General features: G+C 35.3%; 6 protein-coding genes across 13 annotated transcripts in view; 2 read left to right on the top strand and 4 right to left on the bottom strand.

Annotated features, from left to right (window-relative positions):
• Window positions 1-24,287: 24,287 nt before the first annotated feature.
• Window positions 24,288-27,444, bottom strand: c1d (C1D nuclear receptor corepressor). Its single transcript, XM_028468482.1, has 5 exons — window positions 27,336-27,444; window positions 26,960-27,103; window positions 25,835-25,901; window positions 24,686-24,741; window positions 24,288-24,616 (listed from the first exon to the last, which is right to left on the bottom strand). Exons 2-5 carry the CDS (start codon window positions 27,101-27,103, stop codon window positions 24,425-24,427), a joined length of 459 nt encoding a protein of 152 aa, XP_028324283.1. The 5' UTR covers window positions 27,336-27,444; the 3' UTR covers window positions 24,288-24,424.
• Window positions 27,445-28,530: 1,086 nt separating this feature from the next.
• dnaaf10 (dynein axonemal assembly factor 10) lies at window positions 28,531-33,944 on the bottom strand. The gene is made up of 8 exons (XM_028468478.1): window positions 33,663-33,944; window positions 32,210-32,310; window positions 32,010-32,140; window positions 31,843-31,944; window positions 30,510-30,625; window positions 29,652-29,786; window positions 28,895-28,992; window positions 28,531-28,804 (listed from the first exon to the last, which is right to left on the bottom strand). The coding sequence occupies exons 1-8, from the start codon at window positions 33,846-33,848 to the stop codon at window positions 28,597-28,599; spliced, it is 1,077 nt and encodes a 358-aa protein (XP_028324279.1). The 5' UTR covers window positions 33,849-33,944; the 3' UTR covers window positions 28,531-28,596.
• A 174-nt stretch (window positions 33,945-34,118) lies between these two features.
• Window positions 34,119-38,346, top strand: pno1 (partner of NOB1 homolog). Its single transcript, XM_028468479.1, has 7 exons — window positions 34,119-34,374; window positions 35,535-35,681; window positions 35,764-35,847; window positions 36,637-36,697; window positions 36,769-36,886; window positions 38,100-38,170; window positions 38,247-38,346. The coding sequence occupies exons 1-7, from the start codon at window positions 34,192-34,194 to the stop codon at window positions 38,312-38,314; spliced, it is 732 nt and encodes a 243-aa protein (XP_028324280.1). The 5' UTR covers window positions 34,119-34,191; the 3' UTR covers window positions 38,315-38,346.
• A 26-nt stretch (window positions 38,347-38,372) lies between these two features.
• Window positions 38,373-61,574, bottom strand: LOC114476663 (calcineurin subunit B type 1). Its single transcript, XM_028468480.1, has 6 exons — window positions 61,316-61,574; window positions 48,837-48,876; window positions 41,085-41,261; window positions 40,830-40,889; window positions 40,557-40,741; window positions 38,373-39,844 (listed from the first exon to the last, which is right to left on the bottom strand). Exons 1-6 carry the CDS (start codon window positions 61,316-61,318, stop codon window positions 39,797-39,799), a joined length of 513 nt encoding a protein of 170 aa, XP_028324281.1. The 5' UTR covers window positions 61,319-61,574; the 3' UTR covers window positions 38,373-39,796.
• A 1,798-nt stretch (window positions 61,575-63,372) lies between these two features.
• Window positions 63,373-66,709, bottom strand: cnrip1b (cannabinoid receptor interacting protein 1b). The gene is made up of 3 exons (XM_028468481.1): window positions 66,494-66,709; window positions 64,695-64,839; window positions 63,373-63,936 (listed from the first exon to the last, which is right to left on the bottom strand). The coding sequence occupies exons 1-3, from the start codon at window positions 66,670-66,672 to the stop codon at window positions 63,772-63,774; spliced, it is 489 nt and encodes a 162-aa protein (XP_028324282.1). The 5' UTR covers window positions 66,673-66,709; the 3' UTR covers window positions 63,373-63,771.
• A 3,439-nt stretch (window positions 66,710-70,148) lies between these two features.
• The window catches only part of kcnq5a (potassium voltage-gated channel, KQT-like subfamily, member 5a), a 68,354-nt gene continuing 66,413 nt past the window's right edge, over window positions 70,149-72,089 (top strand). For all 8 annotated transcript variants that reach the window (XM_028468475.1, XM_028468471.1, XM_028468473.1 and 5 more), the window contains exon 1: window positions 70,149-70,637. In XM_028468475.1, coding sequence (XP_028324276.1) covers window positions 70,324-70,637 — 314 coding nt within the window. In that variant the 5' untranslated portion in view covers window positions 70,149-70,323. The remainder of the gene's footprint in view (window positions 70,638-72,089) is intronic.

Raw genomic sequence — 72,089 nt, 5'->3', positions numbered from 1 at the left:
TATTTTTGCTACATTATTCTCATTTCTGACACTTCTACATCACATTTTAATGACTTTTCTGCACATTTTTCCACCACTTTTCCACCTAATGTCACATATATTGACCCATTATTGTCTCTTTTAACCTCTTTTCACCAGATTTTACACTTATTTTTTGCCAATTTAACCACATTCACCATTAGTCATGTCCTTTATTGGCCAGTTTAAACTAATTGTTCCAATATTGACACTTTGAAGCCTTTTGAACCACTGTTTCTGTCTGTTTTTATCCACTCTAATTTACAACTTTTAACCAATTTCTGTGGTTTTTAAAATCCCATTTCACCACCTTTTCCACCATTTTTGGTCACTTTGAACCCATTTTATTTATGATTAAAACCAGGATTTCCATCTTTAAGATGAATATAATAATAATAATAATAATAATAATAAACGTTCCTGGATAACAGTGGATATTATTCAGATGAATAAATAAATGTGGTTATCACAGATTCATAGAACAATGGACCATCATTTTTATCACCCTAGAGGCCAAATATGGAACCTCACACACTTTCTGTGTGTGTGTGTGTGTGTGTGTGTGTGTGTGTGTGTGTGTGTGTGTGTGTGTGTGTGTGTGTGTGTGTGTGTGTGTGTGTGTGTGGTTTCTCTCTGAAACTACAGCAGTGACCTCTAGTGTGTTTTCCTCCCTGAACAGTAACACACAACGTTTTAAAACGTGTATAAATAGTTACTAATATATGAATATTAGACATGTTTTCGATAGCTGGAAAACAAATGCAAATAAAGTAAAATATTTTTAAAATATTGAACAACATTTTTTTCTATTTTTGTTCTTGATATTAACAAACTAATAAATAAGAAATGTTATCTCAGGCTGCAGGTGTTCATCCATAAACAGAAAAAAATTACAGAGAAATACACTAGATAATAAAAAATGCACAAAATGAGAGAAAAATATCTGAAATGTCGACAAAATTACACAAAACGACGGCAAAATAACAAAAAAATTTAACAAATGAACACAAAAATGTCTCCAAAACAAACAAAAATAAACAAAACAACAACAAAAAATATACAAAATGAGATAAAAATATACAAAATAATGTCAGGAATACACAAATCAACAACAAAAACACAAGATATTAGAATAAAATTTCTGAACTGGTCATTAAACAATAATTCATGTTTTCTCGTCATTTTTATTTTGTCCTGTGGCTGAACTGGATTCTCTAAAACAGTGATTCTCAAACTTTTTTGGTTCTAGTACCCCTGAACCCAAGTCCCCCCTTATGTCTGACTGTTATTAAACTATTTAAAAACATCTATAGATCATAATGATGGAATGAATGAATGATAACACACATCTAATTTAGTAAATAAGTGAATGAAACAGTATTTAACAGTGGTTCACAACCTTTTTTGTATCATGACCCCATTTTGATATCAACGATTTCTGGCGACTCCAAATACATTTTTTTCTAGAATTTGTTTTTTCATGTTTGAGCTCAATTATTTTTATTTATTTTTCTACTGCATTTTAGTTGAACTAGATCCATATTTCACAAAGTAAAAGTATAGAAATACAGTTGTTTAAAATAAATAAATTATTAAAACATTTCAAAAATCTATTTTAATTTTTCAGAAATTTCAGGCGACCCCCCGTGGTGTCCCGACCTCAAGGTTGAAAAACATTGATTTAGTGGGTCCTGAACTATATCATCTCACACCTGGGTTGGGACCAAGACTGACACTTAATCTCTCTCAAGTACTCCCTACAGTGCCATTGCGTACCCTTAGGGGTACACATACCCCCATTTGAGAAACCCTTCTCTAAAGAGCCAGATTTGGCCCCCAGGCTTTGAGTTTGACACATGTGCCATAGACCAAGAAAATGTTTATATTACCACAAAAATAAGTATTAAATACCACATTGTGGAAAAACAGGATTGTTGTGTGAGTAGAGTCAGTGTGTTGACATGCTCGGGTGGTGGGAGTTGTGAATGCATATATTTACTTATGTTGGCCCCAACCATTCCTGATTTATGTGTTTCTGTTGGATTTGCATTTCTGTTTTAACTCAAACTAAACCTTTGATCTAAACAACAGATTAAGTTAGAGATTTTTTCCTGATTTGAGATTAAACAACAATGAATTTAACATCTTTGATCTACGTTATTTTATCTGGAGTCTACGACAAATGCACGGAGACGCACCAACATGGCAACGCACACTTCTGTCACTAAATCCCTGCAGACACACGCACGCGCACACACACACACACACACACACACACACACACACACACACACACACACACACACACACACACACACACACACACACACACACACACACACACACACACACACACACACACACACAGCCTCAGGCCCTGCACTATGAAACGTTGATACCACCATATGGAGGAGTACTGGTGATAGAGATTTACTGGTGCAGCTCGACATCTCGCTGGAGAAAACAAGGACGTCTGAACATATTGGCTCCAGTAAATCAGAGAGAACAGGAATGTGTGCAGCACTGATGATAAAAGTGGAGCAAAGAGAAAAACTAGAAGCTTTTCTGTGTTTCTATTGTTCACGTACAGAGAAAACACCGTTTTAACCTATACGCAGTCACACTGATAGGAACCACACATACTGTATGTTAGCGGTGTTAGCTTCTTTGTTTACTGCTAAATGTTTATGATGATGATGATGGTATTCAGCAGGGTTGAGGTCAATTATAATTGATAATGAATTACAATTATGGTGTAATTATAATTATAACTTTAATTGTAAAAATCTGTTGCTGTTGTAATTTTTAATTAATTTATTTCTTACAAAAAATAAGTATAGTTTAATTTATCAACTCTAAAACAAAGAAAAATAACTGGCGTTCAATGCGTTGACGTAATAATTTACTCATTAACAATTTACGGAGCCTCTAAAGGGACACAGATCTTTTTTTTTTAAATATAAATATCTGTGTCCGTTTAGAAGCTCATTGATAATTGGGTGTAGGAATGTAACAAATTACTTTACTTCCTTTAAAATGTACTTAAGCACAAATAAAATTACTGATTTAGAAATATACTCAAAATAAAAACAACTGCATTACAGTAACACCTGCACTATGAAGACATTTTTACGTCCTCTTTGTCTTGAATATCCCCATTTATCAGGAATTCTTTAAATAAATTAACAATTTCACAATTTTTCCTCATCTTTGATTTAAAGGAATTTAAATTTGAAATTTCTACCACATTCAAACCATCGGAAATCTGTTTTTCCAATTTTAAAATTTTGATCAAAGCGTTCCAGCGCGCTGAAAATATCTCCAAAACATGTCTGACCGACAAAGACGTTATTCTTTGTGTGATTTGTGGCATTCCAACGCACTTTTTCATGTAGGTGTCAAACTCATTTTAGTTCAGAGCCCAAATACAGACCTGTTTGATCTCATTTGAGGCGGGAAAAAGAACAATTTTAACATCAATTCTGCGCTAGTTTTCAATATCGGTCCTTGCCAGATCTTTGCTTTAAAAATAACTGATTTTGTAACCTATTTTTGTGTACTTTAGAGGTATTGTGTGGAATTGTTTGTAAGAAATTGCAAGATTTTTGGAGTAATTCAGAATTCTTTCCACAATTGTCCAATTAAAAATGACTGCATTAAACAACGGAAAACTGAAAATACTGTAGATACTGTAGAACAACACTATTTATTAAAGAAAGAATAAAAAGATGGTAGAATCATTTCATCGTCTGAGGAGAATCTGGATCAATGCTGAGAGCAGCGTCAACACCCGGCTCTCCGTTTGGCCCTGCACATTCCCCCGCGTCACTCAAAATTCCACAACAATCCCGTCTTTGTCGGCCTGTGATGGATGACACACAGTCATCCCCTTGTGTTTTGGGGTTACCGTGACGACCAGGTGGAAACAGTGTAATGGCAGTATCGAGTTTCCCAACCTTGATCTCTGTGAGGGGGGGGGGGGGGGGGGTTAAACAAACAGCCATTGCCACTGCTATCTATGCAGATAATGGAGATAAGCGTTGGGAAGCGTTGTGTTGGTCGTTCACAGGTCGGTCGATGCCAAACATGAGCTGAAACATTTCCTCTTTATGTCCAAGGTGAAGTTAGCGTCATAAAAGGTTGGTTCACGGTGTTTGTTCACGGATTAAAGATTGTCCACGCTGGGATTGATCTGTTCACACAAATATCTAAACTTTCTACTTCTCAAAAGTTTCATAAAGTATAGTTGGCTTTTATTCCTAATTGTGGATTAATGAAGTGAACTCTGCTGTGGATGAGCTCTGATACAGTGCGATTCATTTAAAAAACCAAACAGTGAAAAGATGTAAAATGACTCGTACGCAGACGTGGAGCAGTGAGGAGGAGCAGCATGTGCAGCATATGCATCATCACAGACACACAACATGTTTCACTCACAGCCAACGATTCACAAACAAAGTCAGTGTGGTTTGAAAACTAAACGTAATCACTAACTAATGCATTGTCTTTTGCAAATAAGAAACATACCTGTCAAACAAATACACAGACAAAGATACGGGTCTATAATTTAAAGAAAAAATATTGTTCAAGTATAAAACACGAGATTTGTGTGTAAAACTGCAGGGGGAAATAAATAGTGCAAAAATTAACGTGAATAGTTAAAAAAAATTCGGGGGGGGGGGGGGGGGGGGTAACTGAAATCATCAACTTCTGGTTAATTTTCTGTATTTTAGTTGTCCTTTTATTTATTTTTGTATAAGCTTTGTGTATTTTCTTCAGTTTTGTGTTTTTTTAGTTGTCTGTTTTTTGGTGTTTTGTAAATTTTTCTGTGTTTTGATTTGCCTTGTCTTTTTTGGTTAATTTTGTGTATTTCTGTTTTCGTTTCATGTATTTTTTTGCATAATTTTTGCATATTTTTGTGCATTCTTCTTCAGTTCTGTGTTTTTTTAGTTGTTTTTGTTTTTTGTCGTTTTGTAAATTTCTTTGTTTTTTGGTACATTTTGTGTAATTCTGTTATTTTTGTGTATTTTGATTTTTCATGTCTGTTTTTTGGTTATTTTTGTGTATTTTTGTTTTCATTTTATTTATCTTGAACTTTTTGTTGTCCTTTTCTGTATAGTTCTTTAATTTATTTTGAGGTTTTTAGTATTATATTTTTGTTTGGGGGCCCTTGTTTGTGTTGTCATCTGCACATTAATCTCATAATAAATGCAACAGCTGAACAAACAACACTATTTAATCTTAATAATGATCTCATTTATTTCCGTGAATAAGGCTCTTAAGTCTTAGCCTGATTAAATCTTTAGACTTTTTCTTTTATTGGAAAAGCTGAGCCATTACTTTGACTTTGAGCACTTTTTTAAACCACTCAGTATTTGTAAGTCACCTGTTTAATGGCTGTGGCTGCTTTCTAAAGTGCTCCATTAACACAAGCCTGAGCATAACAAAGCTCTGATGCAATATTCATGGACTCGTTCTGCTTTCCCCAACATGCGCGTCCCCGTAAACGCGCCCCGCCCGTTGATCACCTTTAGCCACCGAGGCTAATGATGAGCTTTGTAAAGGAGTCCGTCCCAAAGGCAAACGCTGCACATTCACAGGAAATCAAAGCCGTTGCTTTTCTTTATCCCACCAAGGCCAATCAGGAGGAAATAAAATCAGTAAACTAGAACAGGAAGTGCCTTTGTTCTCCACTTTGTGTTCAATATTAAACGTGTCCCACTGGAGCGTCGCTTTGCATCCTTAAAACATTCAGATGAGAAAACTCACACTGTGTCGACTCATGTGGAAACACTTTGAATACCATGTGATTCATAAAGACAAACAAACCAATCACATGAATGCCAGATTTTTGCTCCTTTTTATGCATTTTTGCTACATTATTCCCATTTCTGACACTTAAAGTTGAATTAAAATCAAGAAGGACTTTTGTTCTTTATACATAATTTATATATAACTTGATCTGCGTCTTTTCTTGAACAACTTGAGCCCATTTTTGCTTATTTTTACCCTTTTTCTGCAACTTATCATATTTTAACCTGTTTTCATCACTTTTTCTTGCCATATTTGTGTCTTTTCTGCACATTTTTTCCACTTTCAAGACATTTTCTGCACTTATAAACCCTTTTCCACCTAATGTTACATTTGTTGACTCATTATTGTTACTTTTAACCTCTTTTCACCATATTTCATTCTTATTTTTGCCAATTTAACCACATTCACCATTTGTCATGCCCATTATTAAACTAATTGTTCCATTATTGACACACTTCAAACCCTTTTTACCACTTTTTGTGTCTATTTTTGCTCACTCTAATTTGCAACTTTTAACAAATTTCTGTGGTTTTTAGTCGTACGAGTAGACTTAAAATATGTTCATGAAAGTGTGAAAGTGAAAGTAAAAATGAAAAGCTTTAGTAGTACTACTAGTGACACACAATTACCTACCAGTAGTAAATTCTACTTGCCACTAATGCACCAAAAACCTTTACTAGTAAAACAGTTTTAGTTTCCTAGTACTACTAGTACACTTAAAATATTTCACTAGTAGTGGAACCAAATCCAGCTCCCTGATTGGTTGGAATCTTTGTCAAGCCAATGGAAAGCCTGAATTTGCTTTCCCCACCCCCTTATTAGCATATGATGCTAACTAGTGACACCTTTTGCATCACTAGTAAAGTCTACTAGTAAACCTAAATTAAGTACATGTACTCCATAATTGAGCACTCGTAGAGCATAAAAATAGTTGGTGTCACTGATATGTATTTATTAACGGCGTTCCATAGCCCTAACCTTTAACCTTTAACCTCTACTGTTCAAAGATTGGACGCTCAGCTTCAGCTACCGACTCTTCTTCCAGGCGTTGGATGGACGTACACTAACTTACACACTTTACGTCACACAAACAAAGCGTCTTTTCAGCCGGTAAAAGATGAGAACATGTGGTCCACAGGGAGATAAATTAATATATGAGAAGGTTTGATCGCACACAGAGAGGAATTATTCAGCTCAGCGTGGAGGCACCACACACACACACACACACACACACACACACTTTCTGTTGTTGTCAGCTCTTTGTTCTGGACCTGAGGACAGACAACGACAGCTTTACGTTCCATCATGTTCACCTCAAACGTCTCTTAGCGCCCCCTGCTGGTGTCCATGTATAGTGCACCTGGGCTCAAAGCGGCGTGTGACACTGAGGGAACGTACACGACACATCGAGCAGACATCTGAGACTATGAGTTAGAACGCCTGGTCAGCACCCGACCACGACAACAGCGACACAAACAACCTCTGCGAGGAGTCACATGGTACACTCACAGTTAGAGATACACACAAAAACACACACATTTATAACATCTAACACTCCTACTTTTTAGTTTCAACATTTAGGAGAAATGTTGTTACTATAGTTCAATAAGAAATATTGATTCAGGACTAATTAATGACTCATTTTTAGTTCATTCTATGATCGGACATAAAAACTCCTGCTTTAGTTTTACCCGTTCTCCATGAGCTCAGAAGACTGTTCTACATAAAGTCGTTCCACAAGGGCGCGCAAAACTGTTCTACGAAGTCGATGTCCTAGAACTTAGCTACATAAGCCCATGAAACGTCTACAAATTTCTTTGAAGTCGTGTTAAACTGTTTTACAAAGTTTCAAAAAACTGTTCTCTCAGATCAAGTAAAACTGTTTGACGAAGTCACATTAAACGGTTCTATACAATTGCGTGATTTACAAAGTTACGTGAAACTTTTTTACTCTCGCGTTAAACCATTCTTTACTATTGCGTAAAACTGTTTTATAAAGTAGCGTAAAACTGTTGTACGAAGTTGTGTGAAATTGTTTGATGAAATTGTGTTAAACTGTTCGTACGAGCATATAAAACTGTTTTACGAAGTTGCTTGAAACTGTTTTACAAAGTTGCGTGAAACTGTTTCATGAAATTGCGTTAAACTGATCTGTACGAGCATATAAAACTGTTTTACGAAGTTGCGTGAAACTGTTTCATGAAATTGCGTTAAACTGATCTGTACGAGCATATAAAACTGTTTTACGAAGTTGCGTGAAACTGTTTGATGAAATTGCGTGAAACTGTTTGACAACGTTGCGTTAAACTGTGTGATGAAGTTGCGTTAACTGTTTTATACGAGCTTGTAAAACTGTTTCATAAAGTTGTATAAAAATGTTTTATGATGTTGGGTAGAACTCTTCTACACAATTGCCAAAAAAATGTTTTGCCACGTTGCTTATACTTGTTTTTGTCGTGTAAATCTTCTACTGACTCTTTTAAAAAGTGTACGCGAGCACGTGAAACTGTTGAGAGTTAAATAAAAAGTGTCCTTTTGTTTGTTTTGTGGAGGAGAGTTTTTCCTCCTCCAGCGTGAGTCGATCCTCATCTCTTATCTGCAGAATCGCTCCATCAAACATTCATGCAATCAGCGCAGTCAGAGTTTCACATCTCATCCGTCACAGAGAAACTGGACCCGGCTAACGCTACTGCTAACAAGCCTGTGTAACAGCAACGCGACACATGACACAGCTCTTTTTTTGTTGGTGTGTAACAATGATCTCAGGCTCCATGAAGTGATGATGGAAAAATCAGCAGCTGTAACAATAACAATAACGTGACTCTGTAACGATCAGAGGGAGAAACGCTGCGTTAGCCGCCGCGTTTCAACACCCACGATTTATGTGTTCGGGAATTAACTTTGACTTCGTCTGAAAAAAACTAAACAACTCAAAAAACATAAGTAGATATATATTATATTTGGAAGTTTGGCTTAATTTTCATAGGATTGTTTGGCTTTGTTATATTTTTCTAAATTCTCATGATTTTATGTATATTTTTTATATTTAAATATTTTAAATTTTTTTAAATATGTAAAATTATATAATTTTATATTTTTATAATTCTGCCTTTTGAGTGTTTATAATTATTAATATTTTGTCCATTTATAGTTTTTGCAATTTTATAATTTCTCTAGAACTATTAAATATAACTTTTTGGAAAAAAAAATTTTTAATTAAAAATTTTTTTAAATAAAAACATTTCAATGTTTTATAATTTGATAAATTCTATTTAGTTATAGAGTTTCATGTTGGTTTTATAAATTCAACTTCATTCAACTTTGTTATGTTATTTGTAATATTTTTAATCTTGTTATAGTATTTTCAATTTTTTTATATTTTATAATTTTTTCAAAATGCTTTTTCTAAATAATGTTTTCTAAATATTTCTAAATCATTTTTACAATAATATTTTTTTTTATTATTTTATAATAATTTTTAAATTCTATAATTATTTTTACAATTCTATAATTATTCATTAATTGTTATCATTTCATACATTGAAACCCTTATTAGTGGAAAACAAAGTTTATCACTGCCTTGGTAAAGAACCATGTGACTTCTCTCGGCCAATCAGGAGATATCTAAATGAAAGGTAACTATACCATGACGTCTTTCAAAATAAAAGCACACAGGTGTAGTAACTCCTTTACAACCCAACACTTCCTGCCACACTGAGAAGGAACGTCACCAGATTCCATCACATGGACACGATGGAGGTGATGGGTTCAAGTGGGAAACTCAGTGCATGTGCAGAGGAAGAGGCTCCGCCCCCTTTGACCTGCTTTGAATAGAATGTGTGCATGTGTTATGGCAGCTATTGTTTCCTATCAACATCCAGCACCGCGGCAATAACCGTCGCATCAGGACAAACGAAGTTATCTGAGAATGGAATTAAACTCAGCGTGACCCGCTGTCTGCTCGGCTCACAGCACCAACATTAATAATACTAACCTCATCAGGCCGGATGGATGGGAGGATATGCACGTGTGTGTGTGTGTGCGCGCGTACAGTTTGATTTGATGCACATGCGCTCCTCCACACTTGCACAGGGATTGTATCTGATCTGAGGGTCACATGATCAACATTTATTTCAGCATTAGAATAATGAGCAGAGCATTAACACAGGAAACAACAACGGTTTTAGTGATTTTGTTGTTATTTTGTATTCTTGGAGTCATTTTGTGTTGTTTTATTGACCTTTTATGTGTTTTCTGTGTGTTTTGGAACTCTTTTGTGGGGAGGGGGTTTGTCATTTTTGTTGTTGTTTTGTGAGTTTTTGGAGGCATATTGTGTAATTTTTTGTTAGGTTGTGCATTTTTGGGTAATTTTGCAGTCCTTTTGTGTATAGCAGTGGCTACCCGTACGGTTGCCGTATCAATATACTATCTTCTATCCGTACGCAGCATCCCTCATTGGCCAGATTAGGTCACATGACTAAGACTAAACCTAACCCTGAGACGCTACATACTTGTACTTCGGTAAACATACCAATAGCACCAGGAGTTGTCTGTACGACAACTGTACAAATAGACACTTTCTTTGTGTATTTAGTGAATTTTTGTTGTCATTTTTGTTGTTGTTTTGTGTGTTTTTGGAGGCGTTTTGTGTAATTTTTTGTTAGGTTGTGCATTTTTTGGATATGTTTTAAGGAGTTTTTTTTCCACATTTTTTGTAATTTTGGACTCATTATTATTATATTGTGTATTTTGTGAGTCTTTCCAGTTTTGTTTTGTGTGCTTATAACAGTATTTTTCATGTTTACTTTTGGGGACAAAACAAAATTAGAAAAAAACACAAAACAACTCCTAAAAATAAACAACATGATAGAAAAATACACATAACATCAACAGAAATACAGAAAAATACACAAAAAGATGTATTAAAAAACTACAAAAATGTACAAAATGACAGCAAATTATTGGTCATGTTTTGTTGCTGCTGTTTTTTCTAATACTTTGTGAGTTTTGTTGTCATTTAGTGTATTTTTCTGTCATTCTGTGTGTTTGGAGTCACCACATTATAGATTCTACATTGACAGGTGAAAGTTAGATCAAATAAAGCAGGAAAAGAAAGTGTGCTGCACTTGTTAAAAAGTATCATACCAGTGTGTGTGTGTGTGTGTGTGTGTGTGTGTGTGCGTAGGGCTGAAAATGTCATACTAGTGTTCCCTGTGACATTTCTAATGTGATAAACTCACATTGTGCTCCAGTCTCTTCCTGTTCCTCTTTCTAACATCAACAACTCTCATTTACCACCAATAATATCCTGATTCAATCTTCTGATTGATTTTAGACTCGTGTGCCACTAATAAATCTCAGCTCCTCTCGTCTTATTGAGTCCAACATTAGATCACACACACACACACACACACACACACACACACACACACACACACACACACACACACAAACACACACATTCTCTAATGGTATTAGAAAATCAAAGTCTCTCATTTACTCCTGTGTATCTGCTGAGCTCAGTAATAGATCCGGCTGAGCTTCGATAATGAAGATAGGAAAGAGGAATGATGCCCCGCCCCTTTACCCTTTGACCCTGATCATCCTGCAAAGCTACGTGCTAAGCTAACCCTAACATATAAGAAAATCCACTGCATGCTAAGCTAACAAAACATGTGGGACTGGTCACTACAAGCTAAGCTAACCAAACATGTAGGAGTGGTAGCTACATGCTAAGCTAACAAATCATGTAGGACTGGTCGCTACAAGCTAAGCTAACCAAACATGTAGGAGTGGTAGCTTCATGCTAAGCTAACAAATCATGTAGGACTGGTCGCTACAAGCTAAGCTAACCAAACATGTAGGAGTGGTAGCTACAAGCTAAGCTAACCAAACATGTGGGACTGGTCGCTACATGGTAAGCAAACTAAAACATGTGAGACTGGTCGCTACAAGCTAAGCTAACCAATCATGTGGGACTGGTCGCTACAAGCTAAGCTAACCAATCATGTGGAACTAGTCGCTACATGGTAAGCTAACCAAAACATGTGGGACTGGTAGCAACATGCTAAGCTAACCAAACACGTGGGACTGGTAGCTATGTGTTAAGCTAGCCAAAACATGTGGGACTGGATGCTACATGCTAAGCTAACAAAACATGTGGGACTGGTAGATACATGCTATGCTAACCAAACACGTGGGACTGGTAGCTATGTGCAAAGCTAACCAAAACATGTGGGACTGGTAGCTACATGCTAAGCTAACCAAACACATGGGACTGGTACCTATGTGCTAAGCTAACCAAAACATGTGGGACTGGATGCTATATGTTAAGCTAACCAGGGCACTCGTTGCTTTGTGCTAAGCTAACAAAACACAAACAGAAAATTATGCAAATAAACAATTCAAATTATACAAAACCTCAACAAAATAACACTTAAAACACCAAAAACATGAAACAATGTAAATATTACACAAAATGAGTGCAAAAATAATCAAAATGACTTATTACAATTAAAACACCAAAATCATACAAAAAATGTTTTAAAAGTCAGTTTATTTTAAGTAAAAGTAAAGCATTTTCTCATTAACTTATAATGATTAGTCTTATTGGTTGGTATGTGGACAGACGTGTAATCACCTCAGCGCTGTTAGTTTAACAATCTGTCCTCGTGGTCTCCTCCCATTAATATCATTAAACCCTCCTCCAAAGTTTCCCTTTGAAACTAATTAATTAAGATGCTATTATTTAGCCATTGAGAGGCTAATGACGGCCATTACTAACAAAGGCTGCATCAAACAAACTTGGTTATTTGCTCCGTTTTGGTGATTTAGTGAAGCTGAGATGGATGGAAGCTGTTAGTGACACTGACACTAATCAGCTTTACTAACATAACGCCATCCATCACACACACACACACGCACGCACACACACACACACACACACACACAGTCATTTCATCCTAAGCAGTGGACAAACAGAGATCACATGATAGGAACTAACTTTTAATTTCAACTGATGAATAAATAACAAATTTATTAAAAAAGTAAATCTGAAAATGCATCAAAACTATCTTTTCAAAATGATGCAGGACATGTCACGTGACATGTGACGAGATCTCGTAATATTCAAACGTGATGAAATGTCTCGTCGAGAGTTTTGAGTTTGTTTGTTTTTTCCTTCAGATTCCAAAATGCCAACTCTCTCTACCCATCGTTGTTGTATTTGTTATGATATTTATATTAATTTAATATTTTAATGTATTTTTTTAATTCAGTTTGAAACTTGAAAAGCTCAGTCAAATACATTGTGATGTAATTAATATGAAAATAAATAAACAAAATAATATACATTTTTTTTTTCAAAATATTGCATTGTATCGGTTTCTGAAACTATTTATCTACTCAAAATTATGGGAGGACATGTCACATGACAAGATCTTGTTATTTTAAAACATCATGAGAAGTTTGTTTCCTTCAGATTCCTACATCCCATGGGCTCAATATATCATATCGTGAACTCAGTGTATCGTCCCACCTCTATGAAATTATTATTTAAACCTAAACATCAACAGGACACACACACACACACACACGCACACACACAAGCATTAATAAACTGATCCAAACCCAGATACATAAAACCAAAGCAGACATGCACACACACACTGTACATATAAATCTGTGTGTATATGTGTGTGTGTGTGTTACGAGCACACACACACGTCATAAACGAGGAGCGACACCACTATGATTTCCAGCCGTTCTAAATAGAGAGAAAGCTAATAAAGCTTTATGGTGAGGCTGTAAAGCGCCTGCAGTGAACAATAACTTGTGTTATTCCCACAATGTCATGATGTGAACAACCTTTAGTGGAGATTCTCCACCAATCAGACTGTGTCCTTCACCTTGTCCTGTCTCTCTGATAGTCTATGTAGTCTGATGAAGGCATGTGTATCTCTTTTTAACTCACCCCAAAGTAACGCACAAAATCAGCAAAAACACCCAGAATGACAGAAGTACAGTATACACAATAGAAATACACAAAATGACTACAGAGACACATCAAAAATACATCAAAAATACACACAATAACTCCAAAAACACATATAATTGCAGAAAAATAGAAAACAGACAAAAAAAACAGACAAAATGACCATAAAACTACACACAATAATTCCAAAAACACACACAATGAGAAAAATACACAAAATGATTCCAAAAACACACAAAAATACACGAAATTGGATTTAATTTAGACCTTTTTACTCAGTTTTTTTCTCATTAAAGGTGCAGTCTGCAACTCTTATAAAAGTGACTTTTTGTCATATTTGCTAAAGCTGTCACTATATAAGGACAACTTTACATCAAACTAGTAGTTTGTGTGAAAAAAAACAGTAAATTGTAAGTGACACTGTGTTGTTGCTGCTGCTTAGGTGTGTGCACATAGAGAGAGAGAAGCGCTGCAGTAATATGTTTTTAACAGAGCATGTTATATTACTGTGATGTTGCTGTTGGGCTAACGTTAGCTTGTTAGCTCCTCTGAGGTAGGGACTTTGGAAAGTTTGGAGGCAGGGCAAGAGAGCAGCGGGGAGAGAGGGATCTGAGAGTTGCGGACTGCACCTTTAATGGTTAAATCTTTCAGCATTTTGGTCTCTTTTTTATTTTAATTTCTCTCCTTTTCATGTACTGTTTGATCTGCTAGATTTTGCACAATTTTTTCAGTCTTTAATTTGATGTTGGTCCTCTTTAGTCTGTTTTAAGGAACTTTTCTTAATTTTATGTTCTTTTTATAAGTTTATTTCCTGCATTCAGGCTAATTTTCTTTTTCTTTTTTCCTTTATTTGGATTTCTGTCCTCTTGGTCTACTTTAAACTGTTTTGTCCATTTTTGATTATCTCTAATATCATCATTATATTTGTTTATTCAAACAATGAACTATCTCAGCTCATGTGTTTTTAAATTTGTTATACACTAACATGACTCAGGTGGTGATGATGATGATGATGGTGGTGGTGGTGGTGGTGGTGATGATGATGATGATGATGATGATGACCTCACTGACCTGGACATAAAAGCAGAGCAGCAGGTTTTCTATGAGGTTAGTGAGATGTGATTATACGCTGCCTACATTTCTCAGATGAAATGACTCAGGACGTCTGTTATTTAATCAGAGATTGTACGAGTCAGCAGAAAACACGTATCACATCGTTAACGCAGTCCGTCATGCGTCACAGAACAAAGCTTTAAGCAGCTCCGACATTCCTAGAGAACACAAACAAATTTTTGCATTTTTTGGCTTAAAAAAAAATATATATATATATATATAATTTTATTTATTAAAGTTTTTTCCATATTCTTCCTTTTTAATTGTGTGTTGTTTTTTTATTTATTTTTTTACTTTTTCAACCATTTTTTTTTCTTTTCTTCCTTTTTTATTTTTTCAGTGATGGCATTTCAAAGCAATATGAAACAGTCTGTTGGAAAATAAATAAATAAAATGAAAACAAAAAAAACCCTGAAAAATAAATTCCACTTAATGACACTGAAAAAACCCTAGAAAGATCTCAGAAATAAAGTTTAAAAAAAACTTTCTCAAAATGTCTATTTTTTGTTCAGAATTTGTCTTTTTTCATGTAGAATTGGTTTTACTCCAAATCTGTCTTTTCTTACACTGAATGTGTCTTTTCTCCAAACTTGTCTTTCTTCATTCTGTTTGTCGTTCCTCAGCAGAATTTCTCTCTTTTTTTTTTACTCTGAATTTGTGTTTTGTTGCATTGAATCTTTTTCTAAAGAATTTGTTTTTTGCGCAAAATTTGCCTATTTTTTCCCCTGGATTTATCTTTTTACGCAAAAAATTTGTGTTATCTTACTCCAAATTTGTCTTTTCTTACTCTAAATTCCGTTTTTTCAACCATATTTGTCTTTTCTGGTTCAGTATTTGTCTTTTTTTTTATTTCTGTGGTCTCACAGTCAGTTTAAACCTGGTGAGGGGCCCCCAGGAGGTCGGGGGCCCCTCAGAGACTTTGAGGCTGATTTACGACGTACAGAAACATGCGGGAGCGTAGAGCGGTGAAGTCCAGTCAGTGTGGGCGTGTTTTCACTCCTAGCTGAGACCGTGAGGAATAACATCAGCTCACTTTATAAACAATGTAATTGTCAGTTTTTGCTCCTTTTTCTTTGTTTTTAGTCAGTTTGTAGTTTGTTTTCAGTAGATTTTGGTCTGTTTTTAGGACTTTTTAGTCTGTTGTTGGTTTATTATGTCTGATTTTAGTTTGATGTTGGTCCTTTTTTCATCTGTTTTTGTATTTTTTGGTCATTTTATTTTGAAGTAAAGACTTCTTCTGTGGTGTCCTACTGCCCTCTGCAGCACCTGGAAACATGCCTCACATCTACACATGAGGACAACACAATAATCACACAACCAGAGATAGACAACTTTTATCACCATGACAACCACAAAAATGTCTGACACAAATAAATAATGACCGAGCAGAGCATTGATACAGAGAAAAACAAACGTTTTTGGTGTTTTTTTTGTAATCTTGTGTATTTCTCTGTAATTTAATATGTTTTTGTTGTCATTGTGTTCTTTTGTGTGAAAAGGGGGAACGTTTATCACAAACATCAGAGCGTTAACACAGGAAACAACAAAGACTTTGTGTGTTTTTGAAGTCTGTGTGTTTTTGCTGTCCTTTAGTGTGTGTTTTATGGTCATCTTAGTATTGACATAAAAATCACACAAATAAATTCCAATCTGAGTAGAAAAAATGAACGTTTTTCACTGTGAAAACCATTAATGAACCAAAAGAACGATTTTTTTACGACTTAAAATGGAAATGCACTGTAAATTTCAAAGATTCATGTGTAAATTTAGTTAAAAAAAAGAAAATGCAGAGGTTTACTTAAAAAGCAGACATTAGGCAAGAAATTAAAATAAGAGTAAACAGAAATTAAATAGATCGGAATAAATTCAACTTTACATGTTTTTTTTAAATTGAAAATGTACAAACTTTGTTTTGCAGTTATTTTGTGTAAAGTAGGACTAAAACACATGCCCTTCAAAATAAAAGCACGTTTTATTACAAAAATCAACCTTTTCAAAGTGTGTATTTATTGTGACAGAGCAGAGAGTGAGTGGTCGGCCTCTAACCATCTGTTTGGTTTCTCTGCGTCGCAGGCGGACGATGGGTGGCCGTTTTCTGCCTAATTAGCCGCGGTGTAGCCGCACTCATCACAAAACAGCTGCTGGCGTCCACGTTAGGACACGAGCACACACACACGGACACGAGCACACACACAGTCTTTTTGAAGCAGATAAAAACACCCACACTGACTAAATATGACAGCAGTTCAGCTGTTCCATGATTTCTGTCATTTTAACTCTCAGTTATGACATGTTCAGTCATTATTGAGTCTTTTTACAGGTGGTAAAGGTAATAAAATGTCAAATATAGTCAAAACAACACCAATGCTGACTGAATATGACAGTTGTTCAGCTGTTCCATGAGGTAAACCTTTATTTATTGCCATTTTATCCACATTTCAACACCGTGTATAGTAAAGTTTAAATTCCTCTGACAAATTTTGTGGCTGAAAAATTGAGTAAACGACGGTTTTTGTTGCTCGATTAGCTTCAGTGAACGAGCGCTCGTGCGTCGCTGATTGAATTCTGTCCGTTAACGTGATGAACTCTTTCACCTTGACTAAAAAGCTGCGACTGTGTACGGCGAGCTTCTGTACGAGGACGGATTAGACGCCACGTCGTCAACGTCCTCCAGAGAGCGCCGACAATCACACGGCTAATGGCGTCGTTACGCCGTTAGCTGTAGCTCGCGGCTAACGCCAAACAACAGGAGGGAACAAACACTTCTCACCCTGCTGTGCGTCATGTTTGTGAGCTCACACGGTGAGGTTGTAAACCACTGGACGGGCGCCAAACGTCCACAGGGCATTAGCGTTAGCGTTAGCATTAGCCAACCAACTGGTGCGGCCCATTAAAGAGCAGAAGAACCCATAAGCATTAAAAGGCCATTAGGCAGCGTGTAATTCTGTGGAACTAAACGGTGGAGAGTAATCAAAAGCACATGAAGCCCAGCTGGGCGACTGGGCAAACTGGGAGCATTAGGGACGGATCCATCAGCCATGGCAGCGTTTATGCTCCTCCCCCTTCTCACCCCCTGCAAATAATATTACATATTTATATAGTTTATACTCCATAGTTTCATTTTAGTCCTTCAGGAGTCCTTTAAGGTGTTAAGTTTACAGACAATTATTTAGAGCCAAAAATAAACATAAATATAACAGATTAAAAATAAAGATTGAATGAATGAATACATTTAAAACAAAAATAAATCAATACACAAAAAGGATATTCTGATTATTGAACTGATTAATTAAACAAATAAATAAAATAAACTAATAAGACAAAAATGTATTAAATAAATAAATAAAAGTAATTATCTAGCAAATGATTTGAATAAATGTAAATAAAGAAAAAACAACTTGAAAATAAAGAATAAACAAATAAATAAACGAATAAAGACACAAATCAAATGCATGAATAAATAAATGAATAATAATAATAATTGTTCAATGTAAAATCAAATATAAATTAAAAAAGACACAAATTAAATAAATAAAATTAAAGAACAAACAACTTAATGAATAAACTAAACAAATGAAGATACATATTAAACATGTAAATAAGTAAATACAAATGATAATCTGAATGTTTAATTGATTAAATAAAAAATTAAGAATAAACAGATAAATAAACAAATGGACAAAAATCAAGTGCATGAAAAAATAACTGATTAATTATTTGATTAAATAAACAAAAAAATTAAATAAACAAAGGTAATTATTCAACGAATTTTAATAAATGAAAATACAGAAAAAACAGCTCAATAACTAATCTAACCAAAAAAAGACAAATGTTAAAAATATAAATAAATAAAAATGGTAATCTGAATATTTCATTGATTAAATAATAATAATAATAATAATAATAAACAGATAATTAAACAAAGACAAAAATCAAATACACGAACAAAACATAATCAAATAAATAATTGATTAAATAAAAAATGAATGAATAAATATAAAATAAATTAAATATATACAAAATAAATATTAATTAAAATGTAATAAATAAATAAATAAATCAGTGACAAAAATAAGTCATAAGTTGCTGTGCGTGTGTCAGAAAAAAACTGTACAAACTTTCCTCTTAAAAAAACTACAGATTCACGACCAAATAAGATGACAACATTCATCACCTGATCTCCATCTGTAAAAGGATCGGGTGCTCCTCCTCTCAGTGCTACACTGATGATCAATCAGATGTGTTTAAGTGTTTCATCACAACGAGTGGCCTCAGCGATCCATTCTGACGTTTGATTCACACTCAACAGATGTTGCATCGCTGCTGCTTTTAGACGATTATATTTACTCTGAGGGTCGTTGACGTGGAGCCAACACTTTAATACGCACGCACGTTAATTTAGGAGATGAAGAAGAGTGTGGGAGGGTGTGTTCACACCTCTGAACAACAAAGTGAAGTGATGATGATTTTACACTTTCAGAACTTTGAATAAACCTCCTCTGATTACTGGTTCATGCTAAGCTAACCAAACATGTGGGACTGGTTCATGCTAAGCTAACCAAACATGTGGGACTGGTTCATGCTAAGCTAACCCAAACATGTGGGACTGGTTCATGCTAAGCTAACCAAACATGTGGGACTGGTTCATGCTAAGCTAACCAAACATGTGGGACTGGTTCATGCTAAACTAACCTAAACATGTGGGACTTTTTTTCTCCGTTTTTGGTCTAAAAGGTTAGAATATATGAATGTGTGCATCACTAGTTTTCATTCAATAATCCTGTTCCTGTTTTTCTGAGCGTCTGAAAGCCCTGAGGGGATGTTCTGAGGAGAGCTAATCCTCAGTGAATCTAATATTTGTTTAATAGCGGTTAGCGTTTGGCGAGCTGCGGATGGTTTGAGTGCTTTGAGCTGCTCGTGCTTTTAGCCGCGCGCTAAAGAAAGAACGGTTTAAATCACACACAGATGATGATGAGGCTAGAAGATAGAAAAATGGATTCTGGACTTGTTTGTGACTGAAGTCTGCAGGCCCCGCGCCGCCAACAGCCAATCAGCAGAAAGCAGGAAACAGTGAAGCGTGTGTGTGCACGGGCTAGCAGGAGCACGTAGCGTAGCGTGTTTGCATACTTCCTGTCAGATGGAAATCAGACGTAGGAGTATGGAACAAACACACACACACACACACAGCAAATATCTTCAAATTAACACAAAATATCAAAAGACAATAATAATACAGAAAATGACCTAAAAACACACAAAGCAACAACAAGAATCGATAAAATGACTTAGAACCCACAAAAGCACACCACAAATACACAAAATGACTAAAAAACAACAGAACTTTATCTATATTTCTGATGGTTTGTAAGTCATTTAGGGTAGTTTTAATGTTATTTTGTTTATTTTTGGCATATGAAGTCATTTTGTATAATTTTTGTGATCTTTTTTGTGTTTTTCTGTTTTTCCAAGTCATTTTGGTGCATTTTCATTGTTCTATTTTTACACGTTTTTGTTGTATTGTGAATTTTGGGAGTAATTTATTGTAGTTTTACTGTTGTTTTGTGTATTTTTGTCATTCTGTACATTTTTATTTTATTTCTGTTTATTTTGGTAGTCGTATTGTGTATTTCACTGTACTTTTATATGGTTTTTGGTGCATTTTGGTGCATTGTGGTGCATTTCCATTATTTTTGTAGTTGCTTTGTGTGTTTTGGGAGTGATTATTTTGTAGTTTTACTATTTTGTGTCTATTTTTTTTTAATCTTTTTCTGTAATTTTTGTTTACTTTGGTAGTTGTTTTTTGTATTTCACTGTACTTTATATTTTTTGGAGTCATTTTGGACATTTTTATTGTGTTATATATATTTCTGATATTTCTGCAGTTGCTTTGGATATTTTTATTATTCTTTAAATTTTGTATGATTTTAGAGTCATTTTCTTGCATTTCCATTAGTGTTTTGTTATTTTTGCATGTTTTAGTTCTTGTATTGTGCATTTTGGGAGTAATTATTTGTAGTTTTACTGTTGTTTTGTGTAATTTTGTCATTGTTCATGTTTTTCTGTTATGTTTGTTTTCTTTTGGTCGGCGTTTTTGTGTATTTCACTGTACTTTTATATGTTTTTTGGAGTCACTTTGGGCATTTTTTGTCATCTTTGTTATATATATTTCTGATATTTTGTAGTTGTTTGTTATCCTTTTAATTGTGTTTGTTCTTTGGAGTCATTTTTATGCATTTCCATGATGTACTTTGTTCTGTTGTTTTTGTGTATTTTGTAGTTGTTTTGTGTGTTTAGGGAGTGATTTTGTGTATTGTTTCTACGTATTTTTGAAAACTTTCCTATTACTGTTGGGAAGCTACAGATGGTCTGTGAATAGCATTAAAGTCATCCATCACATACGACGTGATCCAACCGTGCAGAAACGTTACAGCTGCAGGTGTCGTGGGAAAATGAGCTCCTAAATCATGAAAGAAACACTTTAAACTGTTGCTGCTGCAGTGAGAAAAAACACCAACTTCTTCTTTTTATTTAACACTTTCAGTAGTGTGTAAATAATAGCAGAATGAATCAAAAACCAGTCATTAATTAGTCCTGGAGCATTAGTTCCCATTGAACTATTGGGACAGCATTGGTAGCAGATGTTCAGTGTGGTTTTGTTGTCATTTTGTGAAATTATGTCATTCTTTGTGTATTTACGTTGTTGTTTTTGTATTTTTCTTTTATTTTGTTGTCTTTTTTCAGCAATGTTCTTATTTTCTGTGTGTCTGAAGCCATTTTGTGTCTTTTCTTCTGGTGTTTTTGTGTAATTATGATGTTGTTTGTGTATTTTTCTGTTATTTTGTGGGTTGATGAAGATATTTTGTACATATTTTTTCTTGTTTTCTGTATTTATGTCGTCAGTTTTTTATTTTTCTCTGATTTTCCTGTACCTTTGGCATCATTTTGTGTATTTTTTAGTCTATTTCTGTATTTACTTGTGGGCCTCATGTGTTCCATGTCTAAATTATGTGATTAAAATATTAAAATAACAATTCATTCTAACATTTGGGATTCGACTTTGTGACACTGATCCAACAACTGATCATTTTAAACATCTATGACTGATCTTTATTTTATTTTATTTTGTATTTTTATGTATATAATGGCATGTAATTAATTGAAGTAAATAAGATTAGAGGCAGTGAACCTAAAAAATAGAAGTTAATCAATAGAAAATGTGATAAACAAACAGAAAAGGATTGAGTGAATGAGACACAGAACCTGCAAACCACCTCTTCTCACACACTGTCAGTCTTTACCTGTGGTGTTACACTGCCCCCGTGTGGACACACATGTGAACTGAGCCTGAAATAGTCTCCATCTTTATTTTATTATTATTATAACTTATTATAACAACACACAAAGGTAGAAGAACAACTTTCAGAGAGTGTAGACTGTAAATAATCACCTTTACACACACACACACACACACACACACACACACACACACACGGATCTGTGGAGTCACTGCACTTTTTTCTGAGAATATTAAGGTTTAAAAATGGGAAAAATATGAATTTTTTTTTTTAGATAACGCTATCATTAGACTCTAAAAAATAGGTTAAATATAAAACTCAGTATGGCATAAAAATGAGAAAAAGGTGAAAAAACAACCAAATTTAATAGGTAATGTTTTCTTAATTATCCATGTGAGGCTGTAGTCAGTGTCAATGATATTTTTTAACAAAAATACATACTTTTGAAATATAATTATGATACAAATATTTCCATTTCAGGAAGTAAATTCTGTTTTTTCTGAGAGTTCAAAGGCTCTATAAGTGGTGCAGAGAGGCACACCTGAGTGGAAACAGGAAGGAGGAAAAGGACCACCCACTCTGTCACTAACCAATCACAGGCTGTGTCTGCATGAAAAATAATCCTGCGCGTGAAAGCCTACGACAGGCGCATGCGCACTAATAGCGTAGTAAATATTTACACGTATACGTACAATATTTTGCTGGCTTAAATTTTCTACCATGATAAACACCAATTTAAAACATGTTAGATGCGCATGCGCAGTTCACTAGGTGCGCATGCCCATTGTCTACCGTAGGAAACTTAGCCGTGTGTGTTTAAATGATAGCTGTTAGCATCTTAACACATAGAATAATTGAAGAAGAAACACTCACCCTTGTGCAGAACAAACGTTAATCATAGTAAAGCCGTGTTGTGGACCATCCGCTCACTAAAAGTGACATTCTTCTGTCTGAAGAAACAGAATGTTTGTGATAATGTCGGCTAACGACCGTTAGCATAGCCACCGCCCACAGTCATGGAGACGGAAGAGGAAGTGGAAATAATAACTTAAATCACTTTTAGCAGTACAAATACGTTTTTAATATTGACTCTTTTTTAAAACCAATGAACCCGGAACCGGAAGTTGCGCTCTCTCTATAAGCCTTTCAAAATAAAAGCTTTTTCACACTATGGAAGCGAGTGTCTCCCGAGAGGGAACCGTAATCTTAAAATGAACATTTTGCAACACCAAATGACTCGTGCACACACTATAGGTATTTGGAAGTCGTTTATTAAGTTTCAGGTTGAACAAACACCACGACGGGGAGAAATTTGCTCCACAAACACACAGTGGCTGGTGTGAGTGATAATCAGATCATTAACAGGAAACTAATATGTTTTTGTTCTTGATTTGGAGTCATTTTGTTGGTTTTTCCTGTAATTTTCTATTATCACATAATGTTTTATATTTAATTTGTGTTTTTATTTTTACATATTTTTATCTCATCTGAGTTATTTTGTGTATCTGTCGTTTTTTTTGAGTCTGTGTTTTTCTGTAATTTTAAATGAGTAATTTTTGTGTGTTTTTAGTCATTTTGTGTATATTTTCTGACTTTTGCATTTGTTCTTGTTTTGAAGTAATTATGCAAATCTGTTATTCTGCATTTTTGAATTCTTTTTGTTTTACTGTCATTTTTATACTTTCCCGTTATTTTTGTTTTTGTCATTTTGTATATTTTTTCTTATTTTGTATTTAATGTTTGTACTTTTTATGCTTATCTGTAGTCATTTTGTGTTTTAGGAAATCATGTGTATTTTGGTTGTTCATTTGTGCAATTTTTGTAGTTTTAATGGTTTTTTAAAGTAATTTTACTGTTTTTGTGAGTTTATTTGTGGGGGGCAAATTTTCAATCGAGTGTTTGCTGTGGAGCATTGATGAGGTCAGGCACTGATGTTGGACAAGAAGGTCTGGATCAAGCTGATCCTGAAAGTGGGGCTGAGGGCCGTGTCTTTATGTTTGGAATAACAAAGAACATTCCACAAACTTTTTTCCTGGTTGGAAAAGACGAATAAATAACAATGTTTGTGACTTTTATTACATAAAATGTAAACAACGGATACTTTTCACAATAAAATAAAGCAAAACAAAGAATTAATCTCTGTAAAATCAGAGAGAGGTTGTATCATATTTAAAAAGTGTCCCATTTCTCTTCATTTGTTGTTTTTCTTCTTTGCATCGGGGGCGTGGCCTCCAGGATCAGCTGACTTCCTCTTTCCTTCTTTCTCCTGAGGATCGTAGAGAGCGTTTCTGACGAATCGCGACGCCGCTCCTCTGTCCAGACGTGCTGCTTTCTTCTTCTCCGTCAACTCCGTCACTCTGTTCATGTGCTTCTTTATTCGCTCCTGGGAATCACTAGAGTCAGTCAGACTAGCGGGACATGTGGAGACGTGTGCGTGTGTGTGTGAACTTACCAGTTCCTGTTTGAGGGCATGTTCTTTAGGGTTCACTCCTTGTGTTACCAGATACACTGCACACACACGTTACACAAAAACACACAGTTTAAAGCAAAGGTCATCATTAAAACAAGGTTTTTTACACTCACTGTGCTTTTATTTTGAAGGGAAAGCATTTACCTGCTCTTCATAGTGATTTTTATAATCTTTTTAAAATTGTAAAATTAAAAACTGTGTTGAATTGTCATTAATATAATTATATTATCTTGAATTATTGTTATATTTTTATTAATAATTAATGTTTTAAATATTATCGTATTATCTTGAATTAATGTATTATTTTTTATTTAAATATAAAGATGATATTAATTTGCATTCAATTATTTGTAAATTATTATTAATATGTTTTGAAATCAATTATATTATCTTAAATTATTTTTGGATTTCTTATTAATCAATTAATATGTTATAAATGTAAATATTAGATTTTCTTGAAGTACTTTACTATTTGAATTAATTAATGTTTTAAATATAATTATTATATTACCTTGATTTTTTTTCTTTTTAATTATTAAAATAATGTATTTTAATTATGAACTACTATATTATAATATAATTCACTATTTTGAGTAAAACTAAAAATACATTTTGAGACTGAAAACAGTTTTTATTTTAAAAACTCGAAACAAAACTTTTCTGTCAGTAAACACTAGTTATTTTTGTTTAAATTTATTCATTGGGAATATGAGTTAATTATAAACAAGTCTAACCTGACTATAAGTCTGAAAGTTAATGGAAAGCTTGAATAATTGTAGTTATTTTTTCAATTGTTAAATTCTGTGACGTCCTCAGTTAAATATGTAGAATTAATTCACATTTTATTGACTAGATGGCGCTCAAGGCCATAAAACTACCATTAATGGTGACTTATATGCAGGAGAGAACTAAAGATTAAATTGGTAAAGTTTAATTTTCATTTTCAAAACAGTTTATTTATATATTTTTGGTCTTTGGTCAATTTAAAATTTTATTGTGAAACTTTTACAACGACATGCAAATAAAAAACAAGTTTATTGGCCTTATTTTTTTGGTACCTTTAACAATAAATGTTTAATATGTAAATGAATCACTGATCAGGCTCTGAATGTAGAAGGAAACCAAACTCACTCCAGAATAAAGAGTTAAGAGTGTAAACAGAGAGCAGCTCCAGTTTGGCTTGTTCCAACGGCTCCAGCTGTTTAAAAAGATAAATAAAAACATTATTTAACTTCACCAAGGGTTACCAAAGGAACACAATATTTTTAGTTAAATTCTTAGAGAAATTAAGGCTATGCAGGAATTTAATCAAAAATATAAACTTTTATTATGAATTGTTTATTGGAATTAAAACAAAATTGCAAGTGATGATAAATAAAGGATGCTGACATTTTAGATAATGCTAACAATTTTATTTTGAAAATCTCCCGTTATCTCCCATGGAAAGTTTCCAACTTTGAAAATTCCCACTTTTTTTTTTTTTTTAACCCTAATCAAAATATTGTGTTTGTTTTTAATGGATCCTAATATTTATGATTGGATATCAGTTATTTAAAATTACTCCCAGTTTCAGGTTATTTCCTATAAATAATTCCCATGAAGAGTTTATTCATTTATTTTCTAACAGCAGATGGCGCTGAAAGTTACTTTACAAACTTGAATCTTTAACTTTATAAATTGTAATTGTTAAAACCTGTTTATAATTATTATTGCCAATTAAGTTTTAGATATAATATATATATTATCTTGAATTATTTTAATTTCTTAATTGTTATTAATTAATGTTTTAAACATAATTGATATTTTGGTTTTGTTTCATTTTGAATTATTAGTTAAAAATAAAAAATACTTATAAACTTTTATATTTAATTATTTTGAATGAAAAACTAACTTAAAACAAAATTTTAATGATCTTAAATTAGTTATTTAAAATGACTCCCAGTTTCTGGTTAATTCCAGAAAATAATTTCCAATAAAAAACTTTTTCTGACCCCTTAATATATTTGAACATTTCTAAAATTCTCGAGATAAATTCTGGTAGAAATTTGCAAAAAATATTTATATACCTATAATATATAAATATATTTTATATATCTATAATACTGATCATTGAATCAATGTTGTTTAACCTTAAATAAGCTATTTAAAGTGTAGGAGAAACATGTATTATTTAACTAAACTCCATCCAGCATTTTTAGAATATATTTTTAACATTGTTGATGAAAAATAAAAGCACTTTAATAATAAAGTTCACACCTTCTGCTGAAGCTCATTTCTTGGCACCGACATCAATTTCTCCAACATCGCTTTAATGGACGACACAGAGCTGTCAAAAGTCTTCAGCTGTTCGTCTATTTCATGAGGATAATCCTCGGTGTTGTTTTCAGCAGATATTTCCATCTAAAGTGACGAGAAATGCACAAAATAAAGACTAAAGTCGTATTCTGTAAAATGTTTCAGACCGAGGGTTAGCTTCTGAGTGGCTAATGAGGGTTAGCATATGTCGGTAAAATAAGCGGCTTTTAAACAGTTTTAACATCAGAAAATCATATTTAAATAGATACATAGACTCTGTGATATATTTATAACACAAACAGAGTGTTAAAATGAATAAAACCTGTGTTTGGCTCACCTTTACTCGTGTTTACCTCACGGTGTTCTAAGAAGCAGAAGTGACGTAGTAAGAAGCAGCTCGTTGATGCTCTTTCTCTCCCTCTGTCGAACGGAAGTGCGTCACCGTCACTTCCGCCAACGAAACAAACTATAATTTGCTCTTTTCTAACGACGCAACACTCGGAACCTATTGATAAATTAATAATTAATTGACTACAACATTTAATTAACTAATATTTGATAAATTAAAGGTATAATATAGAGAGAAACATGGAGAAAATGAGTACAATTTAGTCAGATATTTAAAAACTGCAGCATCATCTATTTTAATTTATTTATATTCAGTTTCAAACTTACATATCTTGTACAAAGTTCAAAGTCAAATACTTTTAAATGAAATAAATATGATAATAATAAACACTTGCGGCTCAGGGGCCACATGCAACCCTTGGCTTCTTTTTGTGCAGCCCTTGAAAAATTGTAATTCAAGAAATAAAATAAAAATTATGAAGCCCAAAATGATACACAAACTAACATGACTAGTAAAAACACAAACCAAGAGCAAACATGCAGAAAATGTCAACAAAAGTAGACAAAGTAACAACAAAAATTAACAAAATGACAACACAAAAACAATTCCTTAAACACAACAAAAAAAATTACAAAATTACTCGCAAAATGACTACACATAAGGACACACAAAAAGTGGCAACAAAACTTCCCCAATATATATGTATATATATTTGTTTTTAAAATATTAAAGAAATACACAAAACAATAAAAATGCATAAAATGATTCCACACACAGAACAACAAAAAACACACAAACTCTTTGCATGTTTCCTGTATTAATGCTTTGATTGGTCGTTATTCTAATGCTGACACTAATGTTGATCATGTGACCCTCAGAATAGAACAGATGCAGAAGCATCTCCACTTTGATGGTGGAGGGTCTGATCTATCCACATAGATCTATGGGGAGTCTGAGCTCAAAGGTCAGAGTCAGAGATCAAACAGCGCTCTCACTGTGATCCACAAGCTCCGCCCCTTTTTTTAAAAAACATCCCTGTCAGTCTGTTTGTAGCTGAAATAATATATATATTAATAATATTAATAATAAATATTAATATTAATAATAAATTATATATTATATTTCCTCTTCAAAAACAAAAACTTCTCCTGATGAACTCAAAGAAAAACACAAAGCAGACATGTTGTAAATAAAAATTAAACTTTAATGTAAATAATCTTCAGAGGAACAAAGTAAACGAACATATGGGTCACAGCACGCTGAGTTTGGTGACGATGAGCACACGCACCGATTGGTCGAAGCTGGAGCACACGCACAGGCCCTGTTTGTCAGGGCTCCAGTCCAGGCTTGTGATTGGCTGAGTGGACAGAGCCACGTTCTGCAGGAGGTTAACGCTGCCGGCCACGCCCATTTCTACGCCATCAGAGTCCTTCTTACTCCTCTGGGCGGGATACTCACTGAGGACACACACACACACACACACACACACAGGAGTTAGTTTATACTAAGCAACGAGTGGGCGGAGCATCCAAACAGGAAGTACTCACTATTTCCACAGGTGCAGGTTTCCAGCGCCCCCTGTTGTCATGAACACGTCTCTGTTCTGAGGCAAATGTTTCACCTGCCAAACGGTCGATTTATGAGCCTGAAAAATAAACGACACACTTCAGGGGGTACCAGCAAAGTTTATCCAGGACCTGTAACCATGGTGATTTAGCCTCTACAGCGAACCTGTAACCATGGTGATTTAGCCTCTACTGGGAGCAACTTAGGGTTCAGTGTCTTGCCCAAGGGCACTTCGACACATATAGACTGGGCCTGAACCCCGATCCTCTCGATCAGAAGACGACCCCTCTACCACCTGAGCCATGGTCATTTGGCCATAATTGACAACTCTACTTAAGCTCCTCCCACTATATGAATACATACTTCTGACGGGTACTGTACTAGTAATAATAAATCCTGCTTGTGGAATTACTGTCAGAGGTTTGATTCAAACAGATTATTAGAGTTATCATTATTATTATGTTCCTCATCTATACATACTGTATATGTAACATAGCGTACAGTCATGGTCTATTCTATTCTATGATAAACTTAGAAAAAGGTCAAATGAAATCTAATAATCAGTGATTTATTAAAGTGATCAGCTCCACCTCCTCTTACTGTAACTATAGCAGTTCACTTTATTAATTCTACGTGTTTAGATATTTATGCATTGATACGGTCGGCTAATGTCTGCTAGCCTCTCTCTCTCCTTTTTAATAATAATATTAAATTATGGAAGTGTTTAGAGGTCACGACCTTCTCAGAGACGGAGGCGAAGCCTTTGATTGGATGTTGGGTTCTCAGATCAAAGACGTGGAACTTTCCCTCCAGCGACGTCACCACCAGTTTATTCATGTCGATGTCTTTTCTGTCAAACTCCAAACAGCAAACCTGCACACGCACACGCACACGCACACGCACACGCACGCACACGCACACGCACACGCACACGCACGCACACGCACACGCACACGCACACGCACACGCACACGCACACGCACACACACACACATGCACACGCACACACACGCACACGCACACGCACACATCACTACACACTGACAGACTCACAGCTGCTGGGTATAGCAGTTCACCTGGTTACCGGGGTAACTTGTGAGGCGAGACTTTAACGCTGTCACGTCAGCGTGAACAAAACATGCATCAAAAACTTCTCAAAATAAAATTTTGTTTTTCTACTTTTTTGTCAAAGTTTAGAATACATATTTTAAAATGATTATTGTTCCATTTTAACTGTAAAATTCAGCTGCAACCTCTTTATGATCAGTTGTTATTAAAAAAAAAAAAAAATTCAATATTTTTAAAAGCTGTATTTAAAAATAGCCCAACATTTTGAAAAACATTTAAAATTATATTTTTTTAAAACTGTGATCATGTAAAATACGACAAAAAAATACAGATGAAGCAAAGTAAGTGGCATGATAATAATAGGGATTATGGGATGATTGAGTCATTTTATATGTTTTTAGAGTCTGGTCTGATTCATTGTGGCTGATTATTATTTTTATTATTATTATTATAAAACCAGAGTGCTATTCCTGAAGCTAACGCTGCTAAATAAAGCTCTGAGCTGTAGAACATGGAGAAGTTTCTCACCCCGTTCCTGATGTTGGTCTCCCATCGCAGTGACATGTTTCTCAGGTCGAATAGTTTGACGTCCCCGTTGTCGAAGCCTGCGCACACGCAGCGATCCTGATCGTTGAAGGAATGACCTGAAATACACACAGTGAATAAATATCAATTCAGTGCCTGTGCACTGAACGAACGGTGTGATCTGACCCACAATGTCAACAAAAAAACAATAATGAGTCCTGAAATTTTTCAAATGTCTCCTGGTCGTTCTGCTGTAATTTTAGGATCAGAAACTGACGTTTCCTCCCATTGAGCGCTTGGAGGTGGAGTTATGTTTCAACTCGTGATCATGTTATTTAGTGACTGGAAACAAACACCCAGCTTCCATCTGAAGTGTGTTCTTTATTGTTGTTTATGAGAAAATATGGCAAAATTAAAGTGGAAATTAAATAAAGTTGAAATATAATGTTGAGATTAAAGTTGAAAAGATGAGATTAATGTGGAAAATTGGAGAATAAAGTCGAAATGTCAAGATTAAAGTTGAAATTTTAAGAAATAAAATAAATATGTTGAAATTAAAGTTGAAATTTGGAGAATAAAGTTGAAATATAATGTCAAAATTAAAGCAAAACAAATTAGATTAAAGTGGAAATTTCGAGAATAAAGTTAAATAGTCGAGAATAAAGTCAAGATTTTTAAAATGAAGTTGAAATATAATGTTGAGATTAATACCAAAAAAATTAGATTAAAGTGGAAATGTTAAGAATAAATTCTAAATGTCAAGATTAAAGTTGAAATTTTTTCAGATTAAAGTTGAAAAAAATTAGAATAAAGTCAAAATTTCGAGAATAAAGTTGAAATGTTGTGATTTTGAGAATAAAATTTAAACATAATGTTGAGATTAAAGCATAAAAAAATAAATTCAAGTGGGAATGTTGAGAATAAATTCTAAATGTCAGGATTAAAGTTGAAATTTTGAGCATAAAGTCGAGATTTTTAGAATAAAGTTGAAATACAATGTTGAGATTAAATTCGACTAATGAGAATAAAGTCGAAAAATCAGGATTAAAGTTGAAATTTCAACAATAAAGTCAAAATGTCAAGAGTAAAATAGTAAAAAAAAAAAGATTAAAGTTGAAATTTTGAAAATACAATATGGCGATAAAAGTCAAAGGTTTGCTAATAAAGTCAAATCTACGGAAACCGACGAGGACCAATTCCCCAGCAGATTGTGGTCGTTTATGGATTAATTTATTGTTTTATGTGAGAACATTAATAAAGCCTCACACCAGTCATCAGTTATAATGATCACCAGTTGAGCCGATACACACACAGCTGTGTTTGTCCTTTGACCCACCAAAGGCGACGGTCCAGCAGTCCCTCCTGCTGTCCCCCGGGGTGGGCTCCATGTTGGCCACGGGCGAGTCCTTCTGCCGAGGGTCCCACACCTTCACCGTTCCTGGGAACCAGAGGAGGAACCGTTTGGGATCTGATCACAACATGGACTCCCTGATTTCCTCCTACCATCTCTACTTCCTGTCACCACCTCTGGAGCGCCGTCTCCGATCCCAAGTCCGCCTACGCCATCGATGGCGTTAACGATCTCTGTGTGAGCCTTCGCTGTGTAAACAGGAACATCTGGAACCTCTAAATTCCTACAAAAAAAACATTGTTTAGCTTCAGCGTGGAGAAAAAACACAAATGTTCTTTATTTAAATAAATACCAAATATGGAGATTTCCATCAAAGTCTCCAGTGGCCAAATGTCTCTGTTGGAGAGAAGTGGCTCCAAACGTCCCACATTTCAAAGGTTTGGGTTTCGTTACCTGGAAAGATAAAAATCTATTAATTCACAATAAATAAAATATATAATAACTAATGTTTATAAATAATCAGCCATTCTGTCACTGTTCTTTCATCATTAGCTTTAACATACGATGTCATGTTTGAGGTTCAACCTGTGAAAATCTGACTTAATCAATATTATTATTTCTGACTCATCAATAATCAATAATTTGATCCTCTTTATAGATTACAATAACACACAGAAGAGGATTAGGGACAATTTTGATGAAGAAAGTCAAAGTGGGTACATAATTTGTGTATTTATTATTCGTTAAATTATTTTTCTTTTTTTTTAAATTAACATTTTAATTAAAAAAAACATTTTCAATCAAATAAAAAAAGTGTTCAAATACAATTATTTGGGTCTCAAATATTTTTTTTGCATTTGATCACTGTTTTCTTTGATTGAAAATATTTATTTATGATTGAAGTAAACCATTTTTATTGAAAAGTTTTAATTTTTTTTTTTGATTGAATAATAAAGATATAAATCTACCTCCATAAGTTTGGATGGTGACTGTTGTCGTTTATGGTGAATTAGATTAGATTAGACTTTAACAGGAAACTTTTATCACATTACATTTAAACTTTATTCTCAAAATGATGACTTTATTCTTGAAATTTCAAATTTGATTTAAACAGATTTCCAACTATATTCATGAAATTTCAACTTTAATCTCGTCATTTTAACTTTAATCTCAAAATGTTTACTTTAATCTCACCGTTTAACTTTAATATCTACATGATGTTTCAACTTTATTCTCGAAATTTCAAATTTATTCTCGAAATTTCAAATTTATTATCGAAATTTCCACTTTAATTGTGACTTTAGTCTCGACATTCCAACTTTAATCTCGACATTTCAGCTTTATTCTCACAATGTTTACTTTAATCTCACCTTTCGAATTTAATATCTACTTCATGTTTCAACTTTGTTCTTGAAATTTCTACTTTAATTCCGACTTTATTCTCTAAACGTCCACTTATTTTCAACTTTATTCTCGATTAGCCCAAAATTATTTTCTCCATCAAAATTGTCCCTAATCTGCTTCCGTAATAACATGACAATAACAGTTTTTTTTTTTTGTTTTTTTTGTGTTTTTTTAAAAAAAAAAAGGTGCAAAAAACTGTTTAAGGTGAATAAAAAGTCGCTGAGTCATCTTTTGTCTGACCGACAGCTCGTGTTAGCCGTTGTCATGGAAACAAGCCCAGCAAACCTGATTGACCCGGAAGCTTTGTATAAAAGAATGAAGTGAAAATAAGTCATTAACAGCTAAATGTTTTTATTAAAAACGCATATATTAGAGCACAGAGGACCACATTGTGAATCCACCTCTTTGACTAGCTGAGCTTCTCCGTGCTGAACTTCGTAGATCTGCATCACTCCGGTTCCTCTCGGTGAGTTCCCCAAACACACAAACTTTGCGCTGCACGGAATCCATTTGGTGTCAAACACGGTGTAGTCCAAACTCTTCTGGATGTGGGCGATAATCTGCGGTTTGGACAGCGGTGTAGACATGTCTGTGTGTGAGCTGTGAACCAAACGGTTACCCTGCTAATCACTGCCAAAACAAACCATGGAGAAGCACAGGCGGCTAGGACCGAGTGGGCAGCTGACCAAAGATATGCCTGATTTAAAATAAACACATCTAGTTAATATATCAGATTTTATATCCTTAAAAATAAAATTACGCATTTATATAACTTGTGTTAAACTTTACAGATAATCTGTGCTAATTCTAATTGATAATATTAGTTAATTGTGTTTTATCCCTACAGTTGTGAGCCACGGGCACCTCGGGTCCTCTTCACACACGTGAGGTAACACACGCGTCTCCGCTTCTCTTCTTGCGCTTTTCGTCATGGACGCTGATAAATCTTCTCCCACGGAGGCTGAAACAGTAGCAGCTACGGACGACTCAGACTCTTTTACCACAGTTAAGTCTAAAAAGACGCAAAAACGGAAACGTGAACCGGATGAAGCAGACATGGACACGACGGTCAAGCGACCGCAGTTTCCACCGATTTCAGGCGATCAACTGCGGGTAAATGACGTGACACGTGTGTGTTATTTGTTTTAATACTTAAAACTACATTTATGTGTGTAATTTGTTTTATTAATGTATAATTAACCACTTTAACTATGAGTGGTTTGTTTACCCCTGAGAGTGAGAGGCCTTTTAAACACACAGGTCTGCGCATGCTCAGAAGTGTGTTACAAATCTACAGGTTAAATTCACAAAATTTCCAAAAGGTGATATGATTATTTGGTTAATGATTGATGTTCTGCATATATTTAGATATTTTTATTGTACAAATGTTCTGACAGTTTTTGCAACAAAGTAAGGATAATTTGTCTGAAATATTTTTGCACAAACGCAGTATTTTTTTATAAGTTTGAATCCTAGAATAAAATATTGTTCTTGAAAATTACAAAAGGTGTAAACAGTCATTTATAGGCATATACTTAATAACAAATGTCAGATTAAACTCCAGCAAATTTCAATCTACAGTCTCTGAAGCAGAAAGATTAGTTAAAGATGAAAAAACACTTCATATCTCACATAAAAATCTAAGAGTGGTTATTATAGAGCAGTGGTTCTCAACCTTTTCAGCCCTAGACCCCCAGAAACGAGCAAAAAAAGTGGTAAAAAGGGTTCAAAGTGTCAATAATGGAACAATTAGTTGAAACTGGTAAATAATGGGCATGACAAATGGTGAATGTGGTTAAATTGGAAAAAACAATCATGAAATATGGTGAAAAAAGTGACAATAATAGGTCAATATATGTGACATTAGGTGGAAAAGTTGTGGAAATAGTTTATAAAAGCTGTAAAAAACTAGAAAGTGGAAAAAATGGGAATAATGTAGCAAGAATGCATTAAAAGAAGCAAAAATATGGCAAGAAAAAGTGATGAAAATGTGTTAAAATATGGCAAGTTTGGTGTAGTTGCAGAAAAATTGTGAAAATAAGCAAAAATGGGCTCAAATTGTTAAAAAATATTCTTAGTTTCTTAAAGGAATCTGGAGACCCCTCCTCGTGTCTCATGAGCGAAAATTAGCAAGTTTTCATTTTCTGATATATTTCTTTTTTTTGTTTTGTTTTTTTTCAATAGTTTCAGATGTTATCAGTCAAATTCAGGTATAAAAAAAAAAATCATTTAAAATGTTTAAAAGATAAAGTGTGTGTGTGTATGTTTTTCAGGGAGCAGAGGAGATGCGTAAAGTGTGTGTCCCCGCCCACAGATACACCCCCCTGAAGGAGAACTGGTTAAAGATTTTTACGCCCATCGTTGAAAACCTTCAGCTCCAAGTTCGCTTCAACCTCAGAACCAGGAACGTGGAGATCAAGGTGAGGCTCGGGGGCCTGTGTGTGGCCGTCCGTGGCTCCGCTGCTGTCCCGTCGTTACCATGACGACCTGTTTGTTTTTCAGACGTGTAAAGACACCCAGGACATCGGCTCACTGACCAAAGCCTCAGACTTTGTCAAAGCTTTTATTTTAGGATTCCAGGTGGAGGTGAGTCCATTAAAGCTCTTATTTTTCTCTAATAAAAAACCAGTTTAGTTGGTTTTTAGTTTCACACCTTGTGTTGGAGCTTTTTTATTCTTTAAAGCAGACGTCATTGTTTCATCTAATGAATTAGTCGTTCACTGTCTAACGTTAATGTTTTAATTACATTTATATTCATTTTCACTGAAACATTGAATTCAAGCGTTTTTCAAACATTTGCTGCATTAACAGAATTTTCCAATAATATTTATTTTTGAGAAATAATAAATATATTAAATATTTAATATAAAATAAATGTTTTTTTTCAATGATTAAAAATAAGAGTGAAACACACTCGGCAACAACAGATGATTTGTCATAAAGTTTAGATTTAATATAAAAGCTAAAGTTGAACAAAAAGGTTAAAAACACTGTTCCTACGTTTCTCAGTATTTATCTATTTTGTGTTTTCTATATTTAAAAATGAAAGATATATTTAAACTAAAGTTAGCATTTAGGTTTAAAACATTGCTCTTACTTTTCTCTGTATTTAATGGTTTGGTTTTGGTTTTGACTTTTTTAAGGGACTGTATTTATGTTGTTTGTCACTGTTGTGGTTGTCAATCTGGGTTCTGGGCCCGCCGTAGATCTGTGAAGTCATTCAAGTTATATTTGTGGATCTTACATTAAACATCTCGTTATGAGCAAATCGAGCACTTTTTCTCTAAGAAAGAAATGAAAATATAGTTTTTACATTCCCGATGAGTCAGCATTTATAAATCTGTTGGTTCTTCTTCTGCGTCCTAAACTCTGCAGGACGCCCTCGCCCTCATCAGGTTAGACGAGCTGTTCCTGGAGAGCTTCGACGTCACCGACGGTAGGACTGACTCAGCTGCTCCTCCCCCTAACATCTGACCCCTCCCCCTGACCTCTGCGTTCGTTTCACAGTGAAACCTCTGAAAGGAGATCATTTATCTCGAGCCATCGGCAGAATCGCAGGAAAGGGCGGGAAAACCAAGTTCACCATCGAGAACGTCACCAAGACTCGGATCGTCCTCGCAGACACGTGAGAAACGATTTAGAATAAAATGTTCATTATTTTTATTCATTTTAACTTAAAACTTCACGTTTGTTACGCGTAAAAGCTTACGATTGTTGGTTTTGTTTCCTCATCTTTCCATAATCAGACTCACTATAGACTTAAACTGACTAGCTACACATGCTAAAGCTAACGTGCTAAAAAAACATGCATGTGAGGCTTTAATCAGCGTCACAATGGAATTCACACTTGGTTTTGTTTTAAAATCTATTTCTGGAAGTGAGTTCTGTATTTCTGCGATGATGGTCGATTAAACCAGAGGCAGAAACAGATTTAACATAGATTTGTTCTTTACTCTGTAAATATCTCACAACGACTAATTCTCTATTTATCAACGACAAAACCATGATTTGTTCTTTTAGTTGACATTTACTGTGTTTTTTTTTTTTTGGGTCATTTTGTCGTCATTTCCTGTATTTGTGTTTCTGTTTTGTGCGTTTTTGTTGTTTTTGTGCCGTTGTTTTGACGTTCCCAGGTCTGCTGTAGTCATTTAAATATACTAATTAGGACAACTTGTCTGTTAATCATTTTTCTAAAAAAGTAAATAATGGATCCTTGAAAATGTAAAAATTGATTGATAATCATCAATAATAAAATCACAATTAATCACATTTCTTTTTAAAAACAGACTTTATACAAGTGTTTTTATATCTGAGTCCAGCTGTGAGGAAAGTACGACGCGTCTCATTCGTTAATATTTCAGGAGCTTTAAAAAAAAAAAAAAAGTTCCAAAATAATATTTGCATGATTTATTAATGTGTTTTTAATGACGATATGGAGAAATAATATGGACGTTTTCCACTGTTCAAAGATAAACGGACATTAAATCGTCTGATTAATTATATTTACAGTAAAATGTTTTCACGGTGTGTGAACAAAATTAGATTTTATTTCATATTTGGCTGACGTTTGCTTTCTGATTATTAAAACATGAGGTGTTTTCTTCAACCACCAGATGGCGCTGTATTGATTAGGATTAACAAAGCCTCAGGTTCTGCAGCAGTAAAATGTTCCTGATACAAACGAGCAACTCTTTTCACAGGGGGCGGGGCCACATGACCAACATTAGAATAATGACCAACCAGAGCATTAACTGTTGTGTATTACATTGAGTGTGTTTAGTTTAAATTGTTATTGTGTGAAGAAGTTTTTCATTTCCAGTTCTAACATTTGTTCACAGAAAAGTTCACATCCTCGGTTCTTTCCAGAACATTAAAATGGCTCGGACGGCGATCTGTAACCTGATTTTAGGTAAGAAGCTCCACCCCCTTTGGGACAGGGATGATGTCACTTATTTTTTTTAATCACATGTTCTGTCTCCTTACAGGAAGCCCACCTTCTAAAGTGTACGGTAACATCCGGGTGGTGGCGAGCAGAGCAGCCGAGAGATTCTGATTGGTCCAAAAATAAAGAACATTTATTACCCAGTGATGACTCATCATTCTGCTGCAGCTACTTTCAACATTTCAAAGTTTATTTAAATTGTTTTTCATACAGTATCAAGTTTCCAACAGTCCCACAGCATAAGATGCAGCATGCAGAAAAAGGAAAATAAAGTTTCTCAAACTCGTTTTTTTTTATTTTATTTTTTTAGGTTTTTGTCCCCACACAAACTAAAACGAACCCAAAACCCCCTCGCAGAAAAAAAAAGTAGCACTTACAAACTAAAGCGCGATCTGAACTATACAGAGAACAGAGCCAGAGCTGCATTCAACAAATACTTTATATACAAAAGAAAGAAAACAAAAAAAAACAGAATAAAAGCATCCAATTCTTCCCCTTTAAGCTGAGTTCAGTGTGTGGCAGTTTGACACGGATCAGAAACCCGAGTTAAATACAAAAAACGTACATGTAGTTCATTTATTTGGATTACCGCTCAGAGTATGTGTACATTTACCAAAGTTTGGCAACATCCATATTTTGTATACCGTTTAAAACTCTTAAATATATTAACATCACCATCCATGTGTAAACAAGAGGATTAGTTCAAAAAAAAGAAAAAGTTGATCTTTACATGCACATCAAATAAAAAATAAAAATATACTTCCATGTCATGCAAGCACAGGGAGGCCCAAGCCGTGCAGAGCTTTGGGAGGAGGAGCCACAACAACGGGTTCACGTCTCCGCCCCACTTTTTAACCCACCAATCAAACCACACCAGGAGCCGGAAGCATCTTTTAACCTGGAAATTAGCAACAATTTTAGCTCGTTTAGCTAATGGTGCCGGATTGGGATGGAAACCAAAGAAGAAGAAAGAAGCCAACTTTTGAAATGTACACGTCGGAAAAACTACACACACGCAAACGCACACACACACAAAATCTCCAACGCAGTCGAGTTGAAATTTTTTTGGAAAGTCAAATGTTTTCTTGGCATTTTTCACTTTTTTTTCCTCGACAACGATAAAAAAACAAACTAAAGCGTTGAATGTTAGCGTGAGATGAGATGTGATGATGTAATAATGACTGGTTAGTGGATATGTTCAGGTTGGCACTTCATACCCGTCACACACACACACACACTTCTTTATAAAAGACAGAAATAAATATCAAAAACAAAAAAAAGAACAAACAGTGATGGATGAAATATGAACAAAGCCAACCAGTCTGCGTCTTTAGCTCCGCCCCCTTCCCCTGACGGACGTCCTTCAGTCTCAGAGTGCTACGACCGAGCAATAACACTTCAAAGTTGGCTTCACGAGGCCTGTGGTTTTCAAACGCGGCGAGGAGGGCGTGGCTTAATGGACAGAGAGAGAGTGAGAATACTTCCTGTAGAGAGAGAGAGCTTTGCCGGACGTCTGGAGCTGATCTTTCAGAGATGGTGAACGCGAGTGTTGAGGACAAAAGGGGAGGAGTCAGCAGCAGGAGGAGCACACGCTCACACGTCTACCACCATCTTTTTGTGTATATCCAGACCTCCGACCACCTACACACACACACACAGATAAAAAGTTAAAGATTAAATGAGTCCGTCTCCAATCTTTGTAAATGTATCACATCAACTCGTCCTGTATCGTCATATCTCATTTCTTGCTGCTACTGATCTTAATCTTGTTTTATCTCATTTCATTTTTTCCTATTGTTTAATCTCATCCTGTCTTTTTTCTTCCGTTTCATCTCATGTTATCTCGTCTCGTCTAGAAATCGACCGATGTGGGTTGCGTAGGGTCGATAGCGATTTTTTTTCCCATCAGCCTTTTTTATTGAGTCGATACTACTTTTGCTCCATCAATTTACATCATAAAAATTAGACAATGATGCTACAAGTCTGAATTATTTAAAAAAAGAACATTTCTTGAAATGAACAAAGGTGAGGTAGAACGACATCAAGTAAAAATATTTAACAAATAATAAAATAGGTGATGTAGAACAAGAACAAATAAAAAATAGAGAAATATTATGAAAAAACAGTTTGTCCTGGTCCTGAAAATAGCTTTGGATCTTATGTTTTCCTCATCTCGTCTCATGGAATCACAGAAACACTAAATCTTTATCTTATGAGAATAAAACCACTCCCTGATCCACATCCTTTGACTTCTTTGAGAGTTGTGGGTTTGTTAAAACGTTCTAATACAGAGCGGATGTGCCCCCAACCCACGTGCTCCAAAGGGGGCGTGGCCTCCTCCTCAGATACTCACTGCACAGAACTCTTCGAAGGATATCCTGCCGTCTCCGTCCTTGTCTGCGTTGATGATGGTTTTGTCCACGATCTGCTGCAGCTGCGTGTCCTTCAGGTTGTTTCCCACCATCATCTTCAGCACCTGGAAAAGCTCCCCGTTGGAGATGTAGCCATCTTTGTCCATGTCGTAGATCCTGAACGCGACTGAGATGAAAAGGAAAGAAAGATAAAAACGTCAGTCATGTGACCCCAGCGGCGGTTTGAAATAACACTGGGAGGGGGCGGGGCTTACACCGGAGCTTCTGCTCTTTGTCTCCTTTCACGCTGAACTGTGACACGCCCTCGATGAACTCTGTGGAGAAACAAACATTCATTATTATACTTTTAGTTTCTCTGTATGTGTTTGTTCTTAAAGTGAAAGTTTATTTTCTTCATTTTCATCCAAAAGAAACTTTTTTATTTTTTTTTTTTTTACACATGTAATGTCTGGCACTGATTTGTGTATCGACTCACTGTTAAGTGTGTGTGTGTGTGTGTGTTAGCAGACCTTTAAAGTCCACCTCTCCGTTGCCGTCCGTGTCAAAGATGTCGATGACCCGTTGGACAAGCGGATTCTGCTGCAGCTCAGGCAGAGACATGAACTCCTCCACGCTCAGAGAGCCTGAATTATCCAAGTCCAGCTTCTTAAACCTCTTCCCTAACCGCTTAATCTCATCAGCATCGACTGCACACACACACAGAGACACACACACAGAGACACACACACCTGGTTTCACATCACAGTCCAACATTAAAACATTGAATCCTCAAAGTTTGTCTCAGAAATGTTTTCAGTGAGATTTTAACATTTGTGTAAAAATAACACTTTTATTTTGAAAGGGACTGAATGAAAATACCTATTGTGTTTTATCAGTTTAGTTTATCATAACTAAATAACTCAGTTGTATTCATATCTACTTTGTTTTTCAGTAATCTCATTATTTTTCATGTAGTTTCCTATTTTATTTATTTATTTACGTTTTACACAACCCTTTTGTCTTTATTTTTATTAAATATTTTGTATTCATTCATTTTTATCTACTAAGTTTATTTATTATTATTAATGCATTGACCTATTACCATTCTATATTTCACTTATTTATGCATTTATTCAATGTTTGTTTTTTTAAAATTATTTATCAATGCATGTATTATTATTAGTTTATTTTATTTATATATTTATTTTATTGGCCGTTGTATTAAAAGAGTCAAATGATTAGTGCTGTCTAGAGATTAAAAAACATTGTGTGATTAATTAATCATGCTCTGTAATTAATGAATCTAATTAATGTCTTTAAATAAAAACAGCTGAGAAACACCCTCAACTTCAGGTGTTTTTAATGAAATTACATTAGATCAAAACATTGATGTATAACAAAGTGATTTTATAAAGTCATTTATTGTTGTAGGTATAATATTTACATTCCTCTGTATGTGACAATAGTCCTGAGGGATAAAATACACGTGAAATAACGTCATATATGGTGCTATAAGTTCACATCATCAACACTTTTCTGACACTGAACTTGTTGCGTTTTCTCTCCTTCAAATAATAATATTTATCCAGTGAGTTTGTTCACGGCGTGCTAGCAGCATGTAGCAGTTAGCGCTGTCCGAGTGTCTGCGCTAGCTGTCCACGCTAGCCGCTACATGTTTAGCATTGTGATGCTAGTGAAGGCTCCACAGCTCTGGTGATGCCATATTTCACACACAACTCAGCATTCTCCCGTCTTCTACTGCAGCCTGTGCGTCAGTATTATGGTATACTGGGAACTCTTAAAATAAGAAAGGTTCCCCACCGTTTGGAATGCTAAAAAAAAAAAAAACGAGATTAACGGCGTGAATTTTTCCTGCAATTAATTAATTGCAATTAACGAAAAGTGACAGCCCTAAAAATGATCATCACTCCCAGTCAGTAACTGTGTCAGCTCCAAGTGACATCACAGAGGTCATGATGACATCACAGAGGTCAGAGCATTTGTTGTAATGTTAAATGAAGTCTCACACTCACAGCCTTTGTGGTTTCCTTTTCCTGCCATCCAAACAGCTCCAGCTCTCCCACTGCTCCCAGTAACAGCTCCGTCATCTAATCCAGCAGTTACTGTATAAGCTCTTTCTATTGGTCACATGACCAAAGCCACCAACCACAAGCCACCACCTCACCTGCTTTAATCCGATTTCCTGACTGATATCAGCTTCATATTAATATTCACACACTGCATACAGACCATAACAGAGAGAGAGAAACCAGTAAAACCAGTACAGCTTCACCATCATCATCTAACCCAGTGGTTCTCAACCTTTTTGGGTTTGACCCCCATTGTACCTGAAGGTGGTTCTATGAATCTGTGATAACCACATTTATTTATTCATCTGAATAATATCCACTGTTATCCAGGAACGTTTATTATTATTATTATTATTATTACAGTCATTTTAAAGATGGAAATCCTGGTTTTAATCACAAAATAAAATGGATTCAAAGTGACCAAAAATGGTGGAAAAGGTGGTGAAATAAAGATTGTAAAAACCACAGAAATTGGTTAAAAGTTGCAGATTAGAGTGGACAGTTACGTAGTTAAACAATTAGTTTAAACTGGCAAATAAAATAATGGACATTACAAATGGTTAATGTGGTTAAATTGGCAAAAAAATTAAGCATGAAAGTGGAAAAAATGTGCAGAAAAGGCATTAAAATGTGATGGAAAAGTATCAGAAATGGGAGTAATGTAATATGAAAATAGGTTAAAATATGGTGAGTTTGGTGTCGTTGTAGAAAAAGGGGAAAATTAAGCAAAAAATGGGCTCATATAGTTAGAAAATATTCTGTTTCTTGAAGGTCAGCCAGCCCTGCTACGTGCTAAGCTAACCAAACATGTGGTCTATGGTTTGAAGTTCCTTCCTAGTCTCAGAGGAAGAAGAATATTTATCATCTCGTACACAACGTGTTTAGGAGGAATATGAAACAGACGCTGCAGAGACCCTCAGAAAAAACCCCTAAAATTAAACAAAAACACAGTTTCTGTTCCCTCAACTGGAAAAATGACAAGAATTAAAACTAGAGCTCAATACTTCGTCCAATCAGTGGGTGATTCTAGAGTAAAGGGGGTGGGGCATGATCTTAAATGAGCCAATCAGAAGTAATCTCTGTGTGAAAATATAAAACGTATCCATATCTGTTAAATAAAGAAGTGGAGGCATCAAGAATAAATGATTTTATGACTAAAACTAATGTAAATGCTTATAAGAATAAAAGTAAGGCTACATTTTCTGACAAAAAACAAACAATGAGATACAAACTTCCTGATATTTGTCAGTGTTGAGGATGATGATGATGTAATGATGAAGTTTCATAGTTTAGTGTCACAGTAGCTCCTCACGATGCTACGCTAATGAGCCGCTCAGAGCCAGAGTCGCTCTAACTGTGACATGATTATGATAATACACACACACACACACTGTTACCTAGCAACTGGAGCGACGCACACACGCACACGCACGCGTAGATTAGAAACAATGGCGCACCAGGTGTGTGCAGAGACACATTCATATGTAACATGCACTGAATCCTATTTAAATATGGTGAGCAACGAGCTAACGACACGCTAACCATGCTAACATCCAATCACAGGGAACACTAAACAAACCTAAAGCCAACCAATCACTGTCCTGCTTTTCTGGTGAATAAAACTTAAGAAATCCCATAAAAATACAGGGTTTTTAAGAATCAGAAATATAACTTCAAACATTTTGATTTCTGATACTGGATTCCCACAATGCAATGCGCACAACAAAAACCATGTTTAAATCTTGTAAGCAACAATTTAAACTTTTTAAGTTTAGTTTTTCATGATGAATACCTTTAATTTATGGATCCATGAGGCCTTTACCATGTCTATGTTAATTATTATTATTATTATTATTACCCAAAGCAGCTTTAAGACAGGAAAGAACAAAGGATTTGTGTGTTTTTGGAGACACTTTTTGTTATTTTTCTGCTGTAGTCATAGTTTTTTCAGTTTTTGTATTAGTTAATTTGTTATTTTTGTCTTTTCAATGTTTTCATAGTTTGTCGTTTTGTGTCTTCTTTTGTATGTTGTGTTTTAATATTATTTATTTTAATTATGTGCAGTGGCTGTTTCATATTCCTTCCCTAAATGCTGCCATTTGTTTGGTATCTTCAAATTTAACATGAAATGATTGAGTTTGTTTGTAGAATAGATTTAGTTCCTGGTTTCTTACATTTAAAAACACAATAAATAATAGTCTACACTGAATTATTTTCATTTTAATCGAATCAAACATTTTGGGATTGATTTGAAAATAAAATAAAAGCTTATTAACAATGTTTCAAATCAATCCAAATCAAACAACTGGTTTTTGACGACATCCCACTAACAAAAGTGATTATTTTTGCTGATATCTGTATTCTTTAGTCGTCCTGATGTTACAGGGACAGATATATATACTGTATATCTGAGCGCACACAGGCTGGGTAAACATGAGAAGGCTACATGCACGGCTCTGTAATTACATGAGTCGGACACATGACACGCCGTGCATTAGCATCATTCAGGGTCACAGATAGGTTGGAGAATCTATACCAACGTGACAAAGGCAGAAGAACAAGGTTCTGTACTCACCTTTAACGCTCAGTTCTAGTTATTGTTCTCTATATGCTGCTGAGCTCTCATTTATTAGTTATTATTGTAATGTTCTGACCTCAAATGGCAGCAGCGCACACTCACAAAAGAAAATGAGACCAAAATAGGCCTGTCTGTTATAAATACGTGCAATTCTGACCATATGCCCATTCCAAATCTGTAGCTACATGTAGCGGCTCGAGTAGTGAAAATAAAATGTGTTTTTAATGTGTTGGTTCACATTATTATGACTGTATTCTAATGTGAAAAGGCTCTGGTACGAAGATGAACTGGCTCCTACAATCCCACAGCGTGATTCTCTGGTTAGAGGTCATTAAAGGTTTCACAAATGATGTTTTGGGATCATATCATACATCTTTATGAGGTTTTTCCTGCTAAACTGGAGGCTAATGGTTAGCAGTGTGGCTAACGTTACCCTCGCAACATAATCTATAGTCCGTAAAGTATCAAAACAGGGAGAGATGAGGAAACGAAAAGAAAAAGGAAAAGTGTAACGTGACCTGAAAATGGATAAAACCTTGAACGGAATTTGGAAAATTTGGAAAGTAAAAATCGGAGGCCCTGAGGTAGGTTACCTGATGGTGTATTAGATGAACTGGTGAAGAGTTTATCTGGTGACACGTCACAGCAGAAGCATCGACAATCACACATATCACTCTTGCGTTTTGCATTAAACGCAGCACAGCTAACGATTGGAGGTAATTAAAGGTTTCATAAATAATGTCACGTTTCCATTTGATTTTTCACTTTAAACAGCTAGCTGAGAGGTTAGCAGTGCGGCTAACATCAATGTAAAAATGTAATCACGCGTGATTCTCTGAATCTCATTTATCATGTTTGGTACGATTTCAGGAAGTTTAATAGAATGGATAAATAAGAAACTCAATTTATGAAGTAAAAGTATGAGAACGTTACAAAGGAGCTACTTAAGTAGAGTAACTCATTTTAATTTGTTACTAATAAGAGACTGCTCACTGCCCAGTGTGTGTGTGTGTGTGCTGTGCATTAGGCTGATTGCTGCAGCCGCTCTGCTGATGTGTGTATTTATAGCCGTGTCATCATCAGAAAACCCCCGACTCGGCCCAGCGCCCCCTGGCCCCCGCCCTCAGGGAAACCCCTAGCAACAGCGGGGTGGTTATTTTGAGCTGCGGTGCTCTGGGGCTCACCCTATCTAAAGGGCGAGGGTGTGTGTGTGTGTGTGTGTGTCACAAACTGTCCAAACGTAGAGCTACAGCCACACACAGCATCGTAGAACCAGAGCTAGCTTAAAGCTAAGTCAGGGTTAGCATCTGAGTCAAAGACCAAAGTCTGAGCTCATTTCTTCTTCTGCTGTGTAAAAAACTGATGAGCCAGACAGCTGCAGTGTCAGTGTGGGGAATGTGGGGGGGGGGGGGGGGGGGGGGGGTGTATAGGAGTGAGGACAGTCCACAGAAACCAACAGAATGGGTTGGATGTCCTCCTGACTCCTAACATCTCTTATTTAATCATCTGAAACTAAAACAACTGAAGCAGTATCACAAAAAAAGTTCATTGTGATAATTTAAAACAGGAGCAACGATTAGAGGTGAAAAACGACAGAACCAAAGGGACGATTCATTGAAGAAAGAAAACGTATTTCCTTTGTGGACGCATCGTTGGCAGAAATAATATAGCCAAGATGTAAATATCTATATATAGGGAGGGGGGGTGGGTGATTCAGGGTCGTGTATTGTCCAAAGATGGACTAATCCAAGGCGGCGGATGCCTGAGACGTCTGGCAGGCCAACGCCAACGCCCTACATGTGCTGGAATCTGAGCAACACGGAGTCAAACCGGGTTAATATTTACATTTATTAATATTATTTAATGTAGTTACTATTAACGTTTGGTAATTCATTATTTATATTTTTTACATCATTATATTAACTTTAATTTGATTAATCGTTTTTATTCACGTCTTAGTTTAGCGTCTAATGTTAATATTTTATTTTGTAAAATGTGTTGTTTGGTTATTCATTAATAATATTTTTTACATTCTAATATATATTTTTGTGAGGATAAGGATTTAATGTGAGTGACAATAGCTTTTATTCATCACATTTTTGTATCATATTTACCTGTTTATATTTGTTATGTTTAATTTGGTTAAATTATTTGTTTTGTTCTTCATTATTTTTTCTAATTGTTTTAATGTTAAGTAAGAATTTTCTGAGCTGCTTGTTTGGTTCACACAAACACATTTAAAACACATCAGGTAACAGCTTGGCCTTCATTATTTTTAGTGTTAATCAGAAACCAGTCACCAGATAACATGATCACTAATCTATCCCTAACACCAACTCAACTCAAGCAGCGTGATTCAAGTAAAAAAAAAAAGAAAACACTCAGTTTATCTTAAGTTCGGGCTGATAATGTATTGAGATTTTTATCCAACACAATATAGTGAAAGACAATGGTGTATCGTGTAAACTGGAGGTCAGACTAAATGGTGACCCGGCCCCTGCAGTGCAGCCAGTCTTTACGCTCAAAGCATCCAAACATCTGCACAGAGAGAGAGACGCAGAAGAAGAAGAAGAAGACTGTGCCTTCCTCAGATGTGCTGCTGACACATCATCAGGTAAGAACATGACTCAGATCTTCATCTCTCCTCCTCCTCCTCCTCCTCCTCCACAGCTCAGGAGCCAAAAGATGTCCGACAGGCAGACATCTTGTTCACAGCACTCACACTAAGCTCTGAATAAAGGATTCTTCTCACTCACAATAATACAAAATGCATTAAGAAGAAAAGAAATCCTAAATTATGGAATATAAACTTCAATATTAATGTAATCTATGTGCTCAACATGTGGGTCGAGACCCATCACAGGCCTGTTTTCAGTGACTAATAATCTAAATCTGCGCTTTTATGTAAACGGCCTGTTTGTTATGTAATAAAGTTATATTCAATGAGCCTATTTTTGAATGATATGGTTTAAAGCAGTGATTCTCAACAGCTGGTTAAAAAAAAATGTTAAACTTTGTCTCTCATGATGGACTGGTCTTTTATTTTGAAAGACACTTTTCTTTTGACAGGCATGCTGTGAAATGCACATAGGAACATCTATAGATTTATGTTTTAAAAAAGATAACATATGTGTGTTTTCAACAGATATTTTTGAGAAACAAAATTTGGTTGATTTAGAAAAAAAAGTAGGTCGTGATTGAATGGTTTAACAAATGATAGATTACGACCAACGCTCAGCATTTATTCCCACAGTTCACAATCTGAGAGTATCAGTGTTGGATTAGATTAGATCATCCTTTATTTTATCCCACAGTGGGGAAATTCACACGCTACAGCAGCCAAAGACACAAAGAGCAAGTAAACAACAAAGCTAAATAAATACAAATACAGAAAGGACAAATTAAGGCAAAAATAAAATAAATAATAGATATATAAACATAAATAAGCGGTAAGTGGGGTTTTACAATGAAGACAGAGTAATATAGCACATAGTAAGGCTGTGGATGAACATTATTATTTACAGATAATAAAAAAACTTCAGGCTATGCTAATGTTATACATTCTTATGACTGATGGGAGGAATGACCTGCGGTAGCGTCGCTTTGATACTTACAGTGTGAGCACATCTCCAGGGGGTAGCTAGCTTCATTTCCCTAAAGAGAAGAAACAAACTTTAGCTTCAAATCACAACAGAAAAAAAAACACAAAACTCACTGCATGTTGATTAAAAACAAAGAACATATACACCTTACATACACAATCCAATATACATTTTTCATTTTAACAACTAAAAAAAAACCCTTTCATTGTGACTGATAATCATTGCATAAAGGTACGCAACCTGCATTTGTTACTACAGCTGCATCTAACAATTATTTTAATCTTCAATTAACTGGTCAATAAATTAATCGATGAATCAGATTCTTTTTTTTTTTAAACAGTTTATCTATAGACGGATTTCAAAGTTGACAAACATGAAACACGTGACTGACGTGCGCGCGCAGAAACCATGTTGTTTACATATGTGATGCTTGAAAAATAACAATGAATGAACAGCTGTTAAGGCTCATAAATAGTTTATAGTATGTAGAAAGCTTATTTAAGGAAACTCACTTTAAATACAGGTGAACGATTGAGGGACCCATGCAGTGGTTATCTGATGTGTGCTCCTGGACATTTATACATATCTGATAGAAAAACAGTGTATAAACCAAAGAAAACCTAAAAGTATTAAGTATCCAGATGTTTATAACTACTTGTTATGGACGGCTGCTGTACTCCTGTTATCAAAGGTTTGAGTGTATTTCCACGTATTCTGATCAGTTTCTCTACATGAAGTGTCCTCCTCACTGTCCCACGTCTGCATATCAGTCCATTTACAGCTTTTTATGGTCATTTTTACTGGATCCAGACTGAGATAACGCTATATCCGCTCCCCGTGCACCATCGCCTCACGTAACGTGGTTATTTGGACACTTTATACTGTTCATTTCTATCATAAACTGGCTGATTTTTACTTTATCCAGAATGTTTCAGCAATCGCTCTCTCCGTGTGTGTGTGTGTGTGTGTGTGTGTGTGTGTGGGAACTTTTTTCTGCTTGTGACTCCATTTTAATATCGACCCCTGAGACTTTATATTGTTTATACTGTGTTACATATACTTTAGTGCACAAAGAGACAATATGTGCCAGCTCAGATATTTTTATACTAAATTTCATTTTAACTAGATTTATTTTTGAGAAAGTAAAAGTATAATTACAGTTGTCTGAGATTGTTTATGGAGTTTTCATTTGAAAAAGAATAAACAAATAAATACAATTTTAATTAGTCATTTATTTCATTATTACGAAACATTTCAAGTGACCCCAGCGTTAAAAGTTAAAAATAGAGGTAAATCTGTCCTGACGATAATGTATTTTTATTTTTCTGTTCACATAATTACCTTTAATATAAGGATTTATTGTTCTAAATTTAAATATTTAATGTTATTTAGGATCCCTTTCTTATTATTTTAAATAGCATTTTATATTATAGTTTGGTGACCAGCTTACATACACAGATTACAGTCTATAATCATCATTCTCTATGGTCAGCTTCAGACATTACAGTTGTATAGTTCACTTGTAAATGACTAAAACTAGTTTGCTTCTCTACAAAGTAGCTGAAAAGGATCAGACTGTTGATGAGATGTTGATCAGGACATCTTTGGTTCATCTTGAAATGAATAAACTAGAGGATGAAACCAAAAACCTGCTCCTGAGGAGATGTGGACCAAATGGTGGTGCTTATGTCACGTGCTAGCTTAGCGCTCTGTGTAGCCTCAGGCTTACCTCACGGTGCGGAGGTATTTTAAGAGCAGCGAGGAGAAAGAGGTGACACGGGATTAGCCGCTACAGCGTCTTAGCATTTGACACCGTGTGAGCAGAGCCAACATGGACGCCGTGGAGGCCTGAGTGTCTGTTTGAAGACACCGCACTGGTGTCTTATAGTGACTCAGCAATGGATCATTGATCCCCGTGAGGAGGAAAGGCCTTAAACAGCTGCACACCACTGTCTGCAACGCCTGATCATTTAGGAATCTTCCATTTCATCCATCTAAAGCCACATTGGATCAAAATAATTATTATATCTGATCTGAGGGTCACATGACCAACATTTAGACTAATAATAAATAAAGGGACTTTTTTGTTGTTTTGTATATTTTTCTCTCATTTTGAGTTTTCTTTTACTGTAAATTTTTGTTGTTGTTTTCAGTGCTTTTGGAATAAAAGTGTTTTTTGGAATCTTTGTGTATTTTTGTTGTTTCTGTGTGTTTTAAGTGTCGTTTGTGTATTTTATTTGTTGTCTAGTGTGTTTTTGAGGTCCTTTTGAGTGTTTTTGGAATAATTTCGCGTATTTTTGTTGTTTCAGTTTTGTCATTTTGTGTTGTCATTTATGTGTATTTTTCTGTCTTTTTGCCATTTTGCATTTGCTTTGGGGGGCCGCACACAATTAGACGAGGACTGAATGTGGGCCCCTGAGCCACCTGTTGGCCACGTCTGGTCTACATCATAAAACCTCCCATAAAGATTGATCTTCATTTGACGAGTTGCAGACTAATGATATAACAATAATAATCAGTAATAATAATTGAGTTATAGATTGAATAGAGCAGTAAAGTAATGATGTTAATGATCAGCAGTGCAATGATCTACACACATGGATAGTGATACTGAGGAGGGGACTGGATCCCATCTTTGACCTGTGCTGCCTTCAGGGTCTCTGCAGGTTAATGGATTTAGTGCAAAGCAGATTACAGGTTTACGTCCTGCTGCAGGTTATGTCTGTGTTCTGTTAGTTAGCATCACAGTTCATCACAAACTGCTCACCACGCTAACATGTACTCTATGCCTAAGAATGGGCAAAATGTCTGTTAACAACAACAGACTGAAAAAACACAATTCACAATCCAGAACAAAAAAAATACACATATTTTTCGTCGTCTTTCTCTTTTTAAAATCAGGTCCCAACATGACACGGAAATGCCTCACATGCATGCTATTGTTTTGGGATGATATCACACATTTACACTATTTTTCACCAGAAAACATATGATTTGAATGTGTAGAAAATTAGACAAAAAGGTCAAATTCTGCCCATAATTGTGTTCAAAATCTCTCGCCACATGTTATAGTTCCATCATATTATCCTGTGACTGAAAATGAATGCAGAACTTAAGTGCAGAGTGTGTTTTAATGTGTTAGCTGATGGTGTATTAGCTGAACTGGTGATCAGTTTACCTTAAGACAATTGTGAGAGAAACAAACGGTTTCACAAATTATGTTATGAGACCATGTCACACATTTCCAATGGATTATTTCCTTAGCATTGTGGCTAACGTCCCCCTCTGGCGACATATTTTTGTGTGATTATAGCGTAAATCGCCTGAAGCATCTAAAATGTAAAGTTAATAACAGTAGTTGACTATTAACCCTATTTTGGTAGGATTTAAGGAAGTTTAAGAGCAGTAAAGTACCTAAACAGGGAAAGACAATAAAATGAAAAAGTTTAAAGTGACATGAAAATAGTAAACCCTGAAACATAATTTGGAATTTTTTAATCTGAGGCCCTAAACAAGTTTTTTTCTTCTTGAAAACATGCAACATCAAGGTTTCTGTTTTCTTGAGTTGTTTTGCTTGTTTTAGCGCATCGTTTTACGTGTTTTCCCCTAAGTCCTTTTAAATGTTTTCTCTGAGGTGTTTTAAATGTTTTTCTGGAGTCGTTTTGTGTGTATTTCTGGAGATGTTTTAATTGTTTTATCTGAGGCGTTTTGCACAATTTTCTAGAGTCGTTTTGCATTTTTTTTCTAGAGTCTTTTTGCATTTTTCCTGAATCATTATGCATGTTTTTCCGAGTCGATTTGTGTATTTTTGCGGAAGTATCTATTTGGAGAAGTTTAAAGTGACGTGAAAATGATTAATCCTGGAATGAAATTTGGGAAATTTTGAATCAGAGAATAAATATATAGTAATTTTTTTCTTCTAAACATGGAACAATGGTCTGAGGTTTCTCTGAATCGTATGTTGTCGAGCGTCTTTCTACCCAAACGAAAAGAGGAAATTATTCCAAGAGAACGGAGGGAGAAATAAAGCGAGGTCTTAGGCTCATCAATAATGTATGTTACACTCAGAATCAATTAGGCCTGAGCACACAAAGCATGTTGTGCATAATGAAGAGTGGGATATCATCAGGAGCCAGGCTATGGTCGACCCAAAAACACGCTAATTATAGAGCTGCAGAACCTAGATCTAGATCCAGATCTAGAGTGAAGGACAGGAGATTAGCTCTACTTTAACTCTTTGATTTCACACACACTCAAGAGTCACACATTGACACACACTCTCTCATGGAGGAGTAAATAATTACCAACTGTAGCAGGTAATTAATGCAGTTTTCTGACTAATGACATAGAGATGTGATGTATTACAGCTTACAGACACGCTGCACGCACACACACACACACACTTTGAAAATCATTGATTCTACACAACGACTTACACACATTTCAAAGTCTTGAGCCATTGCAGACGATTGGAAGAACCAATCCCACGTTTGGTTAGCCAAGCACGTAGCAACGCTGGCTACGTGGGTCAAATGGGAAAGGGGCGGTGCTATTTTATCAGGTCACTTTAAAAATGCTTTGTGATTTTCAATGATTTATTTTAAATATGTTTTTTTTGTCATAAGTCATTTGTCATTTTTTGTAAATAAGTCTTTTTCATGTTTTATTAGAGTTCTTTTATGTATTTTGAGTCATTTTGAAGTCCTTTTACAGATTTGTCAGTATTTTTGTACTTTTTTGAGTCTTTTTGTGGATATATTTTGGGAGCATCACAAAACTAGGCCTTAATCCACCCGTTTGCCATGTCTGTGATTAGGGATGTCCTAATACAGGTTTTTAAAATTCTGATATGATACCAATATTGCAGCCTTGCATATTGGCCGATATGATATCACGAATCATACATACTTTTATTACTTATTTTGTAGAGTGGAATATCTGGCTTGATCAAGTGATGTTATTCAAACAGAGAACAAGAAAAACTGACCCATTTATTATTAACCAATTGGTTACATACATTTTAACCTTCAACATAATATCTACAGTATTCTATAGGGGTGTCCCGATCCGACATTGATATCGGAGACTTTAGATGCAGTCCGATAAAATCCAATAATCGTTTTCTGGCTGATATCAATATCGGATCGTGATATGAATTCTTTAATACAAACATGTTTTATTTTTGTGTGTAGGAAGCCCAACAATAAAAAATGGACAACATAACTAAAGTCATACATTCATAATCATCAACTCTCTCTCTCCAGCTTTGTCTTTCCTCCTAAATCTTGTGTGATTTCAGACTAAGTGTTAATACAGGGTTTTTCTGTACTTTAGTAGATTTAAAAGTCAAGTGTAAATATGAAAATAATGAGTCAATCTGAGCTGCCTGAAGTCTCCCACAGTGCTAATCCTCTCAGCCTTTTCTATCCTCGTCTTGGCTTCGTCTACAAAGCTTTCTGACCGCTCTTATTGAGTTCTATAAAGCAACAATTAAAAACCTACCCGTGTGCTGTTAAAGCTCTCAACTGTGTTTCCAAAGTGTTTTAGCTTTTAGCTAGAGATTAGCAGGGTTAGCATTAGAAACCCTTGACCGGGAACTCAACGATTGCTGTGGCACAAACTCCACTGCAGCGTGTATAAAGTAGTTTGGTTCATGACCGAAAGAACAAGATCACGGGTACAAGCGACTGAAATGAGTTTCCTCCGTAGGGTGGCTGGGCTCTCCCTTCGAGATAGGGTGAGAAGATCAGTCATCTGGGAGGGGCTTAGAGAAGATCTGCTGCTCCTCCGCATTGAGAAGAGCCATATCAGGTGGCTCGGGCACCAGGGCACGCTGGAGGGACTATGTCTCTCGGCTGGCCTGGGAACACCTCAGGATCCCCCGGAGGAGCTGAAAGAAGTGGCCGGGGAGAAGGAAGTCTGGGATTCCCTGCTAGGGATGCTGCCCCTGTGACCCGGCAACAGATAAGAGAAGGAGGATGATGGATGGAATACAAGGAACACAAAGATTCATCTTCAAGTTTCTTTCTCCTTTCTCATATTCCTTCCAAACATGAATGATTTGGTTCATGTCTGTACATTTAGGAACAGATCTATTCTCTATATGTCTGTATCAAAGAACAGGAAAAGCTCATAACTAAGCACTGTTTTTAGGGATGCACTGAATATTCGGTAACCGAATATATTCGGCCAAATATTGCAAAAAAAAAATCCACATTCGGCCTTCAGTTTAGTGAGTTAAAAGCAAGGCCGAATAGTAGCGTATGACACAATCAAACAACGTGCAGTGATTTTGAGTCGGAAAAATGTGTGACCATTGCTGCAGAAGCTCCTCCTTTCTGCACACAAACACAACCAGACTCTCTCCTTTACGCTCTCCGTCGTCCGTCACCTCGTAAAAGTTGTATTTACATATATGGTAATAAAGTATAATATATATTCTATTTTAAACGGTAGTGTTGTTTTAGCTGTTAGATAGTTGGAGAGGGAGGAGCTCACATTCTAGGAGGCGTGTAAGGTGACGTCATCTGCCAACGTGGGTAAATCCAACTGTTCCGTTTAAAGCTGACTTTATATAAAATGTGTAAAAACAAGAGAGGAAACAGAAGTTTTTACACTTTGTTCCTCTGAATGAGGCTAAATGATGTTTATCACTGTAGCTAAACCATTAGAAAGTCAATTATTCATCATACCTCCACTTTAATGCACTTTAGTTTTTTTAATGCATGTTTTGTTTTATTTAAAGGACTAATAAAAATGAAAAACTTTGTTGTGCATTTTTTGAAAAGCAAAGGCTACTGGAATATTTAAAAAATGTCAGAATATTCAATAAACATTTACTTTCTTTAAAAAACATGTTAAAAATGTACTCTAGGCTATTTATGCACTATTAAAAAAAATAGTGAAAAACTTAACCGCATTCAATATTTGGCCAAACGTTTATTCGGCTTCGACCACAAATTTTCATTTCGGTGTTTTAGTTTTGTTTGACTCAGGTTGTTGTTGTTGCTGCTAAATGTCTACATTTAAAGAAAACAAATGAGGAAATGCTGTGTCGTGTTGACGTTGCAGATAAAGGTCTGATTGCAGCCCTGAAAACAAACATGTTTGTGGGAAACTCTTCAATCTGTCATAGATCGTTCAGCCACACCCTTCTGAGCAAACTAAACACTAACCTTTGACCTTTGAGCATTAGCAAACCATCTCTTACACACATTCCTTTACAACAGGGAACAGCACAGCAACACTATAGGTTCAAGCAGGTGGGATGAGGACCCCATTTGGGGTGGTGAGACAATGGGAGGGGTTCGCGAGATGCCTTCAAGAAACTAGGAATAATGTTTTTGAACAATTTACCCTTTTTCAAACTTGTTAAATTTAGCCTATTTTCATCACTTTTTCTTGTCATATTTTTGCTCTTTTTAATGCATTTTTGCTGCATTACTCCCGTTTCTGACACTTCTCATCACACTGAAATGCCTTTTCTGAAAATGTTTCCACTTTCTAGACACCGTCACTTTTAACCTCTTTTCACCATATTTCATGATTATTTTTGCCAATTTAATCCACATTAACGATTTTTCACGTCCATTATTTGCCAGTTTAAACTAATTGCTCCAATATTGACACTTTGAACCATTTTTACGACTTTTTCTGTCTGTTTTTATCCACTCTAATTTGCAACTTTTAAACAATTTCTGTGGTTTTTAAAATCCCATTTCATCTCCTTTTTGGTGACTTTTAACCCATTTTATTTCTGATTTAAATACAGATTTACATCTTTAAGATAACAATATACTATTGAGCAAATAACAATAAAAAAAAACTTCCTGCCACTTCTCCATCAAATTTCAATGCCTATTCTTATAAACCCTTCCCACCACTTTTTCACCTAATGTCACATATGTTGACCTATTATTGTCACTTTTAACATCTTTTCACTACCTTTTATGTTTATTTTTGCCAACATAACCACATTCATGATTTTTAATGCTCATATTTTGCTAGTTTAAAGTAATTTTTCCTACATTTTGAAATGTGCAACTTTTAACCAATTTCTGTGTTTTTTAAAATCCCATTTCACCACCTTTTCTACCATTTCTGGTCACTTTGAACCCATTTCATTTGTGATTAAAACAAGGATTTCCATCTTTAAGATGACTATAATAATAATAATAATAATAATAAACATTCCTGGATAACAGTGGATATTATTCGGAGGAATAAATAAATGTGGTTATCACAGATTCATAAAACAATGGACCATCATTTGGGGGTCCCTGGTTTTTGGGGGTCTGAGAACCAGTGTGTTACAGACAGTGTTGGTCTTGAATCATTAAAGTCACTGCAGTAGTTGGGCCTGTGCAGTGGGAATAAATCCAGATTGAGTGGGCCGATTGGAAGTGGATCATCACATTAACCACAGCTCCGTCCTTATGTGGGTGGCGCTTGATTGCTCCGCAGCATATGGTCCCTTTAGCATTATGGTATCATTCCACTGCATGCTTAAGCAGGAGTGCACCCCCCCCCCCTCCCCCGACCTCGCCTGCAGCAGAGGAAAAGGCCTCTGTCGGCATTTATGTGAAGCTTCACTGTTGGAGGGAAACCCGTGAAAAAACACTTCCTCATTCCCCGAGCATTATGTGAGCATTAACACTCACTTTTACTTTCTTTGATGCTCGACTATCGGTGCATTAGCATTTCATCCCCATGCTAATTGTTGGGTGTCCTTAGTGTCAGATTAAAACATTTTCACATGCAATAGCTAAGATTTACAATAATATATTTATATTGAAATGAGTTACTGAGTTTGTGAAGAAAAGCTGTTTACATTGAGAGCAGTTGTTTGCATTTTGAAGACAAATTTTGGCTTAAAACCTTAAAAGCACAAGTTTAAATCAAAGCCCTTATTTCTCATGCACTGACATGTTTATTGAGTATATAAATATTGAATCTAAATGTAAAATATTAAATCTAAATGTAAAATGATAAAACTAAATGTATGTTGAATCTAAGTCTTTTGAAGGCAAATTGTTGCTTAAACACTAGACTTAAAAGCACAAGTTTAAATCATATCCTTTTTTCACTCACTGTTCAATATTATTGTGGCTGATCTCAGCACAAAAATCCACCATTATGAATGTTTTTCATTCAATTTTGTGCACAAATCAATTTACCTACGTATACCTATAGAATGGTGATTGTTGAATACTAGTGATGGACCAATACATCGGTCGGCCAACATTATCGGCCTATTTTTGAGTTGTCTACGTGTATCGGCATCGGCCGATGCGGGCTGCTGCGTTCGCCGACCTGCATTTTTACTTGTTCTACATCACCTGTTTTTAATATTTGTTGAATATTTTTTACTTGTCGTTCTACATCACCTTTGTTCATTTCAATAAATGTTCCTTTTTTAAAAATTGAGACTCGTACCATTTGTTATCATCGTTGTATAATTTTTATGATGGAAATCGAGGGAGCAAAAGTAATATCGGCTCAAAATATAGACCCCAAAAAATCGGCAGTTTGTACGGTATCAGCATCGGCCCTTAAGAATCCATATCGGTCGATCTCTAATGAATACACATTTAATGCATTTTGGAGGCAAATTTTCCTTTAATACGCAACTTAAAAGCATATTTTTAAATGACAAACGCTCGTTTTCCTCATGCGGTCTGTTGACTTTCTGATTGTTGTGCATTACAAGCCTCAATAGATGCGACTTTCGGTCAGAAATCTACCATAACTATGCACGTTTTGACATTTTTGTGTACATATGCAAACATTACAAAAACATTGTTTAAAAGTGAAAACCTGGGACATGAATTAAATTGTAGAGATTTTAAAAGGAGATAGTGAATGTTAGAGTATTTAGATTAAATCCCATTTCAGGGTGTACTACTCATTTATGTTTTATCAGCTTTCCTAATTCAATGTAAATACTCTGACACAAAAAGCATCCCACATTTTTTATTTGATGATTCAGAATTGGAAACAGCACAGTTAAATTTCACTAGATCCTGTGAGATTTTGTAGCATATTTTATGCATTAAATGAACAGTCAGTTTGTTTACATCTTCTAAACACTTATACACCTCCGGTTTTCTGTTGTCATTTTAAATGAGCAGAAAAAGCAGAACTAACTTCCTTAAAAGGAAAATGTAACTTTAGTCTTTATTAAATGTATTTAAAATCAGCCTTTTATTGGATTAGATTCATTTGCCGTGACTTAATCTCGCTTTATTTCAGCGTAACGAGCATTAAGAGTTGCTCACACATCCTTAAGAAACACACAGAGTAAGGAGGGTCACATGTTCTGTAAAACTTTAGTGAGAAATAAATCAAAGGAGTTTTTTTTTTTTTTTTGTCCCAATGGAATATTTTGTGAAATAACTGGCTCGTTGCTTCACTGCATGTGGGACCATTTAAAACCAGAGCTTTCAATACAAATCCCAGTTTAGCTCCAGTCATTAGAAAATATCAATGACTAATATTTACTGGAAAATGGATTTGTTGATTTTGTGCAAAAACTACTCGTTCCATGACTCTTATTCAGTCAGGACAAAATAGGACTTTTTGTTTTTAATCACATTCGTGCAACAATAAATTGGAATTTTTTAATATATTTTTTCTTTCAACAAAATTTTAACGATTTGGGGCAGTAATTAAAAAGCAAAAAATTAGGAATTTCACCTAAAAATAGGCACCAAAAATAAATAAAAACTGTACAATTGTGCTTTGGGAAGATTACAAGTACTTTCTATTTATTTTTATTATCTTACATAGTCTGCTGATGCCCTTCAAAATAAAAGCCCAACACGTTTTCATTATTTGGTATGATTAAATGCTTGAGAGCCACGGGTTGAGAAATTCTGATTTAATTTTCAAAAGGTCGGATTAATCTTTCACATGAAAACACGACAGCGATGAATGTTAAACCAAGACAAAGCATTAGATAAGACAAGTGTTTCCCTTAGAAGATCTATTTATAACTATTAGAATTATTAATTTGATCAGAAATACTTTTAGTAAACGTATCAACGGTAAGGATAGATTTTGTTCTAGTGTTTCTGAGGTGGAATTACCTTTTTGCAGATCTGCGTTCATTGAAAAATATATCAATATCTTAGTCATTTTTGTGTTAAATCATCTTTTTAATTTGGGTTGCAAAAAGGCAGAAATTTCCGGTAAATTTCGACAGGTACTTCAGTGCGGGAATATTCAAAAATATAAACTTTTCATTTGAATTGTTTACTGGAATTTACTGGAAATTGGGCTTAACTTTGAATTGATTCTGGTATTTGTTAGATGATACTAAAATATATTTTTCCAACTATATTTAACATCCCCGCTAAGGGGCCGTCCTTAAATTTTAAAATGTTCCCAATAATTCCCATGGGAAGTTTTCAACTCTATTTGAAATGTGTTTTTAAAATTGTATTATTTTAAGTGGATGCTAATATTTATTTTTGGTTATGACGGTGTTTGAAAATTACTCCAAATTTCTGGTTGACGCCAAAAAATAATATTCCCAAAAATTCTGCAGTTTACACATATATATATATATATAAAGAGAGAGAGAGATTCTAGAGCTGGAGATTCAAGATGGGATTTCTGTTTTGGTGATATATAAAATTACCATATCGCCTATATTGATACATATTATTTATGGCTTATTTTGAATTAAAATACTCAGACGTTCCCCTAAACAAACTACACAACAGAACTCACTCACACGTGCTGTCCCTTAGAGGAGAAAATGACTAAAGTGACACATTATGCAGCTGTTTGCATCAGCAAATTTAACCCTGAATTGTCTTTCAAGTCAAACGTCATGAAATAAAATGATCAAGATTCATATTGTATATTGACAGTTTGAGGAAAAAGATTGAGATATGAATTTGCGTACATATCGCCCAGCCCTAGTAGATACCCAGGGTTTTTTTTCTGATTTGTCTTCATTAGCAAAATTTACATACTATTTATCACTGTGGGCGACTTGTCTTTCTAAAAGTATGCCTTAATTTAAGAATGACTACAACATTTCAATGTAAATGGAGTCACTTTTGATGGCGTTTGTGAAAAATTTGATTGACAGCACATCCTAACCTGTGACAGAAAGCTTTGCTGTAAGCTGTCAGGCTGCTAATAAATAAAGCTAATACAGTGTTATTACACAGTGTTCCTAATGTTGTGGCTGGCCTGTGTGTGTGTATATATATGTGTGAGTGCGGCCTGCAGTGAAACGCTGTAAATAGACACATAATGACAGCGTCAGGAAGGATTCACGGTTAATGCTAACACTGCAGCACAAAGCCCCAGACGTTACCCGGCAAACAGGTGACTTTTTTCGGTCACTTTTCACAGGCAACACCGCGGCTTTGAAGCCGCACCGCAGGATGTGGGCCAGCGGCGGTCTGAACGCCACTTTAAGTCGACGCATCGGAGCCAAGGCCCGTGTTTACCGGGCTGAAAATGGAGCTGCTTACCATGTTGCAGGTCGTGCGGTGAAATCCAGGCGACGAGAAGGGAAGAGCGAAGCTTCGACAGCGGGAGAGGTAGGAAAGCACGCCCGAAATGTGGCGAGAGACCGGGGGATAAAAGTCGAGAGACGATCCGATGGCTTTCACTGCAGTGGAGCTGGGAGGAGGCTCGCTTCGACCAGCAGGCGGTGGCGAAGGGGCGGGGACGTGGGGCGGAGGGGGGAAGTGCAGCAGTACTGTACATCCGGGTCCTCCGGTTATAATTATCCACTGCTTCCAATTGCAATAGCAATAGCGTGTGTGTGTGTGTGTGTGTACACCCTCTACTGGTGATAGGGGGAACTGCACCATGTTTCAGAAGCTGCTAATGTTTTCTATTGTAAAGTTGCGCATGCTAAACTAAACAGTAACTTTTTGCAACATTTAGCAACAAAACACGTTCAAATAACGAAGGTGAATTTTTTTATAAATATTACTTTTGACCAGATTTACAGCATTATTTGTGAAATGTGTGATATTTTTCTCTCGTACAAATATAACGTCAACGTTACATCTAAATCTAAATGTTAAATAATAAATCTAAATGTTAAATCTAAATCTAAATGTTAAATTTAAATCGAAATGTTAAATTGAAATGTCACGAGTGAGACTAAATATTTATGTTACTTTTGACCAGATTTACAGCAATATTTGTGAAATTTGTGATATTTTTTTCTCGTAAAAAATATGTCAATGTTACATGTAAATCTAAATGTTAAATAATAAATCTAAATGTTAAGTCTAAATCTAAATGTTAAATTTAAATCGAAATGCTAAATCGAAATGTCACGAGTGAGACTAAATATTTATGTTACTTTTGACCAGATTTACAGCAATATTTGTGAAATGGTGATATATTTTTCTCATAAAAAATGTCAATGTTACATGTAAATCTAAATGTTAAATAATAAATCTAAATCTAAATGTTAAATCTAAATCTAAGTGTTAGATGTAAATGTGAAATTAAATTTCACGAATATTTAGCTAATATCCAAATTCACCAGAAGTACCAAATTAAAGCTCACATTTAACATTTTGATTTAACATTTAGATTTCAAATTTGGATTTAGATTTAAGAATTACATTTAACTTTTATATTTAAATGTAACAACTAGATTTAACATTTAGATTCATATTTATTATTTAGATTTAACAATGACATTATATTTTTAAAAGAAAAAAATCACACAAATTTCATAAATATTGCTGCAAATCTGGTCAAACGTAACATATATACTTAATATTTCCCCTCCATCTCTTTCTATTTCTTTTTTTAATCTGATTTTAACCAGCACAGATCAATCTGAGGCTTTTACACAAAATGTTTTTTTTTATTTCACTCAAAATAAATACACAATAATCACAACAAAACATTAACAATATTCACACAAAGAATCTCAGCAGCATTTTGAACAAATCTCACATTCACAACAATGCACAGCTAACGTCGTTTGTGTTTCTGCATAGATTGTTTTAGAAGAAAAACATTTTCACAAAACTACACCAAATAACCACTTGAAAGTATCACCGTACAAAAATACACTTTTCTTCCATTTGTTGGAGAAAAATATTAAACATTTTTAAACATTAAATATGCATTTGAAGAGGTAGAAAGAAACAAAGACAAGCACAAGTTCACTCGCATTAAAAATGTAAATAAGTAACAAAATAAAATGAAGAAAATCACCTGCACAGGTACCCAGAAAACACATGGGACATGAATAATTAAAAATAATGACAAAAAATGAGCAATGCAAGCATTTTTGACAATACTGCAACAATAATGGAACCTGATGTATCATTTTAGATGCAAACTAATACAAATAAATGCAGAGAGTCTGTAAATTATATTCTAGTCAAATTAAACTGCACATTAAATTAAATAATAAATTAAATAAATTAAATAAATTAAATAAATTAAATAAATTAAATAAATTAAATAAATTAAATAAATTAAATTAAATTTGACACCAGCTTCCACTTTGAGGCCTTTAACAGAGGGATCCGACCTACAAAAAAAAACAACTTTTAACTTGTTACAACAAAAATTCAGCTGCTTTTTAATAAATATTACATGACACACGAAAAAAAAAAAAAAATCACTACATCACAGTTTAAAGGCTCAGCACAAGAAAACACGTATGTCTCCATTTATCCATCAATAACAATAAAGAAATTTATATTCATATGGAAACACTGGAATGTCACAAGTTAAAAACCAAATCTGCATTTTATTTTGAAGGAGCTTTCTGGTTTTGATGGATTTAGGTGACAAGGAAGCTATGTGTGTGCGTGTGTGCGTGTGTGCATGTGTGCGTGTGTGCGTGTGTGTGCGTGTGTGTGCGTGTGTGTGCGTGTGTGTGCGTGTGTGTGTGTGTGTGTGTGTGTGTGTGTGTGTGTGTGTGTGTGTGTGTGTGTGTGTGTCACACAAACATCTCCTTGTTGACCCACATGAGTGTGCGTGTGTCGTTGGGTTTACACTCGTACTCGATGCTATTGAAGCTGTTTCCCCACTGACAGTGGTCCCTCTTATTATAGTTGTAGTATTTCACCTGCCACACCGTCTCAAACAGGCCCGCCTCTGTGAACTGAACACACACACACACACACACACACACACACACACTGAAGTGAAATAACTAAAGCTGTTTAACTGGAAAGATGATAAAAGTATTTTCTGGTCGTTACATATTATTCCTTCATAAAGTATTTTTAGGAGACGGAAAAGGAAACTTGAAGTTGTTTTTTTCTCCTGATTATTTTAGTCATTTTGTTTATTTTTTAATATATATTTTTGTTGTTGCTTGTGTGTTGTGCTTGTTTGTACTCTATTTGATCCCATTTTATCTCATATCCATGTATTTCATCCTATATGATCTCATCTAGTTCTATCTCATCACATCTCATTCTTTCTCATCTCATGTCATCCTATCTGATCTCACACTATTTCATCTCATTTTATCTCATGTCATCAATCACATCTCATCCTATTTCATCTCATTTCATCTCATCTTTTTCTCTCTCATATCCACATATTTCATCTCATCCAATATAATTTCATCTCCTTCTGTCTCATCCTTTTTCATTTCACTCCATTCTGTCTTATATCATCTTATCTGATAACAGGATATTTTATCTAATCTCATTCTATCATGTTTCATGTAATCCTATATAATCTCATCTTCTTCTACAATCTTATCCTTTTTCTTTTCATTCCATCCTTTCTCATCTCATCTTATCTCTGATGAGACGTGCTGACCTTAGTTTCTGTTGCTTGGGTGTGAATGTTGGATGGTGTGTGTGTGTGTGTGTGTCTGTGTGTGTGTGTGTGTGTGTGTTTTCTCACCTGAACACTGATCTGAACCGGCTGTCGTTCTCCACTTTTAGTGTGTGTGACGCCCTCAGTGTCGTACTGTCCTGTGTAAACCACACACTGAGGGTCTTTAGACTGCTGCTCTAAAGGAAAGGTCACTCCTCCCACGCTCATCGACCTATAACACACACACACACACACACACACACACACACACACACACACACACACACACACACACACACACACACACACACACACACACACACACACAGCAGTAAGCAGCGAGCAGCGGATATTTCCAGCCATATATTTTTGACTTTTATGGCCAGAAATGTATAAAAAACCTAAAAAAACCCCATAATTTCACCACAGAAATGATTTTCAGTCATTTTGTGTATTTTTAATGTTGTTTTTTAACTGTTTTTTGTCATTTTGTGTGTTTTTGTTGTTGCCATATGTGTTTTTTGATGTTTTTAAGGTTATTTTGTGTATTTTCTGAGTCATTTTGAGCATATTTTCATTGCGTTTCCTATTCTTTCTGAAGGTTATTTAAGATTGCGTCTGTCCTTCTGTGTGGAGATTACATGTTCTCCTGTGTGTCATATTGATTACTAGGAGCATCCTACTGATGATTTAATTTAATTTATAATTAATATATGAATACAATAGTGGATAAACAGATTGATGAGTGTGTTACTGATATTTTGCCTTCCTGTTAATCCGTGTGTGTGTGTGTGTGTGTGTGTGTGTCCTACATTTACTGACACACACACACACCTCTGAGCTTATCACTGAACAGATCTTTGTTTAATGCTTGAATGGATGCACAACTGCAACCATTATATAACGTGTGTGTGTGTGTGTGTGTGTGTGTGTGTATGTGTGTGTGTGTGTGTGTGTGTGTGTGTGTGTTAGGTCAGATGAGGCCAAACTCTACAGTCAATACAGGATTTGTGGTTCAGCCAATCAGAGCCTTACTTTACTTACTTTAGTTTCTAACTCGTCTTTTCTTTTCTAATCACGTGGAGCAGAAAGAAATACACAATCTTTATACCTTCAGATCATCAAAAAGGAGAAGGTCATAATTTCCTACTGCATCTGAATGCAGCACTGGAATCAGATTCCAAGATCATATGGCATTTTTTAATTGATAATAATGTTTTATAGTGAGGAGGATTAGGGCCACTGGACAACAACAACAACAACAACGACAACAACAACAACAACAACAACAACAACAACAACAACAACAACAACAACAACAGATCCAATAATGGAAGAAAAAATAAATCACAATTGTAGAACAGTTTTAAAATAATTTGTTTTTTTTTGTTAAAGCCATAATCTTTTCTTTTTTTTTTTTTGTCTTGATTTTAATTAAATATTTTTTAGTCTCAATGTTTTTGGTTTTTTTTAGTCTCCTTTTTTGTCTTCATTTTTTTTCTTCTTCTTTTCTTGATTTTTTTTTTTTTTTCTCCAATTTTGTCTTGATTTTCGTTTTAAATCTCATTTTAGTCTGAAGGTTTTTTTTTGTCTTGATTGTTTTTGAGTCTTTATTTTTTATTTATTTATTTTGGTCGTTGTTTTTTTTTTTAGGAATTTCTTATTTATAAAATCAAGACCAAAAGATCAAGATTAAAATGATAAAAAATAAATAAATAAATAAAGAGACAAAAACAAAAACAGGAAAAGTTCAATGTAAATACTCTACGTGCACATGAAACGTGCACGTAGCTAAACATGACGTTGCATTTCAGAGCCAATCAATCCATGTGTTAGAGTAAAGCAGGTTACTGTTACTGTAATCCACTGGTTATTATTATACCTACGTGGCCTGCACAGCTCCAGGTTTAACCACCACCTCCACCCGGTACTTGGAGCCCGTCAGTAGTTTGATGGTTCGCGTCTGTCCAAAACGCGCTCCGTCGGTTTTGAAGAAAACCGCCGCGTTGTTCGGTTTCATCTTCAAAGAAATCCCGATTTTAATGATCTGAGGAATGTCACCCATGTTTTCATCCACAGATGAACCTCAGTGTGTGTGTCTGTGTCTGTGCGTAAAGGCAGATGACGTCACTGGACTACTGTATAATCCCACCAATTCAACCAATAGGAAACACGCAAATATGTTGGATTGGAGTCATTCTCGCTTTGTGTTGGAGAGAAAAACATTTAGAGTCACTTCAAAGGACGCCAATAAATAAAAAAAATATCACCATAAATTAGAAATATGGGACAGAAATATTAAGATTTTAGCATTAAAAATCCTAATTATGAAATAGAAATAATTAACAATAACTAAAGGAAAAGTCATCATGTGTTGTAAAATCAGAATTATTATATATATATATATATTTTTTAAACAGATGAATTAGATAAAAAGTCATAATAATGAGATGAAAGTAATAGTTTTGATATTACAAATAATAATTATAAGATAAAAATAGAATCCTGACTATAATAATGAAAGGAAAAGTCATCATATGTCTTAGAAAGTCAGAAATATTTGATTAAAAAAACAAAAAACAGATGAATGAGATAAAAAGCCATAATAATGAGATGAAAAGTCATTTGCTTTGACATTAAAAGTCATAATTATAGGATTAAATTAAATCAACAGTAATGAGGGGAAAAGTCATCATGTTTGTTGTAAAGTCAGAAATATTTGATAAAGAAACAAATTAATGAGATAAAAATTCATAATGATAAGATGAAGTCATTAGCTTTGACATTAAAAATCATAATTATGAGATAAAAAATACAATCCTGATGACAATAATAAGAGAAACTTACTGTGCTTTACTAACAGGCAAAGATGCGAACAAAAATACTCACAATAATTGATATTAGACAGAATTATTTATTATTAAAAAATATGATGAAAAACGGACGTATTTTTTAATTATTATGTAATAACAGGAGTTGACCAGTAGAGGTCAGGCTTTGATAAGAATGTGTGAAGCAGAATGGAACTGTTCATTGGGATCATCCTCGTGACTGACTCATACACGTCACTGATTGGAGGTGATTGATAGTCAGTCGTTTGACTAAATATAAAAATGACATCACCCAGCTGTTTAATATTTACAAAATACACCAGAATTGATTTGAATTGGCCTCATTTTAGAGCTTGGTTTGCACAGTTTCTATGAAGTGAGACTTCTCTTTGATGAAAACATTTAGACATGTAGACGTGTATCCATCACAGTGCCACTCTGGTGCTCCTGCAACTTTACGTACAGAGGAATGATTGGGGGCGGATCTACGCAGGGGCCTCAAATCAAAGATCATGATTCTTCTCTCCATGCTCAGATTTCAAGAGAGACGCATCAATAATAAGCCTTTTCACACTCTCGGAAATCTCGCTCTTGTTCAGTTCTTGTGCGAGAGTTCAAAGGTCAAGGGGGATAAACTGGCCTTGTCCATCAACGAGTCTGACAGAGATTTAGATTATTTTTACCGTTAGAGCATTGATTACTTGAAAGTTTTTTTTGCAGAAATGTAGTATCGGCCTCCAAGGCAGAAATGCCCAGTTAGCTGCTAAAGCTAATGCTGCTAATGCTGCTGAAGCTGATGCTGCTAAAGCTAATGCTGCTGAAGCTGATGCTGCTGAAGCTAATGCTGCTAAAGCTAATGCTGCTGAAGCTAATGCTGCTAAAGCTAATGCTGCTGAAGCTAATGCTGCTGAAGCTAATGCTGCTAAAGCTAATGCTGCTGAAGCTAATGCTGCTAAAGCTAATGCTGCTGAAGCTAATGCTGCACACGAGCTGAAAATTCAGGTTGTTCCTGCTTTTTCAACAGTGATCAATCAGCTGATCAGTGCGGTTTCACTTATTGTTTCGTGTCCATCTTGTGCACTTCCTTCAGATTTGTAAATTGAATTAAAATAATATCTTAATAAAAAATAATCATGGACCTAGTGAATGGTGGACCTCGTAAATTTACCTTTTCAAAGTGAGAACTTTGTCACACTGTCCTTTTCACACTCGTCCCATCAATAATAATAATAATAATAACAATACATTTTATTTACTAGCACTTTTCAAAAACTCAAAGATACTTTACAGCAGGATTCTAAAATGGTGGGTCGGAACCTAAAAGTGGGTTGCCGTGGGTGGGCTGTGGACAGCTGGTCAAAAATAAATAAATACTTAATGTCTCTCATGTTGGACAGGAAAATATATAGATTTATGTTTTTAAAAAGATTATATGTGTGTGTGTGTGTGTGTGTGTGTGTGTGTGTGTGTGTGTGTGTGTGTGTGTGTCTGTGTGTGTGTTTTCAACGGCTATTTTTGAAAAACTGAATTTGGTTGGGTTGTGTTTTAATGACCGTGGCAAAATGTGGGTCCCAGGGTGAGACCAGTTGAGAACCCATGCTTTACAGTTGTTAAGACAACTACACAAATCAAAAAAAATAAACTAACAATAATAAAGGTAAATACAAAAGGAAAGGTCTGTAGCTCTGATACTGCTACGGTTTCACTAAAGTGCTCAGTTATGTGCATCATTCCCGGGTAGAGTCTGAATCCCGCCCACTAGACACCCAGGTGGTCTGTGTTTTCGTCCACCAGGGATCACCTGTGTGGAAGCGAGAGGACTGCCTCAGCTTCCATACAGCTGCTGAGCTGCTTTCATTGGTTTTTAAAAGTGCTCGAATCGACCGAAAGTGACATCAACAGAAAACCCTGGACACCTCCTCTCGTCTGAACATGTGTAATATTAATAATATAAACACTATTAAAACACTAAAGATCTCTGGAATAACATTACAAACACTGTTAGGTTGGAAATATCAACAAAGTCAATGAGTTTGTTTGCGTTTATATCCCTCTGACCTCTGACCCCACCCCCAGGTCGCGCATGCGCAGTTCCAGAGTGTGAAAAGGCTTATTAGACATAAAAAAACAAACATGGAATGGGGAGAAATAATGATTGTAATGAAGAAAATAAGAATTATTGTGTTGAAATAAAGTGAATACCTGTGCCAACAGAGTGAGAAGTGAAGAGTAAAATGAAACATAAATGATTTAGAGTTCAACCTGTGAATGTTTATCTGTTTATAGAAGTGGGGAATGTTCATTTTCTATCCCGCCCAGTTTGAGGCCAAACTTTATGGAGTTAGATTTGTGTCTTTATTATTCAATAATAATTAAAAAAAAAAAAACTTTTCAATAAAAAACCTTTTTTTCTTTAAAAATATTTATCCATCCATTTTCAGACGCACTTATTCCTGTTTTTCAGGGTCACAGGGTGAAAATATGTATTATATTATATAATATCTGAATCAACTTCTTGATTTAAAAGTAATTTTTTGTTGATTGAATAATAAAGACACAAATCTACCTTCATAAAACTTGATCCTAAACTTTATTTTCCATAATTCCATCGTGCGTAAAGACGCAGGCGCGTGTGTTTGACAGTGGGTGGGTTTGGGGAGGGCAGTGGGAGGGGTGAGAGGTGGGAGATCCCTCCCCTCTGCCAAATGTCTCCATGGTTCCACTCCTTCTAAACCTCACTGTTCTTCAGTCAGTGTCAGAACCGCTGAAGTCCTTCACATTCACTAAAGCAGGAGGATCTGCTTCTTTAGATCCGGTTCGCGGGCTGGTTTGCGGTCCTATTGGTGCTCAGAGACTTTGTGGTGACCGCATGTGAAAGTGATGCCATGCCGCGGAGTCACACCGGCGACGACAGCGGGGGCGGAGCGATGTGGATGAAGCCTTCCACCGGCCACAGGGCGCACGAACACCCGCTGAAAGATGTGGAGTCTGGCCGCGGGGCGATGAACAGTGCGGGGCTTCCCTCCGGGGCCGGGGCTGTGGACAGGAAGCAGGGAGCCCGGCTCAGCCTACTGGGGAAGCCGCTGACCTACAGCGCACAGAGCGGCCGCAGGAACGCGCGGTACCGGCGGCTTCAGAACTACCTGTACAACGTCCTGGAGAGACCCCGAGAGTGGGCGTTCATTTACCACGCCTTTGTGTGAGTACTGCGGTACGCGGTCCCTCAGGAGGACACACACACACACACACACCTGTTGAGCACACATCACGTGTTACTGCTGCAGCACATGGGATCACAGGTTTACTGGTTTATTTTGTACGGAAGCGGATTTGGGACAATTATGATGGAGAAAATAATTTTGGGCAAATTAAGAATACAGTCAAAATGTTGAGATTAAAGTTACAATTTCGAGATAATGTTGTGAATAAAGTCGAAACATCGCGATTAAAGTTGAAATATAATGTCAAAATTAAAGTTGAAATGTTGAGAATAAAGTTTATATATAATGTCAAGATTACAAAAGCCATTGCTGTTGTCATACGGTAATTTTCACATTCATGGGAACATAGTGATGTGATATATCGTTTCAAAGCTAATTCCACGCAGATTACGATTATGCCTCGCACGATTCAGGGGCCCTAATTTCCATTAGTCATTTTCTCATTTATTTGTGAGTCAAATATTACGACAGTTGGTGGTTCTGAATCATTGACACGTACCAATATATGAATGGGGCCCATTACTCTGTACGGGCCATGGGGGCGCCAGGGGGTCATTTCACTGAATTCTCGAGAACGTGGTACGTGTTATTCAGCGCGGAAACTTTCCGCGTGCCCGACCGTAGTTCATCTTTACTTGTTTCTTAAAATTTCAATTTTAATCCAACGGTTGCTTGGATTTCATAAGCGACTCCTGTGTAGAGCTGAGTAAAATAATAGATTTAATCCATCTTGGTTAGATTTCATTGAAATTTTTTTTTTTTCCACTCTAACCCCAGTGGTCTTGCGCTACAGTTTGCCGTTTGCAACGTTGAACTACTGCGCCTAGCAACCTGAATGTGCTGACTAAGACGCCCCAACTACAGTCAGAAGTTTGGAACCAACTTATTAATATCCAAGTAAAATTTGAAAGATCAATCATATGAATTGAAATTGAATCTTGATTAATTGATTCAAAATCTTAATCAGGATCAAATCAATTCAGGAAATTTGTGATACCCAGCTCTACTCGTGTGTGTGTGTGTGTGAGATAAAAAGATATTTTTAGTGTTTATTTTACGTTCAACACGAGCTTCTTTATCACATTATTAACAAAACTCTGATCAGATGATGATTTATTAGTCCCTCAGTGAAGACAATCTGTCATAAAGGAAGAGGGAAATTATTTAGAAAAACAACATTTATTGACTTTTTCATTCATTCGTAATAATATATTGGCTGTAAATCATATTGTGTGTGTTTGATTATTCACTTTCCTCTGACATAACTCTGTGTGCCACTAGTTCCCCTTTATCAGACTACAACATTTTACTCAGAATACTTTGAAAAAAACAACTTGTTTTTTGTGTCACTTTGTGTGTTTTGTTGTGGTTTGTCTGTTCTTTTTATTATTCATTATATTTTCCTCTTATTTTGTGTGTTTTTGTGAGTT

This window comes from Gouania willdenowi, chromosome 15 (assembly GCF_900634775.1).
Source record: "Gouania willdenowi chromosome 15, fGouWil2.1, whole genome shotgun sequence".
Classification (NCBI taxonomy): domain Eukaryota; kingdom Metazoa; phylum Chordata; class Actinopteri; order Blenniiformes; family Gobiesocidae; genus Gouania; species Gouania willdenowi.
This window is presented reverse-complemented; position numbering and strand designations above follow the sequence as displayed.

Bases quoted from the DNA above. Each gene is read 5' to 3' on its own strand.
- c1d (XM_028468482.1), bottom strand. From the start codon at position 27,103: ATGGAAATATCTGCTGAAAACAACACCGAGGATTATCCTCATGAAATA. The intron at 25,902-26,959 runs GTGTGAACTTTA...CTTTTTAAACAG, and splicing joins GAAATGAGCTTCAGCAGAAG to CTGGAGCCGTTGGAACAAGC. The intron at 24,742-25,834 runs GTGAGTTTGGTT...GTGTGTGTGCAG, and splicing joins TCTTAACTCTTTATTCTGGA to TGTATCTGGTAACACAAGGA.
- dnaaf10 (XM_028468478.1), bottom strand. From the start codon at position 33,848: ATGTCTACACCGCTGTCCAAACCGCAGATTATCGCCCACATCCAGAAG. The intron at 30,626-31,842 runs GTGGGTCAAAGG...TGTGTATTTCAG, and splicing joins CTGCTGGACCGTCGCCTTTG to GTCATTCCTTCAACGATCAG. The intron at 28,805-28,894 runs GTGAGTACTTCC...GTGTGTCCTCAG, and splicing joins AACCTGCACCTGTGGAAATA to TGAGTATCCCGCCCAGAGGA.
- pno1 (XM_028468479.1), top strand. From the start codon at position 34,192: ATGGACGCTGATAAATCTTCTCCCACGGAGGCTGAAACAGTAGCAGCT. The intron at 34,375-35,534 runs GTAAATGACGTG...TATGTTTTTCAG, and splicing joins TTTCAGGCGATCAACTGCGG to GGAGCAGAGGAGATGCGTAA. The intron at 35,848-36,636 runs GTGAGTCCATTA...TAAACTCTGCAG, and splicing joins TTTTAGGATTCCAGGTGGAG to GACGCCCTCGCCCTCATCAG.
- LOC114476663 (XM_028468480.1), bottom strand. The intron at 40,890-41,084 runs GTCTGCTAACAC...GTTTCTCCACAG, and splicing joins CGGAGAGGTGGACTTTAAAG to AGTTCATCGAGGGCGTGTCA. The intron at 39,845-40,556 runs GTGAGTATCTGA...GTGTGTGTGTAG, and splicing joins CCTTCGAAGAGTTCTGTGCA to GTGGTCGGAGGTCTGGATAT.
- cnrip1b (XM_028468481.1), bottom strand. From the start codon at position 66,672: ATGGGTGACATTCCTCAGATCATTAAAATCGGGATTTCTTTGAAGATG. The intron at 64,840-66,493 runs GTAGGTATAATA...TGTGTGTTATAG, and splicing joins CCTGGAGCTGTGCAGGCCAC to GTCGATGAGCGTGGGAGGAG. The intron at 63,937-64,694 runs GTGAGAAAACAC...GTGTGTGTTCAG, and splicing joins CGGTTCAGATCAGTGTTCAG to TTCACAGAGGCGGGCCTGTT.